The sequence below is a fragment of the Dasypus novemcinctus genome, chromosome 13 (assembly GCF_030445035.2).
Source record: "Dasypus novemcinctus isolate mDasNov1 chromosome 13, mDasNov1.1.hap2, whole genome shotgun sequence".
Taxonomy (NCBI): domain Eukaryota; kingdom Metazoa; phylum Chordata; class Mammalia; order Cingulata; family Dasypodidae; genus Dasypus; species Dasypus novemcinctus.
Genome location: NC_080685.1, coordinates 92,552,409 through 92,624,497, shown reverse-complemented (window position 1 = coordinate 92,624,497; position 72,089 = coordinate 92,552,409). Strand labels below are relative to the sequence as shown.

Genomic DNA, 72,089 nt, shown 5'->3' with positions numbered 1-72,089 from the left:
CATTTTGCTCACTTACTAAGGCAGCTGGAAGACAATGCTTCTCGCTGTGTCACAGCAAGAGGTTTGGTCATAGAGGTTATAATATGTGCTCTGAATCAATGACCAGTAGAAGATGTTATTTTTTTCAACAGCCAGAAGACTTGGTTCCAGGAGTCAAGAGGGGTGAAGTGAAGGAGATACCTAGTAACCCAGCTGCAAAATTTATGTTTTCTGTCTTTGCAAATCTGAACTCTGCTGATACCATAAAAGAGAATTTTTCTCTCCAGATGAAAACAGTAGTTCCACTGAATCAGAATCTGGAATGCCATCTATCAAGACTATCTAATTTTTGCCAAAACAGAGACAATTTTGAGACTAAGAAGAGGTGCTTAATAAATTATGCTGGTACAATAAACATAAGTTGGGACTGTCTCAGGCAAACTGGTCATTGCAATTGTGACCACTTTGGACTCTCCTCTAGCCATAGGGAAAGAGGCAGAAAGAAAATTACTATATTGTCTGGAATGATTGATCTTGACAAACAAAGGGAAGTAGAGTTGCTGCTATACATTGGTAGAAAGGAGGAGTTGAAATCTTCTGGGTGCCTCTTAATAACGCCATATCCAGTGAAAAAATTAACTGGGTGATTACAACAATCTCAATCAGGTAGGATCACCAAGGCTCAGATCCCTCAAATATGAGGGTTTCAATTCCTCCCAAGTAAATAACTCCAAACAGCTGAAGAGGTATTTGAGGGCATAGGGACTATGAAATGTGTAATGTCTACCATGACCTTGGACCAGCTGAGGAATTAAGGACTATAGCACTGAGCCATATTGTGCTACACACCAAATCAGAACATAGACGTAAATATCTCTTAGTTTACAAGTACTCTTGCAGGTTTTAGATTCAAGAACATAAGTCTATCAATTAAACTCTGAGACCAAATTTGTTACTAGGAATTAAAGCATGATACCTATTATCATTAAAGATTTGTTTACTCAAAGGTTGACCATAACAAAAATGTCATGATTCTCTTAGAATTATTCTCTCGCTGTGGTCACAGTCAGTATGCATTTGTTGATGAGATTTCCATTATTTTGATCTTTAGAACAAAACTGCAAAGGAAGGAATTCCCAGTATTTTCCATCATGGTCTCACTTTCTCATTTCTTTCATTATCTACTCTTCTGGCACTTCCTCCTCCATAACTCTGAATCTAGACAGTCTTTGAGGACTTGCTTTTATCTATTGATTTTCTGTTTTTAAATCAGCCTTGGGGTATACTCTAACTGTCCAAAAGAGTAATAGACATTTTGGATGTAGAAGCTTTCCTTCAGCTTTTAGATGAAAAGTGGAAATAATTAGAGGGGAAAATGTTTAATTTTTTTAATATTGTTTTTAAAATCACCATCATATCAAACACTATTAATGTAATGGGTAACAAAAAGCTATTAGAAATAGTTAAAATAGAACAAATGAGTGAATGTCTTTAACAAAAAAGACTCCTTTACAAACCAATATCAAATAAAAATATGAGCAAAGAACATGAACAGGTAAGTTAAAAAAGAAGAAATGCTCAGTAAGCGTGTCATGGGACAGTTTCCCTGGGAAGTAGAGTCTAGGATGGAGGTTCGCACGCAGGTGTTTTCCTGAGGCGTCTTCTCAGCAATAATACCTGTAAAGGAATGAGGGAGGCAGGAATGGACAGCGGGAAAAGCTGAGCCGTAAACAGTTGCGTCCAAGGCCTCAGCAGACCCACAGAGCTAAAACTGGGTGCCCTTCAGATGCCCAAGACTGAGTCAGGAGCTGGACCTTTGTACCACTGCATCAGTGTATATAGGCTGCCCCAGACTGATATTGCATTCTCAGGGGAGGCTGGTACGCAAAATTGCCTTGTGCTCATTAGAAATGCAGATGCCCAGGCCCCATTCTCTGATCAGCCTTAGTAAGGCCCAAGGATCTGAGTTATTTTTAAGAATACCACCGGTGATTCTCAGGCATAGGAATTTTGGAAAGCTCTTGTACAACAAATACTACTCATTCATTTCTCTATATCTTCCAGGGTCTATCTTGGTTTTGAATGAGGACTTATTAGCTTTGTGCCTATATATCAACAGCTTCACTCCTTGCAAAAGCATTTATTTTAACCAATGCAGCTATTATAAAAGGCTGATGTATCTGGCTATTTGAATAATAGCTCAGCAATTGGTAATAATTCATTATGTTAGTCACTGTTTCTTATAAAATAATCCATGAGATAAATCCTTTTTCAATTTTAATAAGAACAAGCAAAGGTCTTCTTTCAGAACTACTGTATTTATTTTTATTAAGCAATGGAAATTATATAATCATTTTATTTCTCTTTTTTCCTTAACTGAACACAAACTGAACCAAAATTACTATATAAATCTAAATTTTAATAAATTTGTTTCTGCTCTCTGGCACTTCCTTTTCCATAGGTCTAACTAAGCAATCCTTGTGTGGTTTTGATTTTAGCTAATTTAAGTTATACATGCTGCACCAGTTGTTGATGTACTGCCGCTCGGCTCCAAATTCACCTTTTATTACCTGACTTGTGCTAATGGACAATATTTCTTCAATCATCTGTCCTTTACAATAAGCACGATGTTACGCTTTCTCAGTAGAAGGCGCTAGAAGATGCTGCGGGAAGAAAGGACTCCCCGCCGTGTTCTGCTCCAGGTAGGTTGGCAGCGTGGCTATGAGGACACCCAGTGGGCTCCGCCTCAGCCCTGAGGGCAGAACGCACAGTCCCTTGGCCACCGTGCATCACCTTCCTGTGGTCCTTCTGGTAGGGAACCGCGCCTTCAGCCTCTTGCTCCACCAGTGCCCCCACTCCCTCTGCAAGCCCACACCTAGCTACCAGCTGGAGCTCTCCTGCATCCCACCGATGTCGTGGAGGCCTGCCACCAAGGCCCTGGTCCTGCACCTGCTCCCCATCTACAGATCACCTCCCAGATACCACGCGTTCCAGCGCAGGCCCACGCAGGCAGGCAGTAGTGGAGCTTGTCTACCCACTGCGGACTTCCTGGGGCGAGGGGTGGGGGTGGGGTTTGCGTTCTGCTTGCCCAGTGATCACAGACCAGCCGCCTTCCAGTAAACTAGTGAACCTCTCTGCCGTCTAGGAGATTGTGACTTCACCTTCTCCAATCAATTCTAAACCTCGGCCTCGGGAAGAGGGCCTGCTTTATAGCCTGTCCTTCCCTGAGTACTCTCCCTCAGCCCTGGGGTTCCATCCAGAGTTTTCTTATATTCTGTAATTACTCTTTTATCAGAGTTTCAATAATTCTTTATAATAAACTCCCCCTGTTTATTCATTATGTGGTTCCTATCTCCTGACTGGACCCAGACTGATGCACATATGTTTTCGTATATACTAAGACTAGATATAATCTAAAACTTGTAATACTCAAACTTCTAATTGATGTTAAGCTAGATGACATACAAAGTTTCTAAGAATAATTTTTGTGGGAATAAAATTTTAGAAAGTACATAAATTCATTCAGAGTGTATGAATATTTTGAATAAATAACAATTCAACATGTTTTAAAATTTGCACCTAGAGTCAATATCAGTATCAGAAAGTCAAGTATCAGGAAGTCAGTTAAAATTGGTTGGAATATAAAACTAGGAACTGCAATTCCTGGATTCTGGGGAATTTTAGAAAATAGCACTTCCTTTTTTAGCTTTCCTAACTTCAAAATGATATCACAATCAATATAGTCTCCCGTTAGTTAGAATTTTTCATGGTGAAATCTCTAGTTTACCCATTTTCCTTCCTATGGCTATTAAACCCAGAATAGAAATGTCAGTTCGTTTTAATTTGTTTTCTTGTGGTCAGAGAATGATATTTGACTGCAGGCATTTTGTAGTTAACCTTTGTTAGGCTGAACTAAACCTTAATCCCAAATTAACATTTAATATACATTCTTCACTCATGGTATAATTATTCAGCACCTACTGTTGGTAAACCTTGAGGGAAATACAAAGATAAACTTGTCATAGCAGCAGGGAGAACATTAAGCCTAAAACAAGGAGATAAATGAAACAGTTCTACCTTCTAAGGATGGGAGCAATCATTTCAGAAAACAATATAAATACTCTCAATGTTGCAAAAATAAAGGTAATGTTGTGGTGAAAATTATCTTAGAAGCAGAAAGAGAAACAGAGTTCAATGAGGATACAAAAGCAGTGGTTTCCTCATCTACAGGGTAGAAATTGAATTGCACATAAACAGGCAGGAGTCCTTCCCCTCCTCCACTTGGAATGGTCAAGAGACAGGATAACTAACTGTGATGGTTAACTTCATGTGTCTACTTGGCTCGGTTATGGTGTCCAATTGTTTAGTCAAGCAAACACTGGCCTGATTGCTGCTGAGAGGGTATTTCATAAATGGATTTAAATTATTAGTCATAAGATTGCATCTATGGTTGACTACATCTACAATTAACAAAGGAAACTGCCTTCAGCAATGGGAGTGTTTCCTCATCCAATCATTTGAAAGCCTTAAAATGAGAACTGAGGATATCAGCTGTCTGAAAAAATAATTTTTTTTCCTACTTCAGTCAGCCAGCTTCTTCTGGGGAATTCAACATTACCTTCATTGGAGTTCCCAACTTGTAGCTTCTGGAGAATAAAACTTCACCTTTATTGAGTCTCCAACTTGCAGTTCATCCTAGAGAATTCTGACTTTCCAATCCCCACAGTCACATGAACCAATTCCTATAATAAATCTCTTAATATCCTGTCAGTTCTAACATAACTGACTAATATAACACCCCAAACCAGAGTGGCTCAAACTAGGTAAATGTTTGCTTCTCTTTCATGGAGCAAGCCAAACGTATAAGAGCATCACTTAGGATGGTTGACAAGAATTGTGCCTATTACGGGCAACCAGAGAACAGGTGCCTCCCTCCTTCTTGCTCCAGCCTCTGGGGTGCTCTCCTCAGCAAGGCAGAGCTGACTTAACAGCACCCTGTCAGCCTATCAGCCTATAGCTAGGGGAAAGAGGAAGTGGAGAGCAAGTGACTTCCTTTTGAAGAAAGTGATCAGGAAGTTGCAAATATTAGGAGGTTCCTCCAAGGGAAATTCTAGCCAAGCAGTCATGTGCCCTGCTAATATTTAAAAGGGTGGAGATGGTTCTCTTATTTAAAATAAAAAGGGAGTTAGGAAACAGTAGTCTCTACTATACCTCAATATTTTAAAAATGCCTCACTTTTGCATCATGCTGCAAGTCAGCCTACTTTACTTAAATATTTATTTAATTTAAAATAAACTTATTTGAGCCTCAGTCTTAAAAAGAACACATGACTAATGATCATTAGCAGGAGTGTGCTGGGAACAGAAGAAAACTTTTCTATTACAAATGACTTCATGAAGACAAGAATATATCTAGATAGAAAGAACAGAATACTATTGAAGAAGAAAAAAAAAAAAACAACAGGACAATTAGAAAACAAGAAAAAGATTCTGAAAATTTCAACAAAGGTGTTGGACTTCAAAGTCAAGAACATTTCCCAAAACATGAGGGAAGGGTTGGGGATAGGAACAAAGATTTGGGAAACAAGGCATAAAACATAAGAAAAGTAGATAATCATCAAGGAGGTCCAATATCAGACTATTTAGATTTCGATGAAGAGAGAGCAGAAATATAGTAAGGAAATATTATGGAAAAAACTACTCAGTATTTTCCAGAACAAAAGAACGTGAGTTTGCAGATTGTAAATGCATTTCAAGAACTGGCACAAGGAAAGAAAATAAAAAGTATAGTAAATTTATCAAAATGATTTTTTAGAATAGCATAAGTAAAGAGTCAATCCTAAAAGCTCCAATGTGAGGAAGAAAAATTAGGTCAGAAATAGGGATGTCTTCTGACTTAATGCCATACTGTAAATAATAAGACAATAAATTCCTTTAAAATGCGTGAGTAAATTATTCCTAGTGCACCCTTTCACACCTAGCTAAACTATCAATCAAGTATAAAGATGACAACAATTTCAAATAGTCCAGGACTAAAAAGTTTATTTCCTATGCATTATTTACCAGGCAGTTCTTAAAGGATATGCTCCAGAAAATCCAGGAAAATAAAAAATCAAGAAAGAAGAAAGCATGGATCTGAGAATCAGAGAAAACACAAAAGCTAGTCTGCAGACATGAGAGCATCCATTGCATGTTGAAGTGTGTAACCAACTTTGCCAATGTCCTGTCAATCTCACTAGGGACTTAGGGGCTTCAGCACACTATGACCAACTTCCAAAGGGCAGTATCTGCACCTATTTCTTGAGGCTTTTTCCACAGCCTCTTAAGGCTTCTTGAATTTGCTCTTAAGACAGAAGTACCAACTAACTGATACCTCCCAGAATCAGACTCCATTAATAATTGACAGAAGTTGTTGTTTATCACAGCTCTCTCTCCTTGCATGTGATTACTCTGAGGTATAAGTTCGACATCTTTATAGTTTTCTGCGATTAGGTGCCATCCTTCTAACTGGCTTGAAAGCATCCCCTTTAGTGGTTGCCGTCCCTTCCCTGTCTCACTGTCCTACTCCTCTGGTGTTTCTGCACCTCCCACACAAACTGCTTGTACTTGAATTCTTGTTTCAGGGTCTGCTTCCAGGGGAACCCAAAGTAGACCAAGTGGGAGAATGGAAGACCCTGGGAGAGAGTGCCATGGGAAAGAGGGAATTAATGAAGCAACTGGTACTTCTAAACACTGGAAATATTTAAGAGACCTGAAAAGTTATTGGAACATTCAGGAGGAATTGGAAATAGGAATATAGGAAACTAAGCATGCAAGGAAATAAACAACACTGCTATAAAAGTCATTTTAGGAAACAGATGTGGTCAACCAATTGGGTTCCCATCTACTGTATAGGAGGTCAAAGTTTTGATGCCTAGGGCCTCCTGGTGAGGGCAAGCTGGCCCACACAGTGAGCTGGTCCAAGAGGAGTGCCAGCCCAAGAGGGAATGTCTCCCCGCCCAGGGTGCTGCCCTGCTTCGGAATGAGCCCAGCGCAGGAAAGCTGCCCCACACAGGAGTGCCAGCTGACACAGAGAGCTGGCGTAGCAAGATGACACAACAAGATGCACAGAGGAGAGAAAATAAGAAGACATAGCAGAACAGGGAGTTGAGGTGGCACAAGAGAGTAATCGCCTCTCTCCCACTCCAGAAGGTCCCAGGATGGGTTCCTGGAGCTGCCTAATGAGAATACAAGCAGACACAGAAGAACACACAGCAAATGGACAGAGAGAGCAGACAATGGGGGGAATGGGAGGGAGGGGAAGGGGGTGGGGAGAGAAAGAAATAAAATAAATCTTTAAAAAATAAAAATAAAAGGCATTATAAATACCAAAATAAAACAAAAGAAATTTGTAAAGAAAGGAAACATGCCCGCAGAACACTACTTGGTTTAGTACATAGACATGACAAACACAATTTTTTATTCATTTAACCAAAAGTTGCTATAACTACACTGAAAGAGGAAAGAAAGCAGGTGATATACCAGAAGATGATTAAATCCTTGCCTATAGTCAATAGATACTGTATAAATTGAATAGTTCATTGAAAAGGTAAAAAAAGCATATTGTGTAAACATATGGAGACAAATACCAGAAAAAAAATGCTACAAGAGATGACAGTGGTTGTCTCTGGGAATAGAGAGAGAGAATTGCATGGGTCCAGACAATACATTAATTTATCAAGCATGAATATGTTTTAAATTAATTTTGAAAATAAAGTTGATAGGTTCAGAAATAGATATTTTTAAACATGTTTTATAATTTATACTATTACGTACAAAAATTAACATTTTAAATGTGACAGAGAACATCTGGAAAGAGTAAGGAAAAACGTAATGGAAGTGAGCTGTTTATGATCATTTTCATTGTTTTAATAATCATTTATATGCACATGTATATGTTTTATGGTAATTTTAAAATAATTTAATTTAAATGAAAAGAATAACTTAAAGAATGGGGAAATAATTCTTGTGATAAGTTTCTATGCTGTTTCTTTATACTGATAGATATTGTGGGAAAGGAAACATGAAAGACTGAAATTTAAAACCCTTGACTACTTCTGCTGTTCAACTAAAGACTGACGCTTCAGGTGGGTAACTCATTTGTCTAAGCATATTAAAAGCATGAGTATATAAGCATCACTATTTACCCAGTTCTAATCCATTGGTGAAATGGTATGGAGAGTGACTTTTGAAACAATGGCAACTTTAATTTGACATATGAAAATGGGAAAAATAATTATTATTTCCCAGGCCATCCAATAGTTAAAGCAATTTCTCTAATATCAGTAAAGTATGTTTAAACAGTGCTTTAAAAAAATCAACCGGGATTTTGCTGGGAATTGTATCACATCCCCCCAAAAGTCATGTTCAGATCTTCATCCCTGGTCATATGGAGGTAAAGATGTTATTGATGGTTAGAGTGTGCTCAAGCTGAAAGAGTGTGGGCCTCAATCCAGTATGGCTAAAATTATGACAAGCAAAGGAATTTGGACAAAAACCCATGGGAAGTTAGAAGACGATGGAACTTGGAAGAGAAAAGAAAGGACATCACCGCATGATGGAAACAGCCAAGGAACCCAAGGATTGTTGGCCACTACTGACCCCAAGAGGAAGCAAGCCTTCCAGCCTCTGAAACTATCAGTCTATAAATTCCCATTGTTAAGCCAACCCGTTTTGTGGTATTTGTCTTAGCAGCCTGGAAACTAAGTCAGTTTTTGGTACTAGAAAGTGGGGTGCTGCTGTAACAAATATCTGAATATGTGGAAATGACTTTGGAATTAGGTTGTGGGTAGATACTGGAAAAATTATGAGGTCCTTGATAGAAAAAAGCCTAGATTGCTTTGAAAAGACTGTCCATACATATATGTGGACAGTAAAGATACTTCCAGTGAAGCCTTAGAGGGAAATGATGAATGTATTATTGGAAACTGGAGGAAAGGCAATCTTTGTTAAAAAATGGCAGAGAACTTGTCTCAATTATATCCTGGTGTTGGGTTGAAAGTGGAACTTGTAAGTGATGAACATGGATATTTAGCTAAGGAGAATTTCAAGTTAAGTGTGGAAGGTTCATCCTGATATCTCCTTGCAGGTTATAGTAAAATGCACGTGGAAAAGGATGTAAAGGATTAAACTCTTAAGCACAAAAGAAGTTTGATTTGGAAAATTCTCAGCCTATCTAGAGAGTCTGCTCTGAGATAGGGTTAGAAATAGATCTATCAGGAAATTCCCTGTTTTTCTGGAAAGTGAGTTCCCAGAGAATAGGGTTACATGTGAAGGTTTAACTGAACAACTCTTTATAAACGAGAGTATGGCTGAACATGGATCCAGTCAGACATCTCAGAGGAAGTCAGGATTGGAATTGCAAGTATCCAGGAAGGATCTGTGGACAGTCCTTTCATCTGATGCTTCAGACCCCCTTAAACTACAGGTAAAGCCAATGAAACTTTTGTGAAATTTATATGAGCAGAACCACTGGATTGAAAGGGACAGAGAAGGGGTGAATTGAAGGAAGAATGTCTTCAAGAGCAGAACCATAGAAGCACAAGTCTGGAAAGAAAAGACTGCCTCAGGACAAGAAAATAGGTCCTCCCATGAGTGTGGAAATGACTAGTTGTCCCAGTGCTTGGAGGGAGCAGACCTTCTGCCCTGACATTTGGAGGGCATGGGGTTCCTGCTCCAATGAGAATTTGGCTACTACTCCAGGGCTCACAGGGAGTGGGGTCTATGATCAGGTGTTCAGGAAGAGTTTGGCTGCCACCCCTATGCTTGAAGAGGGTGGGGCCTATATCCAGTTTTACGGCAAAGTGAGATCACCACTCTAGAGTTGGGGAGGAGGGCCTAGGCCCCAGCATTTGGGGAAAGCATGGCCACTGTACAAGCAATTTGAAAAGGTGGGGATGCAGTTCCAGCAGGCTCAAAGGACAAAACATCAAGCCCAGAGATGGCTATCAGATTTTGAGATCTAATAGAGTTTGTCCTCCTGGGTATCAGATTTGCATGGGAACCATGACCATCATTTTTCCTCAATTTTTCCCTTTGGGAAGAGGAGTGTTTATCCAATGACTGTCCAACCATTGTATTTTGGAAGTTGGTAACTTATTTTCTAGGTTTTGCAGGCCCACAGAATTTTTCCCAAGGATGTGATTTTGATGAGACTTTGAATTTCAGTTGTAACTGAAATGACTTGAGGTTTTTGAGATCTTGGGACTGGGTGAATGTATTTTGCATGTGAGAAAAACATGTCTTTTGTGGGTCTAGAAGGTGGGTGGCTGGGGGTTAAATCAAGTCCCCCACAAAAAGCATGTTCAGGTCCTAACTTCTGCTCCTGTGTGTGTGAACCCATTAATAAATAGGACCTTTGAAGATGTTCTTATTAGTTAAGGTGTGCCCAAACTGAATGAGCATGGACCTTAGTCCAGTATGGCTGAAGTCCTTATAAACAAAGGAAGTTGAACATCGGACCAAAATCCACAAGAAGCCAGAAGTTAACAGGACCCTGATAAGAGAAAGAAAACACATCACCATGTGACAGAGAAGCCAAGGAATCCAAGGATTGCTGGCCAGCTAGAACACTACCAACCTCCAGAGGAAGCAAGCCTTCTAGCCTCTGACACTGTGAGTCAATAAATTCACATTTTGTGGAATTTATCTCAGCAGCCTGGAAACTAAGGCGGTTTTCTATGTGTAAAATGCATTTAAAATATCAACTACCGAATTATCTAATACATACTCAATGAACTCATTTGTGAGCTTGCATGCAATATGCAATGATATAATACAGTACAAAACATAAATTTGGTTTTTATTCTATTCTGGAAAAAACATAACAAAACAATAAAATAATGTGCTAGATATATATAATTAATTCAACTAGCACAAAACAAAATGAAATAAACAAGTGAAGTCATGTTTTCAAAATTATCATTTAATGAATGAAGACTTCTGAGTGAGCTTTGGTGGCAAGAGGCAGGAGATGGGGGCTGTGCTAACTCTTGCTGGTAGACAAAGGATAACAAGAATTAGTGAGATGGGAAGCAGTTGTGGCTCAACTGATAGAGCATCTGCCTACCATATGGAAGGTCCAGGGTTCGATACCCAGGGCCGCCCGACCCATGTGGTAAGCTGGCCCATGTGCAGTGCTGCCACGTGCCATGCCACGCAGGGGTGTCCCCTGTGTAAGGGTGCCCCACACGCAAGGAATGCGCCCTACAAGGAGAGCTGCCCTACACAACAAAAGCGCAGTCCACCCGGGAGTGGTGCCGCGCACACAGAGAACTGACACAGCAAGATGAGACAACCAAAAAAGTGACACAGTTTCCTGGTGCCGTGTGACAGGAATGCAAGCAGACACAGAAGAACACACAGTGAACGGACACAGAGACCATATAAGGGGGGAGGGGGAAGGGGAGAGAAATAAATAAAATAAATCTTTAAAAAAAAAAAAGAATTAGTGAGAGTGAGTGAGTGAAACAGTAAGTGTCAGATATTCATCCACACACAATTCCAAGGAACCAGTGGACATCTTCTCCTTGGGCCCTCCAGATAGTGGAAGGATACAGTGAAAACCATTAGAGGAAGTCATAGAAATAAAAGCAAAATGGACATCTATTTGGATTTCTTTTCCTTTCAGTTCTACAGACCTTGCTGACATGAGACTGTACTTGCAATTCAATTCTTTTGAATGTGATACATCCACCCATATTTTTGCAAACATTGTAAAAATTTATTTTAAATATTTGGTATAAAATATCCAGGATTCTGTCTTTCTTCTTCCTCCAACAACTATGGACAGTAGGTTGATCAAGTTCCTTTCTTGTAAATTCTTCTCAAAAGTCTCTTCTAAGTTTCTTGGACTCATCTACATACTTTTTTTTTGTATTTTGTATTCACGTACATTCTTAATAGTCTCTTCCACCTTCTTAGATCATATTTTTAGCAATATAGAAGCTCATGCTATATCCTCACACTTTGACCCAGAACTCAATATTTCTTACAGTGAATTTTTTTACTTATTAGTGAATTTTAGTTATTATCTGATAAAAGTTTTAATACATAATAATTTCTGAGAATTCAGATAAGACATACAAGTTGACCCAAAGTCTAGTGGGAAATGGAAAAATAGTTCACTATTTTTAAAAACTGGTGGGAATTCAGTTAGAGTCAACTAACAGTAAAATGATGGAGGGCCTGATAAAGGGAAAGAAGCAGCTTGAGTAGAAAGACAGTGATAGACTAGAATAGCATGTCAACAGAGAAGGCAATAGAAAAAATGCAATTGTAGAAGAGACTGTCTGTGACTAACCCATATCCCCTTGCCCTACCCTGAAAGTTACTACACATGGCTCCATAGATGTCGTTGGCTCCCAGCATCAAGTCGTCCCTATGCTCAGGAGCATTCTCAGCCTGCCCAGAGTATGGACCAGATGTGCCTAGGAGTAAATGTTAATGGGTAATGCCTCCAATAAATGAGAGAAAGGAATTGGTAGATATATATGCCAGGCCTCAACTTCAGGAGAAGAGCCCAGCGCTGTGTTCAACATTCTTTCTCAGAGGGTGACCAGTATGATTGAATTCCTGCTATCAACAACAATAATCATGAATCAACTTAATGAAGTAAAGGAAGACATAAAAGCTATTAAGAAGACCTTGGGGAACATAAAGAAAAAATTGAAAACATACATAAAAAAGGTAACAGAACTGATGCACCAAAATACATGAGGCAAACAAAGGAAAAGCTAAGGGGAGAAATAAATGCCACTATAATTATAGTGGGGGACTTTAATACACCATTACCACCATTAGACATAACATCTCAACAGAGGGTTAATAAAGAAACAATATGTTAGAGTAACTAGACCTAATGGACTTAATATGGAACATTACCCAAAAGTAGCATGATAAACATTTTTCTCAAGAACACATGAATCATTCTCCAGGATAGATCACATGCTAGATCATAGAACAAATATCAGTGAATTTAGAAAGATTGAAATTATACAAAGTAATTTCTCTGACCACAATGGAATAAAGCTGGAAATTAATAAGGAACAGAGAAGCAGAATAGGTACAAAGATATGGAAGTTAAACAGCACACTTTTAAACAGTCAGTGGGTCAAGGAGGAAATCAGTAACTACCTTAAAACAAATGAAAATGAGAACACAACATATCAAAACCTATGGAATGCAGCTAAAGCAGAGCTGACAGGGAAATTTATAACCATTAATTCTTATTTTAAATAGAAGGAAAGAGCTAAAATCAAAGACCTAACTACACATATGGAAGAACTAGAAAAAGAACAACACACTAATTCCAAAGCAACCAGAAAGAAGGAAATAACAAATATTAGACCAGAAATAAATGAAATTGACAGTGAAAAAAAAATTAGAGAAAATTAACTAACCCAAAAACTGGTTCTTCGAGAAGATTAATAAAATTGACATGCCCTTAGTTAGACTAACAAAGAAAAAAAAGAGAGAAGATGCAAATAAATTTTTTTAAAAGTAAAACACAAAAAAAGGGATATCCGCTGATCCCACAGAAATCATAAGAGGATACTTTGAAAAATTGTATGCCAACAAGACAGATAACTTAGATGAAATGGACACATTTCTAGAAACACAAAAGCAATCTACATTGACAAAAAAAAAGAAATAGAACAATTCAACAGACCAATCACAAGTAGCAAGATTGAATTAGTCATCAAAAACCTCCCAATGAAGAAAAGCCCAGGACCAGATGGCTTCATGGGTGAGTTCTACCAATCATTCCATAAAGAACCAATGCCAATGCTGCTTAAACTCTTCAAAAAATTGGAAGTGGAGGGAACATTACTTAACTCATTCTGTGACACCAACATCACCCTAATACTACAGCCATATAAAGATGTGACAAGAAAAGAAAACTACAAACCAATCTCTCTAATGAATTTATATGCTAAAATCCTCAAGAATATACTTCTAATTAGTATTCAACAAAACATAAAATGAATTATACATGATGATCAAGTGAGTTTTATCTCTGGTTTGCAAGGATGGTTCAATGTAAGAAAATCAATCAATGAAAGAAAGAAAAAAAATCACATGATTATTTCTATTGGAACAGAAAAAGCATTTGACAAGATGTAGCATCTTTTTTAGATAAAAACACTTCAAAAGACAGGAATAGAAGGAAGCTTCCTCAACATGATAAAGGGTATATATGAAAAACCCACAGCTCACATCATACTAAATGGCAAAATGCTAAAGGCTTTTCCTCTAAGATCTGGAACAAGACAAGGATGCCCACTGTTACCACTCTTATCTGACATTGTGCTAGATGTACTCGCTCCAGCACTTAGGGAAGAAAAAGAAGTGAAAGGCATCCAAATTGGAAAGGAAGAAGTAAATATTTCACTATTTGCAGATGTCATGATCCTTTAGGTAGAAAGCCATGAAAAATCTACAACAAAGCTTCTAGAACTGATAAAATTCAGTAAAGTGGCAGGATATAAGATCAATACACAAAAATCAGCAGGATTTCTGTACACTAATAATGAGCAATCTGAAGAGGAAATCAAGAATGCATTCCATTTATAATAACAACTAAAAGAATCAAATATCTAGAAATAAAGATTTAAAGGACTTGTACACAGAAAACTACAAAACATTATTAAAGAAAATCAAAGAACTAAATAAATGGAAGAATATTCCATGTTCATGTATCAGAAGACTAAGCATCATTAAGATGTCTGTCTGTCCTATCCAAACTGACTTACAGATTTAAGGCAATCCCAATAAAAAATTAAAACAGCATATTTTTACTGAACTGGAAAAGCCAATTATGAAATTTATTTTGAAGTGCAAGGAACCAGAATAGCCATATTGAAAAAGAAAAACAAAATTGGAGGAATCACACTGACTTTAAAGCATACTACAAAGCTACTGAGGACAAAACTGCATCAGGTTGGGACAAAGATAGACATATTGACCAATGGCACCTAATTGATAGTTCTGATATAGATCCTAACATATATGGTCAACTGATATTCGACAAGCCACTCAACTGGGCAAGAATGACCTTTTCAACAAATGGTGCTGGGAAAACTGGATATCCATATCCAAAAGAATGAGAGAGGATCACCACTTCATACCCTATACAAAAATTAAATCAAGATGAATCAAAGATCTAAATATAAGAACCAAAACTCTAAAACCTAGAGGATAATGTGGGAAGCATCTATGAGATCTTGTAGTAGGAAATGATTTCATAAACTACATGCAAAGTGCATGCAACAAAAGAAAAAATAGATCAATGGGACTTCCTCAAAATTAAAAACTTTTGTACTTCTAAGCAGGTTTTCAAGAAAGTGAAAAGGCTACCTACACAATGGGAGAAAATATTTGGGAATCACTTATCTGATAAAGGCCTAATATCCAGCATATGTAAAGAAATCTTACACCTCAAAAATAAAAACAAAAAACAGCCCATTTTAAAAATGGGCAAGAGATTTGAATATACACTTTTCCAAAGAGGAAATACAAATGGCTAAAAACAACATGAAAAGATGTTCAACATCACTAAGTATTAGGGAAATGCAAATCCAAACTATAATGAGATATCATCTTACACTAATTAGACCAGCAGCTATCAAAAAAACAGAACTACAAATGTTGGAGAGTATGTGGAGGAAAGGGAACCCTCATCCACTGCTGGTGGGAATGTAAAATGGTGCAGTGATTGTGGAGAACAGTTTGGCGGTTCCTCAGGAAGCTAAATATAGAATTACCACACGATCCAGCAATACCACTACTGGGTATATACCCAAAGGAATTGAAAGCAGAGCATGAACAGATATATGCACACCAATTGTCATAACGGAATTATTCACTATTGCCAAAAGTTGGAAGCAACACTGTGGTTTATATATATATTAATACAATGGAATATTACTGTAAGAAGGAATGAAGTATTGGCACATACAACAACATGGATGAATGTTGAAGACCTTATTTTGAGTGAAGTCAAGTCATTAGAGGACAAATAGTACATTACCTCACTGATATGACCTAAGCATGTTGAGTAGACTCACAGAGATAGAGTCTGGAAGATAAGCTGTCAAAAGACAGAAAAAGAGTAGTAGGTGAGTGGATGCTCAATCCAGGCAGAACATATGATAAGGTGGAAGAGGTTGGTTGAGCAGTGGATGGCAGTGATGGTCATGCAAGGATGTGAGTGGGGTAGCTGGTGCTGAAATGTGAGGGACAGCAGGGTGAAGGGGTTGGGTTGGACTATCCATGGAACTGGGGGGAGGACTGGAGGAAGGATCAGGTGACTGAGGATTTTTAGGTCTATGGTTGAAACTGTAGTTGTGGGAATGCTCTTTTGGCAACTATGGCAGGAAAGGGTCACTGGTACAAGGTGTTGGTGGAGGATGGGTGTATGAAAAAGGGCGTACCTGGGGCATACTTTTATGGAATATGAATGTGTTCATCTTGTCATAGGGTGTAATCTCAGGTGGTGAAGACACACATGATGAACAAGAAAATATTAAATACCCATCCTGGGGAGTCCTGCTATGTTCTCACACAGAGGGGCAAGAATTGCTCAAGTATATAAGCAGTGTCTAATAAAAGAAAATAGACCAATATGTCAAGCCTTTAATATTAATGCAAGTGACTAATAACCTTATTTTTGAAAAATTGAAACTTAGTGGTTACCATAGGTTTTGAGGGGAGGGGGTAGGAAGAATAGGTGGAACATAGGGTATTTTCTGGGCATTGGGATTGTTCTGCATGATTTTGCAATGACAGATAAAGGCCATTATACATTTTGTCAAAACCCGTAAAATTAGGTAGTGCAAAGTGTAAACCGTAATGCAAACCATTGACCATGATTAGTAGCAATGCTTCAATATTTGTCATCAATTGTAACAAATGGACCATACTCATGTAAGATGTTATTAGTAGGGGAAAATGTGAGGGGAGAGGGGATGGGGTATATAGGAATCCGTTATATTTTTTACGTGACTTTTCATAACCTAAAGTTTCTTTGAAAATAAAGTGAAAAAGAAATTAGATACTAGGGGAACACACAGAAGAAATTTTAAATATGCCTAAAAAATAATAGATCTTACAGAGATGAATGGCATAATGCAAAAAAAAAATTTTGACTTTGTTTTTGGGGAGGTTTCTTTTTTTTTCCCTTTATTTTTGAGATATAGGAGTTCTTTATATATGCAGGATGTAAGTCTCCTATCAGATATATGGTTACCAAATATTTTCTCCCATTGTATAGGTTCTCTTTTTTAAACATTTTGTTTTAAAGATTTATTTATTTCTCTTCCCTTCCCCCCTATCCACCCCCACCCATTGTCTGCTTTCTGCGTCCATTCTCTGTGTGTTCTTCTGCATTCACTTGCAATATCTGGCAGCACTGGGAAACTGCATCTCTTTCTTGCATCATCTTGCTGTGCTTTTTTCACATGGGGTGGCTCTCCTTGCAGAGCTCACTCTTTGCACATGGGGCACCCCTATGCGGGTATGCACCTGCATGGCAGGGCACTCTGTGCGCAGCAGCACTGCGTGTGGGCCAACTTATCACACGAGTCAGGAAGCCATGGGGATCGAACCCTGGACCCTCCATAGAGTAAACAGATGCTCTATCAGTTGAGCCACGTCCACTTCCCTGGGGAGGTTTTGGATTACAGAAAATTTGTAACTGTGGCAGGGGAGGAACACTAGTGCAGGGTATCAGTGGAGGGAGACTGTGTGGGGAAGAATGCACCCAGTGCATGCCTCTATAGAATATGAATGTGTTCCTGTGGTCATGGGGTGTTATCTCAGTAGGTGGAGACCCACACAATAACCAAAAGAATTTTAATTCCATCTTGGTGAGTTCTGCCACATTCTCTAATAAAATGGCAAGAATCTCTAGAGTACATAGGAAGTGCCTAGCAAAAGAAGATAGACCAATACGCCAGACCCTTGATATTAATACTTGCACTTACAAGCCTTATTCTTGTAAAATTAGAACTTAGCTTAGTAATATATATTGCCTAAGAGTTACCTCCTGAAATCTCCTTATTATTTAAATGTGGCCTCTCTCAAACTCTCGCCAAACTCAGCGTATATACACACTGCCTTCCATCCCCCTGGTGTGGGACATGACTCCCGGAGATTAGCCTCCCTGGCACCAAGGGATTATAACCAAGCACCAGCTAACAATGCATTTGGCAAAGAATCTTGACCAAAAGGGGGAAATAATAAATACAAATGAGTTTTTACAGCTAAGAGATTTCAAAGTGAGCTGGGAGGTCAATCCAGAGGTTATACTTATACACATCTCAGGAGGCTCTCAATGACTGCCACAGTAAATAATGCCTCAAGTAGGGGTTCTCCTGAGGGCTCCAGAGACATCCATACACTATAGGTAGGACAGACAACCCCAGGAAATCGGCAGCCTGTCAGTGGGCCTTACCTTGGAATATATGTTAACCTATCTTCCCTATGTATCAGAGTTAGACTCATTTATAGTTTTCCCACATATAGTTCTTCTGCCCCTTTTATTTGAACCTTTAATTAGCTCTATGCCCATTAAATATATATCCCAGAGACTTAAATCTTCAGTTTTTTCCTATGCTGGTTGAACCCTGAATCTCAGTAAAGTAGCAGCCAACACCTACTCTCCAGTTCATTGGACTCACCCAGGACAACTAACCAAGTGATGAAAATTGACAATGCCAATACCAAAAGACAGAGAGTATGTACAACTGCAAGACAGTTCCATCCATCTGCCCTATGGGAGCTAAGCCTCACCATCTCAAAATCCTCAATATTGAGGAATGAATACACATAAAGGGGGAATGCAACTATGGACCAAAGTAGACATTATTATTCTAGTAATGGAAGAAATTGTAACACTGATACAAAGACAGTGGTCACCAGAAGTTCTGAGGTGAGCGAAAGGGAAGGATAGATGTAATATGGGGCATTTTGGGGATATTGGAATTGTCCTGCATGACATTGCAATGATAGATACAGGCCATTACAAATTTTGTCAAAACATATAAAATTGTGGGATGCAAAGTGTAAATCATAATGGAAAGAATAGACCATTGCTAGTACCTTCAATATTTGTTCATCAATTGTAACAAATGACTTACCAAATGCAATGGATGTGTCATGATGATGGGAGAGAGTGTTGCTGTGGAGGGAGTGGTGGGGTGGGGGCAGTGGGGTTGAATGGGACCTCACATTTTTTGAATGTAATATTTTTAAAAAATGAATAATAAAAAAAATTGTAACAAATGTCCTGTACTAATGAAAGATGTTATTAATAGGGGAAAATGTGAGGGATGGAGGGCTTGGCATATATGGGTATCCTTATTTTTTTTTTATGTAATTTTTATGCAATCTAAAATTTCTTTAAAAATAAAGAAAAAATTTTTAAAGGCAAAAGAGAAAAAAGAAAAACCAGCAATAACCCACTCGATATTGAACCTTCTTTTGGCTTTCCTCCCTTCCCTAACTCACTAACTCACTAGCTCACAGTGCTATCTGCGACCACCACCAAAGGAATCTAGCTGCCCAAAATCCTTGGCTCAAGCTTGCTTCGAGACTCCCAAATCAAACATCAACCAAAGGAAATTGCTAGGAGGAGAAGTCAGCAAATGACTTATAAGAACATGGATAGATACCATTCCATGTTAAGTGCTTTATTCTACCAGTTCAAGTCCCTCAGCTATACCTTTAACTTCAGTGGAAGCCTATAAAAACCATTGCCTTCTTGAGTATGTTTGGAGAATTTAAATGAAAGGACATATTTCTCATATAGTTCCCTACAAAAGGAAGAGATGATACATATGCAGAGGAGCTGAGATATGAGTGATAAAGAGATTTTGGAGATAGCAAGATTAAGGGAAGGGGTGATTGGAAGGATTAAAACTTCCAATGAATACCGGGAGTTGTAAAGGTGATTGATATTGTACTTCTACTCATATGTGGGATAGCCGCTCAAGCCATTTTATTTTAAATAATAAGAAACATGATGATCAAATCAGAGGGAAGACTTAGGAATACCTTCCAGGTAGCTGACATGAGAGTTTTGTTTCAGAAGGAGGTCAGACACAATTATAAATACACTTTGTGTAAAGAAAAGGTTGCGATGTGGCATTAGAGAGGTAGAGGCAATGTGCATGGGAGTTCAGAGGAGGGAAGACTCTACTCAAATGGGTAGAATGGATAAGGCTTGTGAAAAGTGTTGACATTTAATCTGAGTCCTGAAGGACTTGAGTGATTTGGACACATGGAGCTATGGAGTGAAGGCATTCCAAGGGAAGATAATGGTGTGAAATGTATTTCAGAGGCCTACAGAGCAATAGGAAAGTATTAACTACATGCAGTGGATTTGGTTTGAACCCTTATTTCATGGAGTCCTAAATGAGCATGAAAACAAAACAGTTTTTGAAATGGAATTTTTTTAATTGAGAAAAAAACTGTATTTTGCATCCATATAATCAAAACATGTGTCCCAAGAGGACAAACAACCCATAATGAAACAACCTCAAAAGCACTAAACACTAGCAAATACTCCTACCCAGATATTTATTATGAATCATGGTGACAAAGGGGCAGTGAGATTGCAAAATTTAAGTTTGCCATATTGAATTGAAGACAAGTCTTTTTTTTCTTCCTTTTTTGGAAAAGACCGCTCCATGATGGATTTGCTTGCCTTGTTTCTTTCTAGTTGCAGGAGTTCAATCTCCAGAGACAGTTTATACACCTCCAAGGCCAACTTCACATCCTGAGAGCTTGGGAGACACTGCATGAGGTGTTTTCCTGCCAGCACCTGCTCACAGCCTGCAGGGGTTTTCTAAAAGAGATATAAGCAGTGGGTGTGGTTGAGAAGCTTATCCCCAAACCATGGCACTGTGACATTCTAGGGGGTGCATCACTGACAATGGCAGGACTAGGGTCAGGACCAACCCCAGAACTAGTGGCTGAGCAGGAAAAAGCAGAAAATACTGTGGGTCCATCACAGTCTTCCCCAGAGGTCAGTTCTGAGACAGCTTCCCAGAAGGTCCATGGGACAACAGCAGCAATTTCTGCTGGCCACCCAGAAATAGAGGAACCGTGCATCCCATAGTCCAGTCTATACTTCATGGTCAGGACTTTCCCCAAGGGGCTGAGTGTTTTCTGTTCTACAGTGAGAGCAGGGAAACTTGCCACTCCTAACTCACCAGAATATTTGCAGGCAGAAAGAGAGATTTCCTGTAAGGGGCATTTAAGAACTCAGAATGAATCCTGATCAATCACATCACACTGTTGATGGCTAGAATAGTGCTTTGGGGGTGCCACCTTTTGCCATGTGTGATAGGACAGGAACTTCCTTGAATTTTGCGACTTACCCACTCACACTTGGGCACTTCTGGATACCAAGTTCTGTTTTCTAAGCAAGTGATTCTTTCGGAGCCAACCACACCATAACCAGTATTGCACTGGACAGTGACAGTTTCAGGTTCAATATAATGAATCTTATGCACAGACAGCTTTCCATTGGCAATCTCTGGTGCCCGACACAGAGCTGTAATGGAAACACAAATTTAAGCAGTGTGTAAATCTAAGAAAAATGGCATAATAAGGGAGTAGATGTGACTCAAGTGGTTGAGCTCCCACCTCTCACATGAGAGGTCCCAGGTTTGGTTCCTGGTGCCTCCTGAAAAAACACAAATGAACAACCAGCAAAACAAATGAATAAAACAACTCAGGGAAGCCAATGTAACTCAGTGGTTGAGCGCCGGCTTCCCACATATAAGGTTCTAGATTCAGCCCACAGTACCTCAAAAGAAAAAAGAAAAACAAGGCATGATAACACTGCAAGATAACAAAAATGAACTTAGGTGCTGCTAATTGTTCTATCTTTTCTTTTCTTTTGCCAACAAGAGTAATATTAGCTAACATTTTTATCAAGCATTGACTACATCTATGACTTTGGATTATGCACTTTACGTTATCACTTCATTTTAGTCTTAAACAGTCCTATGAAAAGTCTACTGTTATTATTTTCATTTTATCTAGGGGAAATTGAAATGCATGGAGGTTGAGAAACTAACCCAAAGTCATAAATTTTTAAACAACATGATAGGCTATTTTTTAAAAATTATGTACCCCAGATGTCAGTTACAAAACAACCATCCCTCACAGCCTCCATCTCTGCAAGATACTAGGTAGGAAAATGTCTTCCTTCTTGCCTCATTATCATCCTGTGTTCAGTGGAGGCAATGGCAGCAAATAATTCCTGGAGATGTTGTTAGCAAAGTGCTATTAAAATTGCATTCAACCCAGATTTGACTCATCCTGTCACTACAGCAGGCTGACAAAGTATAAGTCCCCCAAGTCATGGGTCGGAAGTGCTCTGCACAAAGCTCTGATGGAAATGCCTGTCACTTCATATCGTGTTTGGAATTATGAGAACCCCATTCATGCTAAAGTAGGTTCCAATTAAAGTTTGCTACTGGCCCACAGGTAGTCTCAGATAAAATACACTGCTGCTAGAATATATCTGGAAATAGACACAAGAAAGTGGGAATAGGAGCTGTGTTCAGGGGGCTGAATTTTGTGAGAAAGAAGTGGGGTGAGAGTCACATTTCTGTGTGTCCTTTGTTCTTTTTTCACTGGGTAAAATGTGCATATATATTATTTTAAGTTTTATCATCATAACATATATACAACATAAAATTCCCCACTTGAAACACTTTGTGCAATTCAGTGGTATTAATTACATTGTTGTTCTACCAACCATTAGGAAAAAATTTTAACTCCCCAAATAGAAACTCTGTACCCATTAAAGGAACAACTCCCACCGTTCCTCTTTCTTCCCAGTGATGTACAATGTACTTTCTATGAGTTTCCATATATTAGTTATGTCATACAATTAGAATCATACAATATTTGTCCTTTTGTCCACATGCATATATTAAAATTTAAAATGTTCCCATGCTGACTTGGCAAAGAAGAAACTTTGCTTGCAGTCCTTTCCTGATAGTCTTACCCTTGGCCATGGGCTGAAAAGGAAGCTGGAGTTACCTTTACATTGAGGGGCTGCAGGTGACCAGACTGAATTACTGCAGGAGATTTTCTCCTCTCCAACCAGAGTGTATCCACTATCACATTCATAATTGTACTCAGTAGATAAGAGGCTAAAAGCTTTTTTGTAATGTCCGTGGTCAATTTTAGGAGGAGTCTGGCAACCTAGATGGGGAGAGATGCAAGTGAGAGAGGATGAGCTTGTAGGAAACATAAAATAACACACACTAGAACTTGCGTGTTTGATAGAGGCTTCATTTGGTCCTGTCCTCTGTGCTCACAGGATCACTTGGCTAAACCTAAGAATTGTGCTGCTCTCCTATAGGCTGAGGAACTGTAGAAAGGCTTGATTTGAAATAAAACTCCCTAGGTTGAGAGGGTTCTATCATTTTCTTGATAGGTTCACTAAACTCTTATACTACTTAGGGATCCTTTTGGCATGAAGGCAGGATTCTTTTTACAAAGTCACATTGTTCTAGGGACACTCAATCAATCTCAGGCTAAATGCAGAGATTGCATCTGTGAGAAATATAAAAGCATTAAATAAATCCACAATCTTTAAGTCACTATGCCCAAATGAAAACTGTGCACTCATTCCTACTAATATACTTAGGGCATTTAAAAAATATTTTAGAAAGGAATTCATAGGAGAATAAAAAAGATTGCTTGCATATTAAAATAATAAACATGATATGGTACCGAACATCTCTCTGTCACAAAACATCTCAGGGTCCACAAACATTGGAATGTCAGAGAAGTACAGTGCTGATGGGCTATAGTAGGTACTTGACTGAGATGACTCTGGGAAGCATAGAAAAACGATGGCCCACTTTTGTCCACGTGCATTGTAAGTGAGACTGAAATGCCGGGATTGCCATGGCAGACAGTAGAAGAAGGATTAAATGACTTTGGGCAGTGAGAATGCTTGAATGGACATATTATATAAGGCTGGAAAATTTTACATCACCAATAATATGTGGGAAGGGCTGGAGGATACAACATTTACCAAGGCCATTGGAATTCCCTGGGAGGACTTTTAGCAGTATCACAGGCTAGAGCTGATGACAAGAAAGGCCCTTAAAGAACTAGTTTTGCTGACAGCAACAGCAGTCATGGGATGCTCACCTGCTTCAGAAGCTAGATGAATGTAATCATCATAAAGAGTTACCAAAAAAAAGTCAAAGAGACAGCCAGGGTTCTGAGAGTTATGAAGATAGATGGTTGTTTATGGAGGTGACAATCAAATAGAGGTCAACCAGGTTACTTTTTTTTTTTCCCAAGGAGGAGGTAGTGGGGATTGAACCCAGGACCTTGTACATGGAAAGTAGATGTCCAACTACTGAACTACACCAGTTCCCAGCAAGCTTACTTTTGTTTTGTTTTCTTATTAATACAATATTTATTTGTCTTCCCTGTGTCAAACTCTAAGCCAACCATTTTCCCCAGGCTGTCTGGGGAGGTATAGGGAAAGGAACACACAGGGCAGACAAGAAATGGGAGAAAGAAGAATTATGGGAGGTGGACCTTCACGTGATAAAGAGAATGAGAAAGGCTACCATCAAGCAAAAAAGCCCCACGGCCTCTGAGAGGGCAAAGCCCATAATGGCGTAGAAGAGCTGTTGCTTCAGAGAAGGGTTCCGGGAATAACCAATGATGAGGCTCCCAAACCTAGTCCCAATCCCAGCCTCAGAGCCAACCACCCCAACTGTGGCAGCCCCAGCCCCACCGACCTTGGCTGCTGTGTCAATACCACTTGAGATGGTGCTGGTTTGGAAGCTGTGACTGGGGATAAGTGAGGTCAGGGGATGTGAGGCTCTCGTCTGTCAGTGTCTGGGGTCGTTTCAGCACCACCACAGACAATGGTAGGCTCAGCAGCCGAGAAGTGTTCCCGACCAGAGAGGGGTAGAGACGAACTTGGCTCAGGTATACGTTTCCAGGAGCTGAGGGGTTGCAGCAGGAGAGCTGCTCCCAGGGCAGAGAAGACAGAGAGGGGAAGGGCCAGCAAGGTTGCTTTCTGACAAACAAAAAATAAGGATCGATGAGGAAGAGACTGACAGCATTTGGCCCCCCAAAAAAAATCATAATCCCTTGCTCAGTTTCTAGACCTAGTCCAGTTTTCAGGCCTGGAGATCACTGACTGAAAAAGAGGTCAGTTCCCAGGAGTGAAAATACTTGGAAAGTATATGAAACCCACAGTCCTCTAAGAGGACCTATGTCCATAGATTGGATAACTGTATACTGGTAAAAAGGTGCCAAATAATCCAAGGATAACTGGACATAGGGTCTAAGTTGACATTGATATCTAAAGACATCATGGCCCCCCTATTAGAACATTTAGTGGTCATTTACATGATCCCCAAAAGTACAATCAGAATAGCTATAATCAGGAAGCTAAGGATAGAACTGCCATATGAGCCAGCAGTCCCATTGCTGGGTGTATATGCAGAAGAATTGAAAGCAGGGACACGGACAGATATATGCATAGCAATGTTCATAGTGACATTATTCCCTCTTGTCAAAAGTTGGAAACAGTGCAAATGTCCATCAACAGATGAATGGATAAGCAAACTCTAGTCTATACATACAATGACTATTACTCAGCTGTAAGGAGGAATGCAGTATTAACACATGGGATAACACGGATGAATCTTGAAGACCTTATGTTGAGTGAAGCAAGCCAGGCACTGAAGGACAAATATTACATGACCTTTCTGATATGAATTAAACAAATTGAGCAGACTTACAGAGCTAGAGTCTGGAAGATAGGATTACGGGAGACAGAAAGGGAGTAGAGGGTTGTGAGCCAATGCCCATACCGGCAAAATCTATGATAAAGTGGAAGGGTGTGACTGTGCAGTGGATGGGCATGACAGTGGTGCAGTGATGCTATTGGTTTGGGTGGTGCTTACCTGTAAGGGGGTAGGGTGGGGGTGGTTGCACTGCCCATGGAAATGCGGGTAGGGTTGGGGGAGGGAGCACATGAACTCTGGGGATTTGTGGGTAGGTGGTTGAACCTACAACTTTGGGAATGTTTTCTTTGGCAAAGACAGCAGGGGAGGGTTACTGGTTTACACTGTTGGATGTGGGGGCATGTGGGATAGGGCACACTTCGGACAGGCTCCTAGGGAGTGTGTGAGTGTTCATTTTGTTATAGTTGTTGTATCAGTGGGTGGAGACCCACACAATGAACAGGAAGAGTTGGAATCCCATCCTGGGGAGTCCAGCTATATTACCAAATAGAGCGGTGGGAGTCTCTCAAGAGCACAGGCAGTGCCTAACAGGGGAGGACAGGCCAGTATGTCAAGCCCTCAATGTTGTTGAAAGTAACTATGAATCTTGTTCTTCAAGAAGTGAAGGAAGCGGACTTGGTCCAATGGATAAGGCGTCCATCTACCACATGGGAGGTCCGTGGTTCAAACACCGGGCCTCCTCGACTCGTGTGGAGCTCGCCCATGCGCAGTGCTCATGTGCACAAGGAGTGCCCTGCCACGCAAGGGTGTCCCCTGTGTAGGGGAGCCCCCCACATATGGAGTGCACCCCGTTAGGAGAGCCGCCCAGTACAAAAGAAAGTGCAGCCTGCCCAGGAGTGGTGCTGCACACACCAAGAGCTGACGCAGCAAGATGAAGCAACAAAAAGAAACACAGATTCCCCTGTGCTGCTGATAAGGATAGAAGTGGTCACAGAAGAACACACAGCGAATGGACACAGAGAGCAGACAACTCGGGGCGGGGGGGGGGGGAGGTGGGAAGGGGAGAGAAATAAATCTTTAAAAAAAAAAAGAAGTGAAAGCTTGTTGGTTGCCATGGGTCCTTAGGAAAAGGGGAAGGAGGAATAGAACAGATGGAACATGGGGCATTTTGGGGACATCGGAATTGTTCTACATGATCTTGCAATGATGGATACAGGACAATGTTAAATTTCATCAAAATTTATAAAAGTGTATGGTACAAAATGTAAACCATAATGTAAATCATTACCATGGTTAGTAGCAATGCTTCAATATTTGTACATCAACTGTAACAAAGGTGCCATCCACATGTAAATGTAAAACATTATTATAAGAGGAAAGAAGAATTAGGGGAGGATGTTGGGTATAAGAGAATCCCTATATTCTGTACATGACTTCCCTGTAACCTAAAGCTTCCTTGAAGATAAAATGAAAAACATAAGACATTGAAAAAATGAAAGAGAGAAGAGACATAACTGGTAGTTATAAACACCAGGCCCTTGGCCTGTGAGGTAAGAGCTACCATGACAAGGAAGGCCAAGTAGAAACCATTGCTACTAAGCCCAACCCCAACCCCGGGCAAAGAAAGGCAATCAAAAATAATATCTACACTGGGGAGTAAGAGGCAAAGGGGACAATTAGTGCCACTCTTAAAGAGCGAAGGAAGCAGGGGTGGTCTTCCTCATCATATCTCCATTTAACTCACCTGACTGCCCACTAGAAAAGTTAGATGGTTTCTGGAGAATGACAGTAGACAATTGGAAACTCGACAACATTTTAGCCCCTACTTCAGTCACTGTACCTGATGTGGTACCTTTGCTAGAACAGATTAATGTGGCCTCAGGTAAAGGAGGCCACTGTTTAGCAAAGGCCTTTTTTCCAACCCTATCAAAAAAGAGGATGAGAAACAGTTTGCATTCACATGGAAGGATGAAGAGCATACATTTTTGCCCTTGGGTAACTCTTCTACCCCTATCATATTACAGTGTCACATCCACAGAACATCACATTGATCCATTATACCAATGACATCATGTTAATTCTACTGAATGAGGAGGAATTAATTAGCCTGATGATGCTGCAGAGTATAAAAGAGAAAGATTCAGGATGTTGCCACTTAAGAAAATTTTTTTTCAAGTTTCAATACTCATAAGAATATCCCACCAAAAATAAAATCAAAGGTTTGCCAGTTGCATATCTCACTACAAAGAAGGACACATGTTTCCTAGTAGACTTCTTCAGATTCTAAAGGCATCACATTCCATGCTTGGAAATACAGTGCCAACCCATTTGCAAGGTAATATGAAAGACTGCCAGATTTGAGTGGGAGGCAGATTAGAAAAAGCCTCCATAACAAGTCCAGACTATAGTGAAATTGTCCCTTTTGCTTGGACCTTAGGACCAAGCAAAGTCTAGGATATTGGAGGTGCCTGTTATAGGAAAAGATGCAAATTTTTTTTGTCCCTTGACATTCTGAAATAAGGCCAAGCATTGCAGCAGAAAAGTATATGCTTCTTGAAACATAACAACTAGATCCTGATAGAAAAGAAAAGAAACAAACTCTAATCTTGAGACATCAAGAGATCATGTAGCCACAATCACCTATCAGGAGTTGTTTGTGTCAGACCCACCAAGCTAAAAGACTGGGCAGGCCCAGCCCCACTCCATTATAATACGGACATGGTATGTCTGGGATTGAGCGTGAGCAGGACCAGATGGCACAAGCATGCTGCACAATCAGAGGGTCAGGACCCTGCAGGTGTCCAGCCACTGCTGCACAGCAACTCTCCCTTACACTGATGACTAAATGAGCCTCCATTATAAACCACTGACAGAACAGGAAAAAGCCAGAACTTGGTTCACAGATGAGAATTTGTTATGCGTGTTCAGGCTAGAATGCATGGCAACTACACTATAGTCCAATCAAGAATGGCCTTGAAAGACAGGAGTGAGAGAAAATCCTCCTGATAAACAGAGCTTTTGGCACAACTGGGCATTCTATCTGTTGGGGACTGAGCAGAGAAAAGGAGCCCAAGGATGAAATAAATTAGGATTTGTGACCTGAAACGAATGGCTTCTCTGATAGGTGTCCTATAAATAGAAAGATTGGAACATTGGGTATAAAAAGTATGGGGTAGAAGCATGTGGGTGGACATATGCAAGTGGGCAAGAAGTGTGAAGATTCTTATTTCACATGTTGACACTCACCAAAAAGCATTCCAAATAGAAGAGGTTAAACAACCAAACAGAAAAAAATGTCTCATCCAGGTCAAGTCAACCATCCTCTGTCATTGGTCCCACGAGTGAGGCGTGGGGCACAAGGGGAAGAAGAGTAAAATGGCCCCGGTGGGATGGATGGAGGATAGGCATGAGCCCAAACACATGGGCTCTCACTTACCATGGCTGAAGAGCTACAATTCTAAGTCCTGAAGACAAGAAGAGGAATCACTACCCTGGCAAGGGTCATTGATCCTGACCATTAATAGAAAAGGTTGCTGAATACAACTGGAGAAGGGAGAAACGTGTTTACTGGTGTGTCTCTTGGCATCATGATCTTAGCAAAGGCTTACAGGAAGCAGATGGTTGCTATTTGGGAAAAAAGAGGAAGCAAGTTCAGAAAGGCAGATTCAAAAAGATCTAGGGGAGTCTTATACTGCAGGTTAATTTATATGAACCAGAAATAAAGGAAGAGGAAAAAATAAAGACACAGAAAGCAATAATTGACAAGACTAGCTGATCTATTAGATGTAGCTTATTTTCACTGATTCAGAAAAGAAGAGGAAACCTGGAAGGCCAAAAGAATGGAAACAGTTGGGTAAAAAGAGAATGTTTAGTGCTTTTTAACAAATTTGCCCACTCAAGTTTCCAGTTAAAAGCAAAATCACGCAGAGGATATAAATTACTTAACTCCAAACCTCCCCTTAATAATTTTCATTTTGATATGAAGAAACTTCCACAGTAATATAATTCCATAAGCTCTTACCTGGATCACATTTTGGAACTTGGGGATGCCACCTGCCATCTCCAGTGCATCTAGTATCAACAACTTTCTCATAACATGAATATGAAAGATGGTCACCATAGAAATAGAGACAGCGATTGGTGAAACTTGCTCTTGTATGTTGAATGTTTTCAGCATGACTCAGATCTGGTGCCAGGCAACACATCTCTGGAAAATAGAAAATGATGCTAACAGCTAGTAAAATCGCCATGAGGAGGCTTTATGGCTAACAGTCTCATTTCCACCTTTAGAAGATCTCACACCAATGAGGTGAAATTGGGGAGATAAAAAAGGGACCCAGACAACGCACATCTGCTACAAACTCTGTCCGTGATTTCCTAGGTGCTCTGACACAGTCAAATGACCAAAGTAAGTATTTTCATTAGGAACCTTCTGACACAGTCAAATGACCCAAGTAAGTATTTTCATTAGGAACCTTCAAAATGGGCAGCTGGATTAAGCCTCTATGGAAATGGAAATTTCCAAAAATTTTCAAGAGCAACAACTTCTCCATCCCCTATTCTTGTCTTCCTTAAGGATAGATGATTATTAAGCACTCTATTAGCTTACGCTTTCCTATTCACAAGGGGGAAGAAAGCAAGTTCTCAAACCACAGAGCTAAAACATAGAAATTAATTTAAATTACTGTTTATGACCATGATTTTTCTTGTGATGCAAAATTTAGGACATATATCTATTCAAATTCTTCCATTTTAATGCAATAAGATCTGATATAATAAATATCCTTTGTTAAACAATGAAATCAATAAGACCATAGTGGGTAAAACTGATATAATTTAAAAGCCTGTTTTTAAACATCCACAGGCCCTCATTTATATTGAAAAAATTAGTTTGCTAGTTGTATGTCATTGGTTTTAACTATTATTATTAAAAAGAATATTCAAAGACTTGTCCTTATCAATACTTTGTTATCTAAGTGGTGGTAATTACATTTTTTATTCAGCCCTTTTGTTATTAAAATCTTTCATTCTAATTTCCAAATATGAGGGTGTGAATAACTGAAAAGTTAAAGTTTGTTAATTCCTCCTATGAAATAAATTATCTTTCCACAGGTAGTTCTAAACCACCACTTCATTATTTGTGCATTTCACACATTTTTCAAATTCCAGTCTGTGAAATAAAGTTCCCTATATTCTGGGCCTCCATGTCTTCCCCTCTAAATAGGCAGAGTTCTAATAGATGTATAAAAGGAAGTATTTTCTGACCTTCCCATCAATCCCACTAAGGCATCCCCCTGCCTTTCAAGCTTTCCCAGGGCAGCTCTTGCATAGAGATTAGAGCAAGTCCCTGCCTTTCCTCCCGAGATGAGCATCCTGGGTTGGGGGTCAGGACCTCTCTTCTAGAGAGACTGCAGGTCGGAGACCCAGCTGTCTGCCCACAGTGCTCAAGTCACCTTGCAGCTGGTTGAGCTCATGATTGTTTCAAGAACTTTCCCTCTACTGGACACCCAAAGTCTCGACTGGTGAGACAAGGGCTGTGAAGGGACTAGGACTCTATCAATGGTTCATTTGTCCATGCCATCTTTACCAGTAATGAAGCTGATATTTAATCTGTAAAACATTTGGCTTCTGTGTCTATTTCTCATTTGATTCCAAACTGGGATGGGGAAGTGTTTTTCAGCCTCTCAAGTCCCAAGCACTTGATGGTCCTTTCTGGCAATAATAGTTCACTATTCTATTGAATTAATATAATTCCAAATTTATCTTGAGGGATAAAATTCTGTTCAATTAAGATATTGAATCCACATGCTGAATATTTTAAAAAGTCACTCACCCTCACATCCTGCGAATGGGGTCCACGTCAAATCTTTCTGACAAGTCACAGTTGTAGATCTATGTGCAGTGGATCTAAAACCAGTATTGCAGCGGTACCTCAGCTGGGTCCCAATAGCATACACTTCCTCGTTTTTCAGCCCATAGGTGCCAAAGATTTCCCAGGAAGCATTTCGGATGTGTGGTAAGCCGAAACAACCATCTGCTCATAAAGGAAGAACAAGGGAAAAGACAGTGTTACCAGGACTGCTACGGCGATCACAAGCCCATGCAGAATTGTGCAGGGAAAGGGGCCGCGTCCTTCACCAGCAGCCCCACCTGGTCCTCCTTATACAGTGGGAGTTGGGGTAGAGGAGCAGACACTGCTGTCCAGCTGCTGCCACCCCCTCAGTACAGGTTTTTTGCGACATGACACTGTGGAAAATACAATCTCATGGTATTCCCTGGCTGCTGAATCCACCTGGAACTGTTCTTCCACCCTCAGGATCTGCCGGAGAAGGGAAGTATCATGCACAATCCCCTTGAAACAGTTTTTTCCGCAAGGCAGAGCTGCTGGGACTGTTTGCAGTCCCAAGTTTTAACGCCATGGCTTCTCACTGTTCTTACCATGTCTCTACAGATTTGAGTGGATAAATGCATCCGATGTGCTATAATCCCCTTGATCAATCTCCAGAGATTTTGAATGGTTGTCTTCGTTAATTTTGACCAGTTTAATAAATGTCTAAGAGAGAGGATTCTGTGAGTTTCTCACACTGCTATTCTGGAAGTCTAGGATAAGGATACTGATGTTCCATGAGGGCAAAAGCAAAAGCACGAGGCAACAGCGGCTTCTACTTCTTACCAGTTGTATGACCCTGGGCAAGTAACTTAACCTCTCTGAACAATTTCCTGCTCCGTAAAATGAGGATAATAATAGTACCTACAATTGTTGGGAGTGCATTCTTGTAATGCACCTAGACTGGTGTCACATTATCATTACTACTACTATCACTATGTTTAATGATTCACCTGCATTTATAATTTCAGAGCTTTGGGATCCTAATAGATAGTTCATATAGTATTTTTGTACAAGTTAGAGAAAGGCATTTCTTCTTCTGAATACTTCATGTTTTATCTTTTGAGGCCATTATCAAAACATAATGATTTTGTTAGAACAAGATAATATTCTATCCACTGCTAGAAAATTGCTGGAATAAGTATACTAATCCACAATGTCTATCATGTGAGTACCGCTCCTTAAGGTTGGGGTGTGCCTCCCTGTATGTGGCAGCCTTTTTGTGCTGGTAGGTGACCTGGCACAGTATACTGAAACCATTCTTTCTTCCAACAAGAAAAAAATCTTGAAAAAAATAATAAAAATTATTGATTTAACTTTAAATTTATACTGTGATTCAAAGTGCACGTAGGGGGAAGCGGACTTGGCCCAATGGATAGGGTGTCCACCTACCACATGGGAGGTCCGCGGTTCAAACCCCAGGGCCTCCTTGACCCGTGTGGAGCTGGCCCACGCGTAGTGCTGATGCGTGCAAGGAGTGCCCTGCCACACAGGGGTGTCCCCCGCGTAGGGGAGCCCCACGCACAAGAAGTGCGCCCCGTAAGGAGAGCAGCCCAGCGCGAAAGCAAGTGCAGCCTGCCCAGGAAAGAAAGTGCAGCCTGTCCAGGAATGGCGCTGCACATACGGAAAGCTGACGCAAACAAAAAAAAGAAAACAGATTCCCGTGCTGCTGATAAGGATGGAAGTGGTCACAGAAGAACACACAGCGAATGGACACAGAGAACAGACAATTGGGGGGGGTGGGAAGGGGAGAAAATAATAATAATAATAATAAATCTTAAAAAAAAACAAAACCAAACTGCATGTAGGCATGTGAGTGTGCCTACACCAACATTTCAAGGGTACTTTTCACTACCAAACAGTGAAATTCCTTCCTGGCCCATACTCACTGAGCTCACAGCTGGGAAGGGAAGGATGCCAGTTCTTATCAACTCCACAGCGGACTGAACTGCTGCTCCCTCTGAGGAGAAAACCTTTCTTGCAGCCAAATACAACAGAGTCTTTGTAATTATAGGTAGGTCCAAATCCGGAGACTATAGTTGCATTTGGCACGTTTGGCCGAGGACACATGATTTCTAAAGAATTATAAGAAAAGACAAGCAGGTTATAAAAGGGAAAAGGTCATGAACTGCTAATCCAGTTCCAAGTATAACACAAAGGTCTGACACAAGTACAGATCAAGCAGATACAAGAAAAACATTTTAAAGGGATTAACTAGATAATGAAATAGAGATGGAAATGGAGATGGAGAAGGTGCTAGATAGATGATAGGGAGAGAGAGGTGAACATAGAGAAGGACATAAAGGTAAAGAGAGAGTGGATATATAGATATAATGTCACTTCTTAAAAGCCTCAGTAAAACGAGACCCTTCATGACAGGTGATTGTGCGTAAACTCCTCCTACGGCCTAAGAGAAACTAGCTAAATATAGCCTAGAAGAAGCCCATTCCTTAAAGGTCCCAAAGCTTTCTATTCTGGTGGTCTAATTTCCTGAATGATTTTGGTTGTGGGGTCAGTGGCCAATGGTAATGACATGGTGTTGTCTTGAAGAGGCAGCCAGGATATCAGAAGTCTGATCTTCATTAGCAAAGAGCAAACCCCACCCCATCCAGTCAACCATCAGATCCTGTCATGTTGGTGTCTCTACTCTGCAATCCCTTGACTCCTCTCCAAGCCCAGTGCCTCCGCTAAGGCTGATGTGATCTTCATTGCTTGCTTTGATTTTGCAGCACATGCCTATGGATCTCCTGGGCTTAAATTTTGTCTCCTTTAAAATTGCTGCCCACCCTGCAGCCAGAATATCTTTCTAAAAGACTGCAGCACATTTTCTCTTGCTCGAAGCCTCACAGAGTCTCCCATTCACCTTCGTTCTGAAGCCCTGAGAATGACACAGGAGGCCTTCCTTACCCCAGTCCCTGCTAATCTTTCCAGCCTCAGCTCTTCACATTTCCACCCCTTGTGGTCTACACTGCAGGCATTTTGAACTGTTTGCAGTATAATGCTGCTCTCTCACCCCTGGTTTGGTTGTGGCTGGTGGTGAATCAGAACAGCAAGTGATATTGTATAGAGAGTGAGGAGTAAAGGAAGGTGCCTTAGATCAGCAAACTAGCAATAACATAATATGTCTTCTGGTTCCTTTACTGCTTGCTTTCAATTGCTGGCCTGGTGTTTAACAGATTTTGTTTGCCCTATAGGTGTATGTCGTTGACATTACAAGTGTTAATCAATATTTCCAGTTCCACTTCCTAAACAGACAAAACACTGCATTCCCTAGTCCTCTTACATTAGGTAGGGTCATTTTGCTACTTCTGGCCAAAAGGCTGCAATGGAAAATACGTGGCATTTCCAGGCCAATCCTCTTAGTAGACAGGGCGCAACTTGCTTTTCTCTCTTCCTGTACTGAGGTGACAGTGAAAGCACATTTTGACATGGAGGTGCCACAAGATCAGAACAACCTGGGTTGCTGAGCTGGTTGCTGAGCTAATATGTAGACTTAAGCTGTCCTGGTGAGCCTCCTGGATATGCAGCAGATTTAGTACGAGTGAGAGAGAAACTTTTACTCTGCAAAGTCAATGAGCTATTGATGCTGTTTTTGTTTTATTACATATTGATACAGCATGCAATAAGTATCCTTGACCAAATAAAGGACTGCATCATTGCAGCAATTCATTTGTCTTTGAATTGTTTGGGTTCCCAGATAAATTCACCTTCCTTTTTCTTTTAAACAAAAGAGAGCAAATGATTCAGAGCAGAATTCATTGACATGACTTACTTTCACAGGTAGGAGGGTTTGGGCTCCAGGCACCTATGGTTTTATTCTCCACCGTGCAAAAAATGGAGGCCTTGCCTATGAGTGAGAATTGGGGATCACAGGTATAGGTGACAGAAGAGCCATATTTGTAGATGTCTTCATTTCCACCATTGTGCTTCCCATTTTCAATATTTGGAGGGGGCAAGCACTTCACAACTGAGACAGGCAAAGAGGAAGATGCAGTCAGCGAAGGCACTGTTAGAAATCTAAAATTCATGATTCAAAATCTACAGGAGGGCATCCAAAGCAGCATAGATACACAGGAGTTTTATTACTTAACATGGTTTAGGCTTACAGTCAAATCAGAAAACTCTTTACTTACTTACACATACTGGGGGAGAATCACTCCAGCCAACTCCTTTATCTTGGATTTCACAGTAACTGGTAGTTGAGCCAATTAAGATGTATCTGCATAAAATAGGATCAAAGACTTTATTGGCATTCTCCCTACCCTAAATTATATTGGACAAATGGGTCTGCACAAATAGAATTGTTACTCAATATTAAAATTGAAGAAATAGTGTTATCTTGAGAACAATTCCCATTGAACCCTACATCCAGTTAAACTGCACCACGGCAATGAGCTGAACATGTTGGTTCACTTGTTCTTTCATTTATTAAATCATTATTGAGCATCTACCGGGTGCTAGTCCAGGGTTCAAGCAGTCCAAGATAAGAAGCACTTGAGTGTGTTCTGCAGTTTCCTTTGCCTGAGAGTGCCAGCCAGATAACTGACCATAAATTATGGGCATCTCTGTTTGAAGCTTCCTTCTGCCTTCCAAACCCTTGGCTTACTCCCATCAGCCATGAACTTCCTGTTCACTGTCTCATTTTTCTAGTTTTTCCTATGTCTTATACTTCCTTTCATAAGAACCTTGCAAAGTTTGTCATATTGCTCTTACATGTATGGTAATGGGGGGAAAAAGCATGGCTAATATGATTTCAAGTCATAGCACCATCAAGGAATCAAGCCTACAATACCTTGGGCAATCTACGAGCATCTGGAATTTATTGAATAATAAAATCTTATTCTTTAAAATGTAGTTTTTCTAACCTTGCCAAGAGACCAAGTGAAAAGTATTGCTTCTGATGATTCCAATGGGAGTATGACAGCCTCTTGGTTCTGAACCTGCCTCTCCCTCCTGGGAAGCAGCCGGTACAGCAGAATGAACAGCGAGAGTGGCCTCAACAATTCCTCCCTACCCTCACCCTGAACCATAGCCTCTGAGTTTTAGGAGTCAGAGAAAAAATAGGAGACAGGAAAGAAACAACAACACAGGGATTCGTGTATTCCAAATCATGGGAAAGGGCTGCTCAAAAGAACTAAGATGTGCAGGACTGGGCAGGAAACCACACATGAGAAACAAAAGTGGCGTAATGGAATGTGAGGAGGGAGCCTAGAAGGGGCAAACCTCAGAAACCTCCAGCTGAGGAGAGCACCCACCCTAAGTGGAAAGTTCAGTAAGTAGGGGAAGGAAAGTGGAGGAAAGTGCTCAGGAAACTTTACTGGCAAATCTCAGCAAAAAAAACACAAACACATTTCTAAATGTGAACAGGAGAGTCATGGAATTCCTAAACTGTTTCATCCCAGGAACCTCTCATGAATGACCAGTACAGGATAATACAATTAATTCAAATATGGGTAACAAACACATAATAAGCAAAATGACCGTAGAAGATGTTGTACGGAAAAAATGGAAAAAAAGAGCAGCCAAACTTTTCTACAAATGAATAAAATTCAACAGAAGATAGAAAGTGTAACCCACATTCCAACATAATATTTTATTTTTTTAAAGATTTTTTAAAAATTTATTTCTCTCCTCTTCCCCCTCCCCCCAGTTGTCTGCTCTCTGCACCCATTCGCTGTGGGTTCTTCTGTATCTGCTTCTATTCTTATCAGTAGCCCGTGAATCTGTGTTTCTTTTTGTTGTGTCATCTTGTTGTGTCAGCTCTCCGTGTGTGCGGCACCATTCCTGGGCAGGTTGCACTTTCTTTTGCGCTGGGCGGCTCTCCTTATGGGGTGCCCTCCTTGCACATGGGGCTCCCCTACGCGGGGGACACCCCTGTGTGGCACGGCACTCCTTGCGCGCGCATCAGCACTGCGCGTGGGCCAGCTCCACACGGGTCAAGGAGGTCCTGGGTTTGAACCGTGGACCTCCCATGTGGTAGGCACTTGAGCCAAGTCCACTTCCCCCAACATAATAATTTAAAACTTTGCGAAGCAATAATAGAAGAGCCCCCAAAAAAATTGTTTTAAGAATTCAGGACAGAGGAGGCCAGACAACCAAGTAAGTGAAATAGGAACTGGCAGAAGTCAGAAAATAAGCAGGAGAAAATGGCAAAAACGTCTGAGAAGAGAAGACACTAAAGTCTAAAAAATACTGTACTAAAGGTACAGTAAGGAAATCAGAGGACAAAAATATAGAAAGCAGACCAAATGAAACCAAAGAACTGGAAAAAGGTTACAGAAAAATGATAGATATAAAAGACAAGCAAAAGAAAAACTTTCCAATGTGGTTATCCCAGACGGTCACTCTCCCAGGCTCTGTCCAGTTGGTGCAGGGCGCATAGGGCCCTGCCCTGTGATGTATGGCCCCACTCCACAACGTTGGAGATGAAGCCGGGCCTCGAGCTTGCCCCTGCACGTTCCCACCGCCTCTCAGAGTCCTATGGACAATGACTGAGGAGACAAACCATGCAGGAAACAGCTCTCTAGAGCATCCCAATCTGGATCTAGGTTCAGTTTAGCACGTGTCCAGAAGTGCCCTTTGTCTTCTTTTAATCTTTTGGTGAATTACACTTATACTTTGTACCTTTGTTTCAAAGAATTCTCAAAACAATTCCAGAATACCTCAGATTTGAGGAGAGAAAGGGAGCAAATCCCTGACATTAAAATACAAACGGGGAAAGTGGATGCTATACTATCTTGAGAATGATCATGGAGGGTTTGAAATTTGGTGCACATTTGTCTCCATGTTTGGCTTTTTTAAAAACTGAGTAAATCAGAGAATTCCATCCTTAAAGACAGAATCAAGGGAATTGGCTAGAAATGCAAATTTTCAGGTCAATCCAAAACTATATACCAGTTTTAATATCTAATGTACTAAATATTATGACCCATGTATTCTCAAAATAAGAGCAAAGTAGATTAGCCTATTAAACTAATGTATTTATGAATTCAAATAAAGATGATTTTGAGAAAAAAAAAAAGGAAAACTGACATGCTTAATTGAAGAACCTGAGGAAAGATCAAACTAAGGGAACAAAATGGCTCATTTAAAAGTAAATCTTACTGAAATAAAATAATTATTTAATCTGTATATCAAAATTGCACATCATGTAGCACCAAAAAATTGAGCCAAATTGTTCATACCAAAACTACTAAAAGTAAAATTTTTACATTTGAAAGAAAAAGTACAATTTCTTTGTACAGTCAGATGAAAAGCTCAAGTCACATTAGAAAAAGAGATTAATGGGCAGCAGACTTGGCGCAGTGGTTAGGGCATCCGTCTACCACATGGGAGGTCCGCAGTTCAAACCCCAGGCCTCCTTGACCCATGTGGAGCTGGCCCATGTGCAGTGCTGATGCACGCAAGGAGTGCCACGCAGGGGTGTCTCCTGCGTAGGGGAGCCCCACGCGCAAGGAGTGCGCCCCATAAGGAGAGCCGCCCGGTGCGAAAGAAAGTGCAGCCTGCCCAAGAATGGCGCTGCACACACAGAAAGGTGACACAACAAGGTGACACAACAAAAAGAAACACAGATTCCCATGCCGCTGACAACAACAGAAATGGACAAAGAAGACGCAGCAAATAGACACAGAGAACAGACAACCGGGGTGGCGGGGGAGAGAGAGAGAGAGAGAGAGAGAAAGAAATCTTTAAAAAAAAAAATTAAGGATGGTGTCAGAGTTCTCCACAGCAACATTTACTAGCAAAGGATTGTGTAGAATACCTATAAGATATTATAGAAAAATATCAGCCAAGGACTTTGAATCCAGCGAAATTATCTTTTAAGTATCAAGGCTTCAGACATATTATTTAACCCTCCTTAAGGAATAATTTTCACTTGGTCCCTTTTTAGAGGAAATCTCTAATGAACAAAGCAAAGACAACCAGAAGAAGACAGAAAACTTTAGCAAAAAACTGCTGACCATTGAATATATTACTGTACATGCATATCTAAGACAAAAACAAAGGTAGGGTTAAGAGTGACTGGATGAAATATAGACATTATATGCTGTGATAGTGTTGAAAGATATAACTAATAAAAGTAGGAGATGATAGACAGAGTGGAAAATAAAATAAACTACTTCATTGCCTTATCTGTAAGAGTTGGAAAGGAAAGCAACTATAGACATAAGTGCACATTTAGCATAAATGTTAAATACAAGTTAAATATTAAGAAAATAAAAATGATATAAATTTACTAGGAGAGAAGACAGAAGGAGGAGGAGGAGAAAGGAGAGAAACAAGTTTATTGTGGCTCACTGCAAGGAACACATTTTAACTGTGTAAAGATAAAGGGAAATAATAATATTGTATTAATTATAAATATATAAACATAATCACTAAAACCAAAGTGTGAATTTTACTAAATATTTTTAAAATTTTAAGTAATGAATACATGTCAGTGTATCAGAATATATAAAATAAATCCGACAAAACCAAGTTTGTAAAGATCATTCATATCAATAAATATAATTGGACTTCAGTCACCCTTTGAAAGAAAAGCATTTTTTAATTGAAGCAAAATTCAACTCTATGTTATATACAGGAGACAAACCTAAAGGTGTTTCAGACATTAAAAATAAAAGAATGGGCAGAATTATATTAGTTATATTAAGCAAATGCAAATAAAAAGAGAAGCAGGGATGATGATTTTAGTATTCCATAAATTGGACTTCAGAACCAAGATTATCAAATTACACAAAGTAGGCATTTTATAATGTTAAAGGTTTTGATGTGCAATGAAGAGCTATAATTCTCTATGTCTTAAGTGATAAAGCAATAATATCAAACAAAGCAAAACACATGGGACATAAGAAAAATAGCAAAAATGCTTTAAGTATTTATTTATCATTAATGTATTTTATTTCAAATGATTAAGAAGTAGTTAATTTATTTCAGTTCCTGTTTTTAGGCTTAAGAAATATAAGAGAAGTATAATTAAAGATTCAGAAGAGCGAAGTAATATATTAGACCTGATATGCATATATCAAATGTACACTGATAATAAAGAACATTCCTTCATTTCAAGTATTTGTGGAATGTTCATGAAAATTGACTATATATTAGGAAACATCCTAAAACCTCAATAAATTCTAAAAAGTAGAAAGAATACAAACAGCATTCTTATTTTAGACTAAAAGTCTTCATTCCCAATGGAGGAAATTCTTCCGCCACGGAGCACAGCAATAGTTCCATTAGACAAGTGTTGCCAGATTTAGCAAATAAAAATAAAGATGCATAGTAGTTAAATTTGAGTTTCATATAAACAATAAACACTTTTTAAATCAAGGTGTGTCCCATGTATTGCATGGGACATCCTTATACTAAAATTATTCATTGTTCATGTGAAATTCAAATTGACCTGGATGTCTTGTATTTTACCTGAATACTCTACATTACCTGGAAGTAGAGACTGCTGCTGGTCGACTTTGGGCCCTCAGGCAAGTGAATGAATAGGCAAAGAAGGGGTTTACTCTAATATCGGGGGTGATTGATCCTGATTTCCAAGGGGAAATAAAATTGCTACTACAAATGGAGTAACAATGAGTCTGTCTGAAAGTCAGGAGATTCCCTAGGCACTTTACTATATTCTCATGCCCTAAGATTAAAGCCTATGAAAAACTATAACAAATCAATACAGGCTGGTCTGCTAGTGGCCCAGACCCTTCAGGAATTAAAGAGTAGGTGACTACATCAGGCGAGAAACCACAATCAGATGAAGTGCTTTCTGAGGACAAAAGGAAAATGGAATGAGTAATAGAGGCAAGTAATTATAATTACCAGACACGGCACATGATCGGTTGCAAAAACAAAAACCTTAATAGTTATGGATATTTCTTTCTTCCTTTGACATGAATAGAATTGGTATAATTTCTTTTTTTCTCTTTACCTTTTTCCTTCCCCTACCATCTAGCAAAATATTTGTTAGTAGTAGTTAACCTTGGTATTTAACTTACACACTATCAAAGAAAAAATATCACTCAGTTCAAAGAGGGTCCTCTATTGGAGAAAGAGCATATTTTGTTTGTATGAGGCATAGTTGCAGTAGGTGAGATGGAAACACACTTTTGCTATTGTCTTTATTTGGAAGTTAAACTAAGTATGGTTATAACAAGTACATATGGATGTCAAATTTGACAAGGGATGGACTATAGTAGATTTGTATTTGGTCAATAATATAAGCTGGAACTACATTTCTCAGAATTCTCTTCCATGTAAAATGTCAAATTAGTGTGGCCCACAACAGCAGGTGGAAGTGAATTAGTAGCCATAATCTTTACATGCTTGGCAAGTCAGAGCAGGGCACAAAATGCGATTGCAGCCCACACACGTTTTTGCTTCTCTGTTCTGTCCCCTTGCTGGCATGGGGTGGGGGCACAGCCACACCCACAGCAAAACCACCTCTTGGTGGATGTCCTCCTTTACTAGTCTAACTCCTGGTCCAGCTACAATTAGCAATGCAATAAAGGGCATTTACTTCTCCTACAGGTCGCCCCATCTTTGCAACTGAAGGCTTAAAGGGAGTAAAAGGATAATGTGAATTCCAGTCTCTATTTAACGTGTTCTACTCAACTTTGCAGGTCCCAGTTTGTCCTTGCACCCCCACACTTTGTGACCACCTTCCCTTCCTGACTGCCTGCCCCGCCAACTTCAGGTCATGGCACCAGACAGAAAAGAAACAGCTTTTCATATACTGTTAACCAGCTCTCACAATTGTATCACATTGGATCCCTATAATAAATTCCTTTTTATGAATCTCTGAATGGTTCTGTTTCTCTGAGTGAATCCTGACTGAAACAATTAGCCAACACAAATAGATAAGGAAAAGAAATTAGAAATATAAGAATTGGAAAGTAGGAGATAAAATAATCACTATTTGCAGATGACATGATTACCAACCTGGTGTTCCCAAGAGTATTCACTGAGAGACTATTATAAATAATAAAAGAATTCAGGAAGTTAGTAGTGGTAAATTAACATGCAGAAATCCATAGTATATATACGCATACACACAGAGATAGATGATAGATACATTTTATGCATATAGAGAAAGAGATAAAGTAGATAGATAGACAGATGATAGATAGATAGACAATAGATAAATCAACCTGTTAAAATATATAATGGAAGAAAAGAAACACTTAAATGCAAAAATAAAGTACCTAGGTTTAAATACTTCAAGAAACCTACCCCTGAAAGAAATGAGAAGAAGACTAAAATGAATCGGAAAAATATAACATTCTTGTTTAGGAAGTTCCAACATTATAATATATCTATTCTCCTACAATTAAGTAAAAACTATAGGCAGCAGTAATATTATGACAATGTTCTTTCATCATTTGTAACAAATATGTCGGAACAATGAAAGTGTTGGTGGTAGGGTGGTGTATGGGAATCCTCTATGGAATGCATGAAGGTTTTATTACAACATCTCAAATAAAAAAGAAAACTAATTCAACACTAATTTTAAAATCTAGCTAACTCTAAAGTTTACGTAGTAAAATAAACAAACAACTATAGTCAGAAAAACTAAAAAAAAAAAAAAAGAACAATTAAACAGGCCTATCCATATTGGCTTTACAACGTACTATAAAGCCTCAGTAGCTAAATTACTGCAAAACTCATACATGAATTTATAAACAGAACAATGGCATTCAATAGAAAGTTCGAAAATAGACCCAGAGACATAGTGGAATTTAAAATAGTACTAACGAGCATTCTCAAATCAGTGGATTGAAGATATCCTTTTTAATAAAAGATAGTGGGATAATAGGAAAGTCACATGGAAAAATATAAAGTAGGATCTGTACCTCAAGCTGTATACTATATCAAACCAAATGGATCAAAGCCTTAAACATTAAAAATATGAAACCATAAAAGTAGCAGAAGAAATATAGGCAATTAATTAAAACTTTGAATTCAGGAAGTCCTTTTTAATTAAGATCTAAAATCCTGAAGCTATTTTAAAATGAGAGTTGATAAATGTGACAACATATAAAATTTCTCCTTGAGAAAGAAAAAAAATACAAATTGCCAAGTCCAAAGAAAAATAATGTACTGAGGGAGAAAGGTTGCAACTCATAAAAAACAAAGTCCAAACCCTAACATGAATTGATTATGTGTGTGTGTATATATAGATGTATATGTATGTTTATGTATGTGTTTGTGTATGTGTATGTATGTATACAAATCCTAGAAATCAAGAAGAAAAAGTCCTACTTGATAGAAAAAACTAGGCAAAAGACAATGTCCAGAGAGTTCACAAAGAAATACAAATGTCTTTTGAATATATAAAATATGTTCAACCCCACACAAAGAGAAATATACATTAAAACTGTGTGATATTTCCTTTTTACCTCTCAAGCTGACAAAATTTCAAAAGCTTCACCAGTTTTCAAATGGTTTGAGAATGTATGGAAACAAAAAATGAAAATGTATGAAACATAGATATTTGTATAGTCTGCAAAACTGTGTAACTCCAAGGAGAGCAATTTGGCAATATCTTTCAAAATCTTAAATATTTGTACTCTCTGTGCCAGTAATTACACCTCTGGGAATTTACACTAGAGATATCACTGAATATGTTCAGAATGACATATATACAAGATAAGGTATTAGAGCATTGCTAAGAATAGCAAAAGATTGGAAATACTGAATTATCTGTCAAAGGAGTTGTTAAGCCATGACACATCTGCACAATAAAATTCTCTGCTGTTGTAAAAGGAAATTAATGAGGAAAGAGCCCCAGTTCAAATGAGATAAGTTAAAAAAAAAAAAAGCATGATGAAAAGTAAGCAATTTGTCATTGGAGGGAGTGAAAATAAGAAAATATGCTAATTTTGGGCTTGTATTTGTATAGTATATTAGAAAGATACATAAGAAAACAACAAAAATAGGTACCTGGGGTGGATGACAATGGGGTGGAAACAAGAATTCTTAATGTATACCTTTTTACATCGTTTTAAATTTCAAAATATATAAACATATTAGTTAATTTTTTTTAATAATTTTTTTTAAAAAATAGTGTTTCTAGATTATCTTACACTCACCCTTCTGAGCAGCTGAATTCTATTTTTGAGCCAAAAGAGTAATCTGTTTTAATTTCCACTTGCCCATTAAGTAAGTCTCCTGGATTGCTGCATTGTTTCCCTAGGGGAAAAAGTAAAATAATAATCAATGAAACAAAGCTCATTGATGTGGCATTAAAAAAGAAATCCTACTGATCAGCTTTCAACCCCTGTTTCCAGAAAGATTCAGAGGTTCATATTCAAATTCATTTCTGATCCTCCTGACTCACTGAATTTTTATTTTGGAGGAAAAAATGAATGCAAAATATGACCTCATTTTTTTTCTGGTACATATTAACAATCGAAAAAAATATGCCCAGATCTGACAGGTTAGTTAGATCACTGTGGTAACAGAGTCTATGGTCCAGAATTTAATATGCTGACCAGTGAGCTCACACCATTCTATGTTCACAGCACACACTGCAAACACAGGCCATTCAAAGCTGCATGTCTTTGGCCATAACAGGAATAAAAAGGAGAGGGTATGGATTGTATACCCTTCCTGTTGGAAAAACATCTCAGAATGCATTCCCAACCAAGAGTGATTTATAGCATCTACTAAACATGGCAAGTATTTTGGATGAGGTTACTTTTGGAAGCTGCATTACCACCTTCTAGCCACATAACTTTTATAAATTTTTGTAAAGTGAATCTGGTTTTGAATATATTAAAAGTGAATTTGTGGTTCGTTTCTTAAAAGAAATTTTTGGTGGGGTACTTTGTAATGAATAAACTTATTTTTCATTGCAATTAACTCCCAATTTTTCTGCTTTGGTTGGTTTTGGTTTTGGGTTTTCAAAGAGTGGCATATGTGGACATTGAAAGCAGTAAGTGACAGACTGGATAGTTTCTTAGTGACCACAGATTCTCTTTTCATTCAGGAAGCCCCTTTCATTTCTGAGACAATGTTTCAAAGGACAAAGCACAAATGAGGAAAATAAATGTTGATACTTACTTTTACAGAATTCACTGTACTTCCATGAGCCATCCTTTTGACATGTAAGTGATGGATTACTACGGATCCTACTATAGCCAGGGCGGCAGGTGTATTCCAGAGCAGTTCCCTCTTTGAAGTCTGTCTCACTCAACAATTTTATTGGAGAAGCAAACGGTAAGTTGGGTGGAACACCACAATCGCCTGGACACCAAAATGACAAAGAACAGCAAAAGTTATATTTGGGATCCAGCATCTTAATGTTGCAGGATCAGGATTTATTTAGAGCAGGGAGCATAGTTGCCTCCTCTGTTTTAACTCCTATAATCCTCACTGTCCAATGAACCCAGTGAGTGATGAGTAATACATATATGCTAATAAATGATACTGACAATTATAATGATAAAAAAATTTTCAGCCTTTCATTTTCCCTACCTCTGCTGCCCCTGGGCCAGAAAATCCTACAATTTTGCCTCCACAGACACACATCATATCAATAATGACATTATATAATATTCATTGATTGCCTCAAGGAAGGGAAACTGGGTGATTGGGAGACCAATAAGAATGACATTTTAAATGATACCTTTTTGCAACTGTTGGATTTTGGATGGTACAGAGGAGGAAGCATCAAACCTTTGAAACATGAAAAACTTAATCCTACTTGCCTTGAAAGAATTAAATACCAGACTAATTTAGCTTTTAGGAGCCTCAGTAGTAAATGCCTCACCTCTCAGTTCTAGATAAACCCACAACAAGTGAAAGTTGTTCAGTCAGGCTGATAGACTGTAGTACAGATTTGTTTCAAGTCATGGTTGGGAGTCAGATTGTTTCAGAAGTTCTTGGAGAAGAGATTCTAGGAGGGCCTGTCTAGAAAACTGTCGTTTTTATGTGAGAAGCAAATTCCTCTGAATTTCAACTGGTCAAATAAATTATTTATTGCTGAAGCTGGATTTCTGCTAAAAAAAACGTAGTCATCTCTTTGTTAGATTTACAAGTGAATGTGGGGCAGCGGATGTAGCTCAGTGGTTGAGCATCTGCTTCCCAGGGACAAGGTCCTGGGTTCAATCCCTTGGTACCTCCTTAAAAAAACAGTGAATGTGCACACTCTGCTTTAGGTGATGTAGGCAGGGAGCATGTGCTAATCTGCACTGGGCTGGTCAGCTGGGTGGACATTGGGGCGAAGGCTCCGGTCCCCCCAGTTCCAGCCTCACCTACCACTAGGCAAGTCACTGCAGAGGGCACGCCAGGTTGGGGCAGAGTGAGGACTCATTCAGCAAGTGAACCAGAGAGCCAGAAAATGGAAACAAAGGGAGAATGAAGGAGTGTTTGAAAAGGTCTGGTCATCCAGAAATATTATGCCTGCTGGTGTGCTGAGCACTGGAGAATTCCAGCAAACTTACAAAAACAAGTGTCAAAGACTTCCAGGAAGTTGGAGGGTTAGAGAGACACAGAACTCACTTCTCTCCCAGAAAACGAGCTAGGGAACAGGCAGAAACTGTCTTGAAAAGCTGTTCTAGGGCTTAGGACACCAGGGGAAGGTTGAACACTACCCAGAAGAGAAAAGGACCAAGAAAAGAAGGCATGACAGGGAAGGTCTGTGAGTAAAAGCTGCAGCTGCAGCTGCTAGTGCCCATCCCTCTACCCTTGGAGCAGACAGCACTGAGTCCTCAGGCCCCTGGACAGCAGCTACAGATGGAGGAGGTCACAAGGGCCCACCTCCCCAGGAAAGGGGAGCACATAGCTTACGACTGATTCAGCTTTTGGCCAAAAAATTTGGTCTGCTGTGTCCCATGAGTTACAGCCTTCCAGGCAGAGGGACCCTGCCATGGTTTTCCCTGGGAGCCAGCAGGGGACTACAGAGATCCTACCTTCTCAAACACACACCCCCCACCCCCCCACTACCAGGACTAACTGCTGATGGTGCAGAATTTATTTCCTCCCCAGGAAAAGGGAAGGGGTGGTTGGCCAAAGGAGGAGAACAGCTTCTGAGAAAGTTTGATTTTCAAGACTTAGCTCTGAGGGAGAATTCTCTGTCACATTGTCTTTGCACCTGCTTCCTGCACTGTTGGGTTTACAGTGAACTCAATTTGACTGGGATTTGAGCATAAAGGCCTGCCAAAGAGCACCATCTGCTGGCAGACCAAGAAAGTTGCACACAAGGACTTCGTAAATAAGACGTTTTTTTTGGAACTTTACAGACTCCCCACCCCAAAGCTGTTGAAAACTTGTCTGCAGTTCATTATTGGGTCCATGGTCCTGATTTGAGCAACTAGACAGGGACAATCTAAAGACCTAAAACAAGTTGAACCAAGAATCAAAGAACATAGGCACTCACCACTAAATCCCTATGCAAGACAGAGAAACTGATCATCAGAGTAAATTCACCATCATGATCAGATGCCTGGATATCAGCAAAAAATTATAAGCCATACTAAGAAAAATGAAGATATGACTCAGGGAAAGGAATAAATCAAAGCCTCAGACAAGACACAGGATTTGAGACAACTAATCAGTGAAGTTCAAACACAGGTCTTAAACTTAATCAAGGAGTTGGAAGACAATATGACTAAAGAGATAAACGATATCAAGAAGAAACTGGGTAATATCATTTTAAATGTTTATCTTGGTCCAGTGTGAATACTTTTAAGTCAAATATTCCTTTGAATGTAGAAGCTATGGCACATTTGTCACAATAAAAGTTATCATTATGAAAAAAAAAAAGAAGAAACTGGGGGGAAGCGAACCTGGCCCAATGGAGAGGGCACCCGCCTACCACATAGGAGGTCCGTGGTTCAAACCCCAGACTTCCTTGACCCATGTGGAGCTGGCCCATGCGCAGTGCTGATTTGTGCAAGGAGTATCCTGCCATGCAGGGGTGTCCCCTGCATAAGGAAGCCCCACACACAAGGAGTGCACCCCGTAAGGAGAGCCGCCCAGTGCAAAAGAAAGTGCAGCCTGCCCAAGAATGGCACTGCACACACAGAGAGCTGACACAACAAGGTGATGCAACAAAAAGAAACACAGATTCCCGGTGCTGCTGATGAGGATAGAAGTGGTCACAGAAGAACACACAGCAAATGGACACAGAGAGCAGACAACTGGGGACAGGGGGAAGGGGAGAGAAATAAATAAAAAATAAATCTTTGGAAAAAGAAGGAAGAAACTGGGTGAGCACATGGAATTTTAAACTTGAATAGAAAAATAACAGATTATGGGAATGAAAGACACAATAGGTGAGATTTAAAACACACTAGAGGCATACAATAGCGGATTTGAAATCATAGAAGAAAGAATCGGGGCTATAAAAGACAGAATGACTAAACTTGAAGAGAGAGAAGAACAAAGAGAAAAGAACAGAAAAAAAATGAGCAGGGGCTCAGGGAGATGAATAATGGCATGAAATACGATAACATATGTGTCATGGGAGTTCCAGAAGGAGAAGAGAAGGGAAAGGGGGCAGAAAAAATGTTTGAAGAAATAATGACTGAAAATTTCCCAGCTCTCATGAAAGACATGAATTTACATGTCCAAGAAGCACAGCATACTCGAATCAGAATGAACCTGAATGAATCTACTCTAAGACACATAAGACACACACTACTCAGAATGTCAAATTCTCAAGTTAAAGAGAAAATTCTGAAAGCATCAAGGGAGAAGCAAAATATCACATAAAAGGAATGCCCAGTAAAACTTAGTGTGGATTTCTCATCATAAATCATGAAGGTTAGAAGACAGTGATGTGATATAATTAAGATTCTGAAAGAGAAAAATTGCCCACCAAGAATTCCTAATCTGGCAAAATTGCCTTTCAAATAAAAAGGTGAGTTTAAAATAATCACAAATATACAGAAACTAAAAGAGTTCATAAACAAGACTCCAGCACTGCAGGAAGCATTCAAAGGAATTCTGCAGCCCAAAAGGAGAAGAGACGAAAGAGGCTTGGAGAAAAGTATAGAAGAGAAGACTGTCAGAAAGCATAACCAAAAGGATAAATCAGACGAAAATAAGATAATACATATGAAAGCCAAAGAATAAAGTGGTGTAAGTAAATAATGCGTTTATAGTAATAACATTGAATGTGAATGGATTAGACTCCTCAATCAAAATATATAGGTTGGACAACCAGCAAGACAGTGGCAGAGTAAGGAGCTCCTAGAGTCAGCCCCTGCTACAGGGCAGTTAGTAAATACCCAGAACTATCTGAAGCACCTGTTTGGGGCCTCTAGGAGACCAGAAGAGCATCCTGCAACATCCATAAAGGAATAGAAGGATGAGGCTGCCCATCTGCAGAGAAAACTCCTAAGTAGAGTGCTCCACGCCACAAAGGCCTGTGCCCATCCTCCACTGGAGGCACAAGCTGCCTCAGGAGCTGTTCTGTGGCTAGAATTAGAAGCTCTACTTACCAAAAACAGGGAAGGAAGAGACGGCTGGGCACCAACTTCAGCTACTGATGACTAAATTTGGCAGGTTAAAGTATAATCCTAAGAACAGCTAGAGTTTGAACACGTTCAAGTCAGAAAGAGGCTGGTAGCTGCCACCTTAACTCTGCTCCTGGCACAAGAGGAAGCAGGGCAGACTGAAAGTCACAGTGCTTATAGGGACTGGCTTCTTTCCATACAGATCAGATTGCAATTTTAGCCTAAGCCCCAACCCCAACTCCAGCAGAGAGGAAGCTGAGGGGACCTGCCCCAGGCTCTCTGGGAAATTGCCAGCCAAGCCGCAGAGGCCATTGATCAACCTATTTTGGCAGTGCAAGCCACCCCAGGAGCTATTCTGTGGCTGGAATTGGAAGCTCCATTTCCAAAAAAACAGGGGAGGAAGAGATGGTTAGCCACTGATTTCAGATACTGATTGGTAAATTTGGCTGGCTAAAGTCTAATCCTAAGAACAACTAAAGTATGAACGTGTCCTGGTTGGAAAGAGGCCAGCAGCCTCCATTTTGACTCTGCCCCCAGCATGAGGAAAAGCTAGGCTGACTAAAAATCACAGTGATGGTAAGATCTGGCTTCTTTCACCCAGATCAGCCTGCAGCCCTAGCCTAGGCTGCAGCCCCACCTCTGGCAAAGAGAAAGCTGGTGGCCTTATACCAGCTATCCAGGTAACTGCACGTATATTCAGCTGGCACAGGCTGAATAATCAGAAGTTTATTGGTGCAACTGCAGTCATCTTGGACCCACACTGCGTAGATTGCTGCCCACACCTGCAGGTCCATCCCTGCCCCAGGCAAGGGAGAAAGGGGCATTGAAGCTTTATCAGTCTCTCTGGGCAAATACTGTCTAGGCCTTCACAACTTGGATTATTACACCCAGCTGTAACTCTGTCCCTACCCCTGGCAAAGGAGAAAGTTGGGAGAAGTTTCATGAGTCCCTGGGGTAATGAGAGCAGCAGCCTCTACAGCTTATAGCACCACTACATCCTTGGCTCCTACTGCACAACCAGCAAGGGAGAAAGGAAGAGGGCCCTAAACTAAAGAGAAAAACTGCACCCAGAATAAATACTCTAGTAATCCAGATGCCAAGACACCAACAAAAAATTACATTCCACACCAAGAAGCAGGAAGCTATGGCCCAGTTAAAGGAGCAAGATAAGTCTCCAGATGACATAAAGGAGTTGAGAGAACTAATCATAGATATTTGAACAAATCTCCTTAATAAATTCAATGAGATGGCTAAAGAGATTAAAGATATTAAGAAGACACTGGATGAGCACAAAGAAGAATTTGAAAGCATACATAGAAAAAGAGCAGATCTTATGGGAATGAAATTTTAAAAAACATTGTAATCATATAATAGCAGATTTGAGGAGGCAGAAGAAAGGATTAGTGATCTTGAAGAACTGGCCTCTGAAAGTGAACATACAAAAGAACAGATGAAGAAAAAAATATAAAAAATTGAACAAGGTCTCAGGGAATTAAATGACAGCAAAAGATGTGCAAATCTTTAGTAAGTAAGTGTCATAGGTGTCCCAAAAGGAGAAGAGAAGGGAAAAGGGGCAGATGGAATATTTGAAGAAATAATGGTACAAAATTTCCCAATTCTATTGAAGGACATAGCTATCCATGTCCAAGAAGCACAGCATATCCCCATCAAAAAAAATCCAAATAGGCCAACTCCAAGACACATACTAAGCAGAATGTCAAAATACCAAAGACAAACAGAGAATTCTGAGAACAGCAAGAGAAAAGCAAAGCATAACATATAAGGGATACCCAATAAGATTAAATGCTGATTTCTCACCAGAAACCACAGAGGCAAGAAGACAGTGGTCTGATATATTTAAGATACTACAAGAGAAAAACTTCTAGCCAAGAATCTTATATCCAGCAAGACTGTCTTTCAAAAATGAAGGTGAGTTTAGAATATTCACAGGTAAAACAGAAACTGAGAGAATTTCTAACCAAGAGACCAGATTTTCAGGAAATTCTAAAGGGTATGCTAGAGCCTGAAAAGAAAAGACAGGAGAGATAGGCTTGAATTAAGAGTCTAGAAATGAAGATTATATCAATAAAAGTAACCAAAAGTGTCAAAAGAATGGTGACAATAAAATATGACAGATAAAACCAAACAGTCAGGAATAAACTTCACCAACAATGTAAAGCACCTGTATTCAGAAAACTGCAACTCAATGTTAAAAGAAATTTTAAAGGGCCTAAATAACTGGAAGAACTTTCCATGCTCATGGATTGGAAGACACAAATATCATTAAGATGTCAGTCCTACTCAAACTGATATACAGATTCAATGCAATCCCACTAAAAATTCCACCAGCATTTTTTAAAATTGAAAACACAATTATCAAATTTATTTGGAAGAGTAAGGAGTCCTGAATAGCCAGAATCCTAAAAAGGAAAAACGAACTCTCATCTCCAGACTTTAAATCATATTTTGCAGCTATAAATGGTAAAAACAGCATGGTACTGCTATAAAGACAGACACTTAGACCAATGGAACCAAACCGATGGTTCAGAAAAAGACCCTCACATGTATAGTCAAGTGATTTTTGACTAGCCTGTCAAACCCACACAGCTTGGGCAGAATTGTCCATTAAAAAAATGATGCCAAAAGAACAGGATATCACCCCCTAGTTTCCTTTCCCATCCGATCTGAACACTGGTCTCGGTGGTCATAAAAGGAAGAAAAGGAACTCTGAAGCTGACCCAATAGTGCTTTGTAGCATGTTGGTTAGCTTCAAACAAGGGGAAAAAATAAAATATAAAATAAAACAAAATAAAATAAAATACAACTGGATATCCATAGCCATATCTCACACCTTATCCAAAAATAAACTTGAATGGATCAAATACCTAAAAATGAAAGCAAGAACCAAAAAAACTTCTAGAAGAAATTATAGGAAAATATCTTCAAGACTTGGTGGTAGGTGGTGGATTCTTAAAGGAGATAAGAGGAGGACTGAGATGTACTACTGATGTTTAATGTATGCAGAAGTTTTAATTAGCTTTACTGTAAAAGTGTGGAAATGTATAGAGTGGATGGTAACACATAGTGAGTAATAGCTACTTTATAAATGGGGATGTGGTTGAAAATGGTAGTCTAGGTATGTAAATGCCAATAGACAGAATGCTAGAGAATAATCTAGGAACTGAATAGAACAATAAACCAAGAGATGGATGAGAATCGTGGTTGATGGTATAGATGCAAGAGTGTCCATTGTTAGCTAGAGCAAATTTACTATTGCAGGGTGGTGGGAATGTGGAGAAGCATGGGGAAAATACAACTGGAGTGATCTATGGATTGTGGTTAGCAGTGATAATATAATATTCTTGCATCTATTCCAAAGATGTACTGTGTTGATAATGAGGCAGTATGGAAAATATATGCCAAATGTACACTGTGGACATGGTAACAATCAGGTGATATTATCTTACCTGTAACAAATATTCCACCACAGTGTAGTGTGTTAATAGAGGGATGTTGTTTGGGAATTCTGCACATATGCATGATTGTTTTATAAGTTTAAAACTTCTGCCATAAAAAATATATATAAAAAATAATAAGGGAAGCAGATGTGACTCAGCTGATAGACCGTCTGTTTACCATATGGGAGGTTCAGGGTTCAAACCCAGGGCCTCCTGGCCCATGTGGTGAGCTGGCCTATGCGAGGCACTACCACGCACAAAGAGTGCCATGCCACGCAGGGGTGTCAACCACATAGGGGAGCCCCACACACAAGGAGTGCACCCTGCAATTGAGCCGTCCCACGCGAAAAAAGCACAGCCCGCCCAGGAGTGGTGCCGCACACACAAAAAGCTGATGTGGCAAGATGACACAACAAAAAGGGACACAGGTTCCCGGTGCTCTTGAGAATGCAAGCAGGCACAGAAGAACACACAGTGAATGAACACAGAGAGCAGACAATGGGGTGTGGGGGGGAAATAAATAATAAAAATTTTTAAAAAATAAAAAATAATAATAATGGGGCAGGTTGGGTAAAAATACACCAAATGTGAGATGAGGACTGTAATTAGTAGAAGATTTTGACAAAAGTCTTTCATAATTTGTAACAAACATCTCACAACAATGCAAGATGTTGGTGGAAAGTTGATGTATGGGACCCCTGTATGATGTGATGCTTTGTAAGTTCACAACTTTTACTATACACTTAGTGTTTATGTATGTTCATATAGAAATGATATAAAAATAATAAGAATAGAGTGGCTTGGAGGGAAATACTTTAATAGTAATATTTTGACAATGCTCTTTAATTATTAATTTAAAATGTTTAACAACAATGCAAGGTATTGGTGGTAGGTTAAGGTACAAAAGTCCTGTATGATGTTATATATGTTTGTTTTGTAAGTTCACAACTATTACTATACACTTTTGTTTATGTATGAGTAATATACTTCAATAAATTTTAAAAATATATATATAGGTTGACAAAATGGATTAAAAAAAAAAAAATGAGCCATCCATATGCTGTATACAAGAGACTCATCTTAGACCCAGGAATACAAATAGGCTAAAAGTAAAAGGTTGGAAAAAGATATTTCATGCTAATAGTAACCAAAAAAGAGCAATGGTAGCTAAACAAATACTGGACAAACACACTATAAATGCAAAAAAATTTATAAGAGTCACTGAAAGCCATTATATGTAATAAAAGGGACAATCCCCCAGAAAGAAATAACAGTCATAAATACCTATGCAACTAGATATTTAGGTGCCCCAAAATATATGAGGCAAACTCTGGCAAAACTGAAAGAAGAAACAGACATCTCTACAATAATAGTTGGAAACTTCAGCATGTCACCCACATCAATAGATAGAACAACGAGACAGAAGATCAACAAGGAATCAGAGAACTTGAACAATATGATAAATGAGCTGGAACTATAGACATACACAGAACATTGTACCCCAAATCAGCATATTATACATTTTTCACAAATGCTCATGGATCTTTCTCCAGGAGAGACCATACTTTGTGACCCAAAGTCACAAAGTAGGTCTCAATAAATATAAAAAGATGGAAATTATACAAAGCACCTTCCCCAGATAATAATGGAACAAAGCTGGAAATCAATAATACATAGGAAAGAGGAAAATTGGCCAATGTGTGGAGGCTAAACAACATACTCCATACACAATCAGTGGGTCAAAGAAGAAATTGTAAGAGAAATTAGCTGTATTAAATATCTTAAGGTGAATGAAAACAAGAACACAATTTATGAAAATATATGAAATACAACAAAGGCAATGCTTAGAGGAAAATTTATAGCCCTAAATGCCTATATCAAAAAGAGAAGAAAAAGCTAAAATCAAAGACCTAACTGAACACCCGGAGAGCTAGAAAAAGAATAGCAAACAAATCCCAAAGCAAACATAAAGAAAGAAATAGCAAAGATTAGAACAGAAATAAATGAAACTGAGAACATCATCAACAATAACAAAACAATAGAGAAAATCAACAAAATCAAAAGCTGGTTCTTTAAGAAAATCAACAAAATTGACAAACCCTTAGCTAGAATAACAAAAGAAAAAAGAGAGAAGATGCAATAAATAAAATCAGAATGACCACACAGAAATAAAAAGGACCATAAAAGCCTATTAGGAGAAACCATATGCCAAAAAATTAGACAACCTAACTGGAATGGGCAAATTTCTAGAAATGCAAAAGCAACACACATTGACTCTATAAGAAATATAAGAACTCAAAAACCAATCATATTTAAAGAGATTGAATCAGTCATCAAAAATCTCCCAACAAAGAAAAGTCCAGGACCACATGGTTTCACAGACAAATTCTACTCAGCATTTTGAGAAGAATTAACACCAGTCCTGAATGAACTCTTCAAAAAATATTGAAAAGGAGAAAAAACTACCCAACACATTTTATGAAGCTAATATCACCCTAATACCAAAGCCAAACAAAGATTCTACAAGAAAAGAAAATTATATAGCAATCTCTCTAATGAATATAGATGCAAAAATTCTCAACAAAATACTTGCAAATATAATCCAGCATATTAAAAGAATTACACACCAAGATCAAGTGGGTTTTATTTCTGGTATACTAGGGTAGTTCAACACAGGAAAATCAATTAACATAATATACCACATTACCAAATCGAAGGGGGAAAAAAGATCATCTCATTGACATAGAAAATGCATTTGATAAAATCCAGCATCTTTTCTTGATAAAAACACTTTGAAAAATAGGAATAGTAGGAAAGTTCCTCAACATTTTTAAGGGCATATATGAAAAACCCACAGCTAACATCGTACTCAATGGGGAAAAGTTCAAAGTTTTCCCTCTAAGATCAAAAACAAGACAAGGATGTGCACTGTCACCATAGATATTCAATATTGTGCTAGAAGTTCTAGCTAGAGTAATTAAGCAAGAAAAAGAAATAAAATGCATCCAAATTGGAAAAGGGGAAGTAAAACTCTCACTATTCACAGATGACATGATCCAATATTAAGAAATATCTATGACAGAGATACTAGAGCTAATATATAAGTTCAGCAAAGTGCAGGATACAAGATCAACATGCAAAAGTCAGTAGTGTTTCTATACACTAGTAATGAACAATCTGAGGAGGAAATTAAGAAAAAAATGCTTTTACAATAGCAACAAAAAGACTCAAATATCTAGGCGTTAATTTAACCAGAGATATAAAGGACCTATACTCAGAAAACTGCAAAACATTGCTAAAATAAATCAAAGAAAAGCTCAACAAATGGAAAGACACTCTGTGTTCATGGATTGGAAGATTAAATATTGTGAAGATGTCATTCCTATGCAAACTACTTTATAGAGTCAATGCACTCCCAATCAAAAGTCCAACAGCCTACTTTAGAGAAATAGACAAGTCAATTACCAAATTTTTTGGAAGGGAAAGGTAAGCTGAATAGCCAAAAACATCCTAAAAAAGAAGAGCAAAGTAGAAGGATGCACACGCCCTGACCTTGAAACATATTACAAAGCTACAGTGGTCAAAACAGAATGGTATTGGCATAAAGATAGACACATAAAGGATCAATGGACTAGAACTGAGAGTTCAGAAACAGACCCCCATTTCTACTGTCAACTGGTTTTCGACAAGCCTACCAAGCCCATTTTACTGGGATAAAACAGTCTCTTCAACAAATGGTTCTGGGAGAACCAGATATCCATAAACAAAAGAATGAAAATACCCATATCTCACTCCCTATACAAGAATCAACTCAAAATGGATCAGACCTAAATATAAAAGTCAGGGCCATAAAATTCCTAGAAGATAATATAGGAACATACCTTCAAGGTCTTGTGGTAGGAGAGTTTCTTAAATAAGGTTTGGGCATAAGCACCCAAAGCAGGACAACAAAAGAAAAAATAGATAAATAGGACCTCCTCAACATTAAACTCTGTTGCACCTCAAAGATATTTTTTGAAGAGGGTGAAATGGCAGCTGACTCAATGGGAGAAAATATTTGGAAATCACAAATCTGATAAGCAGTTAATATCCATGATATGTAAAGAAATCCTATAACTCAACAATTTAAAAAACCAAACAATCCAATTTAAAAATGGGCAAAAGACTTGAATCAACATTTGTTCAAAGAAGAAATACAAATGGCAAAAAAACACATTTTAAAAAATGTTCAATATCACTAGCGATTAGGTAGATACAAATCAAAGTTACAATAGGCTATCATTTCACGCCTATTAGAATGGCCACTTTTAAAAAGACAGAAAACTACAAGTGTTGGAGAGTATGTGGAGAAATAGGAATTCTTATTCACTGTTGGGTGGGCATGCAGAATGGTACAGCCACAGTGGAAGTCTCTTTGTTAGTTTCTAAGGAAGTTAGATATAAATCTGCCATATGACCTGGCAATACCTCTACTAGGTATATACCCAGAAGAACTAAGAGTGGTGACATGAACAGATATCTGCATACTGATGTTTGTATTAGCATTATTAACAATTACCAAAAGATAGGGACAGCCCAGGTGTCCCTCAGCTGATGAATGAATAAACTAATCATGGTATATACATACAATGGAATATTATTCAGCTGTAAGAAGAAATGAAGTTGTTAAGCATATGACATCATGGATAAACCTGGAAGACATTATGTTGAGTGAAGCAAGTCAGACACAAAAGGACAAATAATATATGGTTTTGCCATTATGAATTAAATGCAGTTAATAACTAGAATACAGGTCACCAGAAAATAGAATGAGGTTAGAGAATAAAAAGCTGAGGTTTAATCTGGGCAGAATTGGTAAAAATTATTTGGAAATGAATAGAAATAGTGAAAGCACATCATAGTGTTTGTAATTAGTAGCACTAATATATGATTATGATAGTGGTTGAAAGAGAAAGTCTAAGGTCCTATGTATCACTAGAAGGAAAGCTAAAAATTGAAACATGGGACCATATAGGATAGTAAAACTTCTTGTGAAAAATAAGTACAGTTAATAGTGCACAAATAAGAATACGCCATTCTGGTCTTGTCTCCCCATTACTTACCATGCACAGTAGCCAACAGAGAAGTGACCAAGGTCATATAGAACAGAGTTGGATCACAGAATTTCCACAGTCGAGAGAAGGGCCAGGCTGCCATTTGCCCTTTCCTATGAGGGTTCCCATTTGGAGCTCTTGGAGACTGCCTGTCCTGAAGCTTCTTCAACATTTTTCTGCTAAGATAACTCAATTTAATAAACAGTCCTTGAGTTCCCACTTGTCATAAAATACTAGGATAAATACTATAGGATCATGTCTTCAAGAAGATTACAGGCTAGAGTAGAAAGACACAAGAACAAATGTTACAACACAAGACTGTGAGTGTTGGTTGCTATAGAAGCACTCTGCTCTGAAGAAAGATTAATTCCAAGTGGGAAGATGGGAGTGGGCTTTACATAGGAGGTGACAACTGAGTTAGCCATTACTGTAAAAGTCAGAGAATAAAAGCAGAGCATGCTGGGGGAACAGTATGTAATACCTCAACACTCTACTAGTGAGTAACATGACTGAGATGGGGAGCTGACTGTTAAGGAGGCCACAGCTCACAGGTATGTCTGAATGGGATGTAAGAGCCAAGCTAAGAATGTATAGACTTTATACGCTGTTTTTTGCTTTTGTTTTTGGTTTTGGTTTGTGTGTTTGTTTTAAGCTAAGGAGTGACACAATTACTGTGCTTTAGGAAGATCAGTGTGGTGGGTGTGTGCTAGAGAAGTTGAAGGAGACAGGGAGGGTAAGAAGAACACGGCAATTAGTCAGGTGAGTCAGGGAGACGAACTGAACACCGCACTGGTGGAGGGATGAGAGAAAAGGGAACAATGCAAGAAGGGAAGGGAGGGATGGAGGAGTTAGATCACTACACACAGGATGGGGTTCCTCAGGCTGACTGTAAACAAACACCGTGAGCCACTGAGTAATTTGCAGTTTTGGGGGAAAAAAAACAGTTTTACCTATATATATTATAAAGTTAAATAAAAGAAACATTGATAAATGTACATTATTTTTGAACCAGATGATTCAAAGACTATTTAAAGCAAAATCACTAAGGATATTTTTACTCTTCACATTCCCTCCTCTCCCCATTGTAGAAAACAATATATTCTAAGATTCTGTTAGAAATAGTCCTTGTCCTTACAGGAATCTATGAAGCGAAAACCCAAAGAAACATTGAATTTCAGCTTTTATTCTGATACTTCTGTTAGATCCAGATGGTCGTACACCACCCATCTATCCATAATTCATACCAAGTCTTTATCCATTTGGTACAGGCTTTCTTCTCTATCAATTCCCCCAAAGCTATTTCTGTCCCACATTCTAGGAGAAGAGTTTATAGTGGCCCTTCCCACCAGATGGAGGGGCCTCACTTCACTGAGTAAAGGCTCAAATAAGCTTCTTATCCTTCTAAAACCCAGTTCAGAAGAAGCTGCTCCTGCACGTGCTGTCAGCCCCACCCACGCACATCCTATCCCCAGAGCTCTGTGCATGGCCTCAGGACATCACCACCAAAAAATAACTTGCCCAATGAATAATTTACCAAATGTATTAGTTTACTATGTGTTTACAGAATTCCTACTAGATGAATGGAGGTCCTCTAAAAAGGTTGGGGGGGCGGCGGGGTCAGCGTTCTAGGCTTTCCCACTCCCCCCTTCCCATCCCTCTCCTCCGCCTTCTCTTTGTAATCAGTCCTTCCCTACCTCTCATCTCACCTCTTTCTCCTCTCGCAACCTGATAAAGCTGGAGATAGCTGGGGTCCCAGTAGGTTGCTCACAATGAAAATGAGTCCACTAAATCAACTGTGAATGTACAAAATGTGATCAATTTCTCCCACTCACTAAAAGCTACTGTACCTATAAAAATAGAGGGATACATTTTGTCAGGTAAATCGTTTCTCTGGTGCAAACCTCGCCTCCTTTGCTTGTTACCTGTTTCTCCTCCCTTCCTGTGGGAACGATGGAATACCTAAACCATCACCAGCCTCCAGGAACCGGGAGCAATCGGGCACCAAGCGTGACCCGTACACAGGATTGATAACGCTGTGACTGTTGAGGGAAGGCTCTCTGTGCACAGACCTTGAGAAAGGACTTCTGAAAGAATAAATGTAATTCCTCCGGATGGCTCTCCAGTCTTAGCTACACTTACCCTTTGGCTATGTGCCTTCTCTGTTCTTTGCACATATACACATTTGTTAAACCTCCCCTGTTGGCAGAGATCTGCCTGGGTCCGGCTGTCCCCTTGGACCACATCTTCTTAAGCAAACTCCTGCAATAAAGGATTCTATGAGCCGCCAGTGACTCCCGGAAGAATTCTTCAGGCTAGAAGCCCTGGCCTTGTGCCTACATGGCAACAAGTTTCCTTAATTTTTTATGTCAGTTTAGGAAATCGGTCATTCAGCCAAATTGAAGAAAAAAATTTTAAAATATCAGTATGTTGGCAAAAGAGAATTTCACTATAAAAAAGAAAGGGGTGATAGTATAAAGTGAAAACACCCTGAATGTTTTTTTGCAACTGTTATGTTCATAAATAAGAAAAATATAGACATTGAATATAATCAGGAAAATACTTATTAATATATTCGTAAAATACAGCCATAAGCAGATCAATTCTTAGCTTCAAGAATCTGGCCAAAAATATTTAAGATATTACTAAAAAGAACATATATTCTTTAGCTATATTCAGAAAGAGTACATTTATCATCACTGAGTATACTCAAAATGAATATTTTTAAAATAGCATTATATAAATTGGTAATTGGGTAAATTCATTCCTTTGATTTCAGTGAACAGATCCTTTGGGAATTGGCATTCACTCAACTGGCTTTTGGTGAATTGCTTTTTAGTAGTATGGTCTGTGCACCCTGTCCTCTGACTGCCCTGAACAAGAAGGGCAGGAGCAGATGTAGCTCAGTGGTTGAGCACCTGCCTCCCACACACGAGGTCCTGGGTTCAATACCTGGTATCTCCTAAAAAAATTTTTTTTTTCTATGAAGGGACTTGGCAGGGTACCTCCTTACCCATCTGCCCTTTCTCCCTCTCCTCTTTTTTTTTTCATCTATTTTTATTATTATTTTCTTTTTTATAAAAGATAAATAGATCACACAAAGTGTTACAGTAAAAACATAAGAGGTTCCCATGGTTTGATGTTGGATATATGGAAGTTCTCTATTTTGGAAATGTGACTTTATTGTGATCTAAAACTTTTTAAAAGACAAAATTAAAAAAAAAAAAAAGATATAGATAGACACTGAGGAAGGAATGGAGGAGATTGCCTTTCCTCTTTAATTGCTACTCAATCTGCCAGTCCCAGCTCCGGTGTCCCCTCCCAGCCCCCAGGCCAGCCTCCATTTCCCCATTACAGTTTAGTGCTTAGGTGTTGTGCATTTAGCATTTCCTACCTGATTGAGGGTTGACCTCCCCCGGCCCTCCCCCTCAGATGAATCCCCCACCCCATCACGCCCTGGGCGCACACAGAGCTTTGGCTGCTATAACCTTGAACACTGCCCGCCCCCACCCAACCCACGGAACATCTTGTTTTGAGAAAAGTGCTCATACCAAAATGCCTTCCCACTGCTTCAGACAAGCCCCTGGCACGTAGCCACCCCTGGCCCTCAGCAGGTAACCTGCAGGGCGGCTGCCATAGGAACAGGCAGACTTGCCCGCCTTGCTGTCTGTTGGGAGGTGTGCAGCTCTCCATCAGAAAGTTCCCCTAGTAAATGCTTACAGACCGATTCCCCTGGCGTTTACCGCCCCTCTCTTACTGGTCCTTTGTAGGGCAATTTCTTTAAAACACATTTTAAAGAAAAATAATGCTGTTCTGTGTTGTAAGAAACGAAGATTAGTTTAGTTTTCACATAAAGGAAGAAAATATTGATTGATGTAACCTGGCAGCCTACTGCCTCAGTCTCCCACTCCCGGGTTAAGCAGGAACAAAGGAAACCAGCTTAAGCCAGTCCTATAGGCAGTAAAAAGATGCCCAAGAAAGAGCTAAGTCAATACCAATTCAGCACTAAATTCCATTCCTTATTTGGCAAAGTGGATCAGGTAAAAGCTAAAATGGTTGGAATGTGATGGGAGAAGCGGTTAATCACAAACTTTTGCACAGGAAAGTTAGATCTTCTCAGTTAGGCTGTAACTTCTGAAGTATCCTATGGAGAAACAGAGGAAGGACTTGCGTCTAGGCTTAGGGCTATAAATTGTGTCATTTTTCTTTGGTGCGCCAGCCACATTTTCTGGTTGTGTGCCCCTTCTTGCAAGGTTGTGAATAAATTCTTTTCTTCTCCACAATCGAGTGAGCCTTATTTTCTTCCAGAAGATTTCTTTCTAACAATGTACATATATATACTTATATTGTTTTGCCAAGGTCAGTTTTTAACTGGTTTTAAAGCAAGGCGTACTGTAATGAACACTGATCCCAGAGAGTTTATTCCAGGCTCTACCCCATCCTTAATGTAAAGTCATCTTATCTTCAACCAGTCAACAGAAGACAGTAAAAGAGGGAAGGAATAAACAAAAACTAGTTCTCCTCCCTCCACAGGTTGTGACAGCAGGTATAGACTGTACAGAGCAATAAGAAATTTACCCCATTCTATTCATATCTGCCACCCACTGAGGCCACAGCTGGACACCGAGGAGGAGAGCGATGTCCAGGACTCGGAACAGGCTGTGGAGTCAGACCATGTGGGTTTGAATCCTGATTCCACCACACAGGCACTGTGTGCCTGTGGGCAAGCCACTCAGCCCCTCTCAGCTTCAATTTCCTCTTTTATAACATAAGAATAATAATCGTGCATGACTCTCAGAATTGCTTGGTTTGGTACATGGATGGCACAGAGTAAACATTCAAAAACTGTTAGAGAACAGAGCAATAGAATCGGAGATGGGATGTGAGTCGCACCAGCATCAGAGCTCACGGAACTCTGAACACCATCATCATCACTTAGCATTAAAATGTAAATGACGTAGCTCAGTGTTTGAGTGCCTGCTTCCCAGCACAAGTTCTTGGGTTCAATCCCCACTACTTCCTAAAATAATAATAATAATAATAATAATAATAGTAATAATAATAATGGAGTGCTGCATCTCCAGGGGACTTGAATTAAGCCCAGCACAGAGGAAAGCCCACTAGACTTGGGGTCACTGGTTTTGGTCTCCACTGGGGCCCTTGAGATACAGTGTAGACCCGGAGCAGGAAGATGTTGGTTCTGTGTTTTCTTTTCACTCCCCCCGTCTTCCTGGGAGGAATTCACTCACATGATTTTAACTGTCACCATGAACCAGCACAGACCTCTAGACCCTCTTAGTTCCTAAAGTTGTTAAAACTTACACACTCCATAATCAATGGTTAATAAACATCTTACTCTGCCCTATTCCTTCCCACAAGGAAGTTTTAAGCCATTCAGGCCTGCCTTTTTTTCTCTTGCTACTAACTAGTGGAATTAAAACTATGGGCCTTTCTGAAAGTTGGTGAAAGGAATCTCAGCAAATTAAGGAGGAGGAAATGTCTTCTCTTCCCCTGCCATTGCAGAAGAGTGGATATCGGCATCATAAAACTGATCTTGCTAACGTTATTTATGGCAAAGAAGTTGTTCCTGGACTAGAAGATAGTGCCCTGCCTCTTGAAAGTAACCTTCAACCTTGGGAAAACCTATAGTTCTGACTGGCTATCTTATTAAATTATGGTTTTCCAGAAATAATATTTAAATTGACATGTCTGTTTTCTTTTTATAAGTATGTGGGCACTATTTCCATGAAAACTCAACAATCTGTTATTGATGCTTTCCTCTTCCTGAAAGTAAACTAAAATTTTGGCCCTATTGGATTTCTTATTTGAGCTAAAATATCTTTATTTATTTGTTACAATAATATTGATTAGGTCAGTACTTCCAAGTGCTGCATTAGCTCCTAGGCTCATTGAATCTGACATATCTCAAACTAAACTCACTAAGTTCTTCCGACACCACTTGACCTCCGTGCTTCCTGTCTTGGCTACTGGTATCAGTCTCCACCAGATCTAGAAGCCTGAGTCACCCTCAACACCTCTATCTTGTCCCCTTTACATATTCAGAGGCACCGATCCTGCCAGGTTTGTGTTAGCAACAACACAAGAATCAGTCACTCTCTCCTACACTCGACTTCCATAATCTAAGTGTAGGTTCTCATAATCCCCCTAACAGCCCACGCCCTCGCCACTACAAAAACCTCCAAACATTTATAAGCCAAGATCCACTCTGATACTGCTGTATCCCTGCAGAGTGATTTATATACCCTGTTATTCTGCTTTAAAAAATCCCATGGATCTCCAGTTCTCATAGGTCTCCCAACTCTCCCCCTGCATTTTCTCATTTAAAATACTGTATTTCAACCTCATGACGGTACCTGTTTTTCCCAAAATGTATCCTAGATTATTTTCAATGCCTGCAAGCATTTGCATTTAATGTCTTCTGTGCATGAACACTCTCACTTCTGAGCTCCCCTCGATTCACTATCCAGAACAAATGGCAACTCCTTGGTGAAGAATTGCCAGACCCCAAGATACATTGGTGTCTTCTATGCTCCCCCAGTACTTTGACAATACACTCATAACACTACATTATATCGTAATTACCTATTTACTTTGTCTCCTAAAATAGACAGTGGCTCCTTGAGGATAAGGAAGGTGTTTTATGCAATTTCCTATCTCTAACCTGGTATTGTACCTGGCATAAATAGTTGTTCAATAAATGTGAAATGAATGAATCTCGATTTCGTTTTTCCTTCAGAGTGAGGACAACTATAACTGCCTCACTGAGGACCACATGAAATAATGTGTGTGAAGGACCTTGTCAATTCTGAAGAGAGATAATACGGCAATTTGTCAAGCTCCCTCACTAGCTCTCTGAATACCTGGGCCAGCTGCAGCGTTTGTGGTCCCTCATAAGTTCTCTTTTGGCCGCTCAGCGGAACGTGCATAGATCTTAGCAGAACACTGAGTATGGGGATGGAGACCAAGACCTGCATTTGAGTCCCGGCAATATCGCAGTCAAATTCTGTGAACTTGAAGAAGTTAGGTAAGCTCCTTGGATCTCAGTTTCCTCATCTCTAAGACGATGTCATTCAACTAGATTGTCTTTCTATTCTCTACAAACTCTGGAATCCTGTAACTGCCCAGAGAAAAGCTGAGATTATGCTAGTAAATTCCCTCATAATTCAATGGCGTCACCACCTTTTAAATTCCTGTAGAAATGAAGCCAGTGCAAAAACACGGTGGGTCTATCATGAAAAACAGTCAGCACTTGCTGATGCAGTACAATTTGAGAGACACCGGGAAAATAATCAGTCCTCATTTTTTTCCTTTTGTTAGAGGTTACTTTTTACTTAGGTCAATGTATTTATTTTGCCTAACTCCTGCTTTTAAAGCCAGCTACCTTAGAAAGGATAACATTTTTCTCCAATATCAGGACGAACAGCTCCTTCCTTGCAGTTTCTTCCCTTATTCACATCACTTGTAGAGGAATCTAAATTCATTCTTTCCCCTTTCCTTCCTAGATCTCTTTGTTTCTCTATCAGCTCCTTTTGCTGTGTGTTCATATTATATACAAACATATCTCTGAGATTACTACAAACCTTCTTGGACGTTTCCACCTCTTCTGGAAACTCTACTTCTCATTCTCATTTCATTACCATACTTAGGAACAGAACAGGAGCCAACAAAGGGGAAGAATGGCTGAAGAGTTGAAATGAGGACCGGAAGAGTCCTGTGCCCTGTCCAAGCAAGGAAAAAGAGAATTTCAAGAAGAAAGGGCAATCAACCTTGCCAAATTCAGAAAAAGGGAGGGAGGGAAAAGAGGCGAAGACAACTAAAGCCTCTAGCTTCAGAGACTGAGTAGCGGTTGTCCAATGTCCTTCTTATCATCAAATCTAAAGGTCTTTGCTGTCAAAGTTGGAGGAAATATGAAGGGGTTAATACAGTCACCAAAGAAAAATGCAATAAGAAAAATAACCACATTTTCTGTTTCCCTGTTCCTCACTGAACCCCCTTGACAAGGCTGGCTTACCTCCTGCCTCAAATCCCCTATGTGCGGAGGTGGCAAAGAATCAGTAAACGTATACAATCAGCTTTCAGATCTGTTTTCCTGCCATTTACTTTTTTTAGTATTTTTTATTATTCTCCCATTTATAATGTAAATTAAAGGCAGAAGAAATTAGAAGTTTGAGATTTCAAGTGTCAAACCCCACTTTTTCCTCTACCACATAATGTAGTACTCCCGAAAGAGTTTTGATTTTGACTTTCTAAGACACAATGCAGTACTCTTGAAGAGATTTTTGGGTCCAGTTTTTTACTGTCTTATCCTGTGATTCCTGCATTCTTGAAAGGGAGAGACCACCAATCCTTCCTGCAAGTTATCCCAAATGTTTAGTAATCCACTGACCTGCAAGTAGCTGAGGAAGAAGTAGAAGAATCTATCAAAGTTTCTTGGGTAGTTTCTCACAGAAGAAAACCTTGATTTCTAATCGTCCTAGTCCCTCGGACTAGGAGCAGAGTTTATCAGAATATCCTTAACATGGTTGGCAAAATGTCCATGAATTCCAGCTATGTGATTGGCTGGTCACGAACGCTATGTGGACATGGATAGGCAGAGATACTCCACTGGCCAGTGAATGATTAACCACAGAAATAAAGCAGCAGTGTTTACCTAATCTCCTCCTTCCTCTTCACTAGTATTTGAGTGCTCATTCTTGATAACATGTTGCAATAGTTTTTCTCCCCTGCCAACCATTTCCCCTAAATGAAAAGATAATTTAAATTTGAGGTCAGGAGTCTTTTTTTCTTTTCATAAACAAAACTGCGTTACACAAGATGCAATCCAGCTAGCCTGAAACCTTGGATACTGCAATGTTCACCTTAGCACCACAGAAGTGATCTGCTTTCCGTGATGCAAGATCTGGCAGACTTTCCTGGGGCTCAGGCACTACTGATCTTGCTCCACACTGGTCTCCCTCTCACCCCCAAGAAAGTACAAAAGGTGGAATTTAACAAACGTTTGTTGAGGTCCTGCTATGTGCTGTGTTGCCTGGAACATACTCGGTGCTCAATAATGTTAACTACTACCACGACCACTGCTGCTACGTGCCAGGCACCAAATGACGCCCAGAAAGTGGTCTGCTGAGTACTGCTCAGAGGAACGCCGTGAAGGGCCAGCCACATTTGTTATCACCTAGGTCTAGGAAAGATCCCAAGCCCTGGTATTTTCCAATTAAGGTATTACTCCTTAGGATTAAGGTTGTTTGCTTAGGCAAGCTATTAAAACTCCCTAAGTTCACTGTTTCTATAATAATCATTACAAATCCCATAAAGGTTTCAGAAAGGAAGGAACCAAGTCACAGAAGATTGAATTAGCAAGGAATTTTTGCCCAATGATGTAGGGTTTGGGCTGGATTCTGAAATAAAAGCAGAAATCATTAGACGAATGTGAGAACAATGTTCGCAGTAAGGTCACAAAGGTGAGAAACTATTTCGACTAGACTGGGCATAGGAGACTATTCCAGATTGTGCAAAGTCTTGAGCGATAAGTAGGATGAATTATCACCTTTAAATCTGGGCCTTCAAAACACCATTTTCCAATCTATTGGAGTCCTTTTCTTTAGCTTCCATGGTGACTACTCCAAGATTTTTCTCTCCAGGTCCTCAAATTGTCCTACTCACTCTCAGTACATGACCTCACCTCCTACTTTACTAACAATCATTTTATATCAGCTTCTAGCCACTTCAAATCATCTCTCTTTGAACACTCCTGACTCAGAGAAGATGTTTTTCTTCTTTTCTTATCTCATTTTCAGTGAGAATGAGAACATCCTAAAATGTTCCCTCAATCCTGCCAAAACCTCGAGCTATATTTTTCTCCTTTAGTGAGATGCCAAACTTCTCATAAGAGTAGCCTATGCTTCCCGCCTACCCTTTCTTATTAATCACTGTCCCCCTTGTTCACTTTTTATCTCATTTCTACCCACCCTTCTACTCTCACGACTTTAACAATTCTCTATAACAGGATTACTCCCTAACAACATCTTTTGCTCTGATTACTCTCCTACACTCAATACTTGATTTTTTTGGTCACTCATTGGGCATCTCACAAGCGCCTGACACTCAACATATCCAAAAGGAATTTTTCATTTCCTGCCCAGAAGTTTCACCTTCTGACCCCAATATCAAACCAGATTCCCAGGAATAGATTTCAGGTTCACCTTTGAACGCTTCCTCTCCTTCACCTGCTAATGTTCAGTTGACAAGTTGTTTTGATTTTAGTTTTGCAATTCCTCTCATGCCTGATGCTTCTTTTACATTTCCACGTCAGTGAATGAGCTCAGGTCATCATTGTCTCTTTTTTTTTTTTAAGATTTATTTATCTTTCCCCCTTCCCCTCCTCCTGCCCTGCTTTTTTTTTTTTTTTTTTTTTTTTTTTGCTGTCTGTGTTGTCTTCTCTTCTTGTATTCTCTCTGCTAGGATTCACCAGACTCGATCCTGGAGACTCCTGATGGGGAGAGAGGTTCTCTGTCAATTGCATCACCTCAGTTCCTGGTTTCTGCTGTGCTTCACCTTGACTCTCCCCTTGTCTCTCTCTTGTTGCATCGTCATCTTGCTGCATGACTCACTTGTGTGGGCACTGGCTTACCACATGGGCACTCGTGTAGGCACTGGCTCACCATGTGGGCACTCGTGTGGGCACTGGCTCACCATGTGGGCATTCGTGTGGACACTGGCTCACAGCATGGGCACTTGCGCTCTCCACATGGGCACACGTGCTCACTGGCTCTCCATGTGGGTGCTGGCTCACTGCACAGGCATGCTTTTTCTTCCTCTTTTTCACCAGGAGGCCCCAGGGATCAAACTCAGGTCCTCCCATATGGTAGACGGAAGCTATATCACTTGAGCCACATCCGCTTCCCAAATCATTGTCTCTTGTGTGGACTACTGCAGTAGCCTTTTCACTGGTTTCTACTTCTCAATTCTTCTCCCACTTCCAACTAAACTATATATTATGTGAGAGAAATCTTCCTCTATGTTTTGTCCTTATTACTTCCTAATTAGAGAATCTTCCATGTCTGCTCATTGCCTCCAAAATGAAGTTAAAATTCTTTAGCATGCCATTCAAAACTCTCCGTAAACTGAATTTAACTTGTCTTTCCAGCCCTCTCTGACGACCTCCCATGCTTCCTCCAGACTACATGACATTCCCTAAACATGCCTCTGTGCAGAGCTTTTTAATTTATTATTTAATTTATTATTAAAAATCCATTTTAAAACATTAAAGAACTTTAAAAGAATAAACAACTATAGTTTCACCATTCTAAGACAACTGTTTTCATCTGTGCCTATGTGGCTCAGTCATTTTCCACAAGAAGACAGGTTTTACATAAATGCTGTTATAAGTACTTGCTATTCTGTTTTCTATTTTCATTGAAGGTTGTATTTTAAGGTTTTATCCCCTTTTCCATAATTATCACTGTACAAGGCTGCACTATGTCTTATAATCTACTTTACGTTTTCTTAAAATTGGACATTTCTTGGGAAGCAGACATGGGCCGACTGATTGGGCTCCTTTCTACCATATGGGAGGCCCTGGGTTCGCATCCTGGGGCCTCCTTGTGAAGGCAAAGCTGGCCCGTGGCCACAGAGAGCTGACAGCCTGCAGCCACGGAGAGCTGAAGGCCATGGCCACCAAGAGCTGGTGTAGCAAGATGACGCAACAAAGGTAGACAAGCAGACACAGAAGAACACACAGTGAATGGAGACAGAGAGCAGACAGCAAGCAAGTGGCAAGGGAGGGGGATAAATAAATAAAATAAATCTTTAAAAAAAAAGTTTGGACATTTCAAATGCTCACAAGATCATACTGGTATGTACAATATAGCCAATAATATAATGAGTAGCTTCAAATTAAAATCATTTTTCTCCTGTTAGATTAATTCTAAGGATAGATCTACTTTGTTAAAAAGATTATGATTCTCCTACTCCATTTTTCAAGCATTTTGCTTTACCTGCAATGTTTCATCCCTAATCTTTGTCAATAAATCCAACTTACTTTTTAAGTCCTGAATAACTGTGACCTAGCCCTTAAAAATTTTCTTGCCTCCTCCTCCCACAGAAGTGATCCTTCTCTCAGTTGAACATCCCTGCACACTGTTCTCTGAAATTGTTTCATTCTAACCCTACTGAAATGTTACATATATACTTGTCTTATGACTATTAATAGACTGTGGGCTCTTGAGAGCACAGTCCGTTTCTTATTCTCCTTTGCAATTTTACCTAAAGATTTTCTGTTCAAGCCATCTAATGTACTTTTGCTATAGTCTATCCAGAATTCCTATGTGTTTCAAATGGGGTTCAGGGTGAGAGATGGGAAAAGCTTGCTGTGTCAGCTCATTATGGCGTCTTGACAGAAAGTTTAAGAATTCTTAACTTATAGAAGGAGGAGAAGAAAATATATTCACAATGTGTTGTGCCATCTCATATCTACCATTGCAGGACTGGGTTTCATCTAAAAGGAAATAAGCAATATTACTGCAGATTTGGAAATCTGGCTTCAAAATCAGGATGTGGGGGAGAACCAGGAGAAAGTTTGGATCCTAATTCTACTTTTTATCTTAGTCTATTTAAGAATATAACTGATATGAGCTTACTTTCTCAAAAGGAGAGGTAAATTTTTGCCTCATAAGCTTTGGTTACATTTTGCCTCATAATTTGTGTCTCATGTTAATATGAGACATAGTTGAGGGAAGCGGATTTTGCTCAACTGATAGAGCATCTGCCTACCATATAGGAGATCCAGGGTTCAAACCCAGGGCCTCCTGACCCATGTGGTGAGCTGGCGCACGCACAGTGCTGATGCATGCAAGGAGTGCCGTGCCATGCAGCAATGTCCCCCACAAGGAGTGCGCCCCTCAAGGAGAGCTGCCCCACGCAAATAAAGCGCAGCCTGCCCAGGAGTGGCACCGCACACGTGGAGATCTGACACAGCAAGATGATGCAACAAAAAGAGACAGATTCCTGGTGCCCCTGACAAAGAATGCAAGCGGACAAAGGAGAACACATAGCGAATGGGCACCGAGAGCAGACAATAGGGACGTGGGGGCAGGGAGAAGGAAGGGGGAGGGAGGGAGGGAGGGAGGAAGGAAGGAGACACAGTTGAGCTCCAAGCTTCCTTATTCTCCTTACAAACAGGAAATAAAACCCTCCATTCCCATTAATGTGCAGACAGCCATACTTGATCATTCTTTGTGTGACCACACACACACACACACACACACACACACACACGGTGCATCATACAACTGTAATTGGTTGCTATGAAGCTGCATTTCAGCACAATGAGAAACAAATCTGAAACCAATTTCAGAACCAAAGAGGAAAGTTTATTCGCAGGTATGTTTCTTTTTTTTTCCAAATTCT

General features: G+C 39.6%; 1 protein-coding gene and 2 non-coding genes across 5 annotated transcripts; 2 read left to right on the top strand and 1 right to left on the bottom strand.

Annotated features, from left to right (window-relative positions):
- Window positions 1–20,453: 20,453 nt before the first annotated feature.
- C4BPA (complement component 4 binding protein alpha) lies at window positions 20,454–67,216 on the bottom strand. 3 transcript variants are annotated; one of them, XM_023592157.3, is made up of 12 exons: window positions 67,072–67,216; window positions 58,677–58,843; window positions 45,717–45,899; window positions 44,744–44,843; window positions 35,789–35,874; window positions 35,428–35,622; window positions 33,545–33,730; window positions 31,602–31,802; window positions 29,790–29,975; window positions 23,079–23,243; window positions 21,401–21,576; window positions 20,454–20,865 (listed from the first exon to the last, which is right to left on the bottom strand). In XM_023592157.3, exons 2-12 carry the CDS (start codon window positions 58,837–58,839, stop codon window positions 20,608–20,610), a joined length of 1,899 nt encoding a protein of 632 aa, XP_023447925.2. In that variant the 5' UTR covers window positions 58,840–58,843; window positions 67,072–67,216; the 3' UTR covers window positions 20,454–20,607. The 3 variants fall into 3 exon arrangements, with proteins under 3 accessions (XP_023447925.2, XP_004470120.2, XP_004470119.2); XM_004470063.5 differs by having other exon boundaries at window positions 58,677–58,846; window positions 67,072–67,190; XM_004470062.4 differs by lacking the exon at window positions 67,072–67,216 and adding an exon at window positions 60,807–60,926.
- On the top strand, window positions 37,975–38,176 carry LOC131273177 (small nucleolar RNA SNORA73 family). The gene has a single exon (XR_009180336.1). It is a non-coding gene; the product is annotated as a small nucleolar RNA SNORA73 family (small nucleolar RNA).
- Window positions 52,774–52,895, top strand: LOC111766953 (small nucleolar RNA SNORA61). The gene has a single exon (XR_002798869.2). It is a non-coding gene; the product is annotated as a small nucleolar RNA SNORA61 (small nucleolar RNA).
- Window positions 67,217–72,089: the final 4,873 nt, after the last annotated feature.

Bases quoted from the DNA above. Each gene is read 5' to 3' on its own strand.
- C4BPA (XM_004470062.4), bottom strand. From the start codon at position 60,910: ATGTGGTCCAAGGGGACAGCCGGACCCAGGCAGATCTCTGCCAACAGG. The intron at 44,844-45,716 runs GTAAGTATCAAC...TTTTTCCCCTAG, and splicing joins GTACAGTGAATTCTGTAAAA to GGAAACAATGCAGCAATCCA. The intron at 35,875-44,743 runs GTGAGTGTAAGA...TATTTTATGCAG, and splicing joins GAATTCAGCTGCTCAGAAGG to ATACATCTTAATTGGCTCAA.